This window comes from Magallana gigas, chromosome 6, assembly GCF_963853765.1.
Source record: "Magallana gigas chromosome 6, xbMagGiga1.1, whole genome shotgun sequence".
NCBI lineage: Eukaryota > Metazoa > Mollusca > Bivalvia > Ostreida > Ostreidae > Magallana > Magallana gigas.
Window position 1 is genome coordinate 50,560,320 of NC_088858.1, and position 62,214 is coordinate 50,622,533.

General features: G+C 33.8%; 4 protein-coding genes across 5 annotated transcripts; all 4 read right to left on the reverse strand.

Annotated features, from left to right (window-relative positions):
• Positions 1–2,782: 2,782 nt before the first annotated feature.
• LOC117686815 (uncharacterized) lies at positions 2,783–10,312 on the reverse strand. Of its 2 annotated transcripts, XR_010714787.1 has the most exons (3): positions 10,053–10,312; positions 3,207–9,711; positions 2,783–2,865 (listed from the first exon to the last, which is right to left on the reverse strand). XR_010714787.1 is itself a non-coding variant. In XM_066088006.1 (2 exons), exon 2 carries the CDS (start codon positions 9,604–9,606, stop codon positions 3,586–3,588), a length of 6,021 nt encoding a protein of 2,006 aa, XP_065944078.1. In that variant the 5' UTR covers positions 9,607–9,711; positions 10,053–10,312; the 3' UTR covers positions 2,909–3,585. The 2 variants fall into 2 exon arrangements, 1 of the variants encoding a protein (XP_065944078.1); XM_066088006.1 differs by lacking the exon at positions 2,783–2,865 and having other exon boundaries at positions 2,909–9,711.
• Positions 10,313–19,300: 8,988 nt separating this feature from the next.
• Positions 19,301–20,659, reverse strand: LOC105345356 (keratin, type I cytoskeletal 10-like). The gene is made up of 3 exons (XM_034467308.2): positions 20,505–20,659; positions 20,066–20,410; positions 19,301–19,419 (listed from the first exon to the last, which is right to left on the reverse strand). The coding sequence occupies exons 2-3, from the start codon at positions 20,408–20,410 to the stop codon at positions 19,408–19,410; spliced, it is 357 nt and encodes a 118-aa protein (XP_034323199.2). The 5' UTR covers positions 20,505–20,659; the 3' UTR covers positions 19,301–19,407.
• A 3,737-nt stretch (positions 20,660–24,396) lies between these two features.
• Positions 24,397–25,191, reverse strand: LOC105345102 (keratin-associated protein 19-3-like). Its single transcript, XM_011453175.4, has 2 exons — positions 24,801–25,191; positions 24,397–24,509 (listed from the first exon to the last, which is right to left on the reverse strand). Exons 1-2 carry the CDS (start codon positions 25,140–25,142, stop codon positions 24,498–24,500), a joined length of 354 nt encoding a protein of 117 aa, XP_011451477.3. The 5' UTR covers positions 25,143–25,191; the 3' UTR covers positions 24,397–24,497.
• A 6,913-nt stretch (positions 25,192–32,104) lies between these two features.
• Positions 32,105–32,942, reverse strand: LOC105345179 (keratin-associated protein 19-3). Its single transcript, XM_011453290.4, has 3 exons — positions 32,778–32,942; positions 32,312–32,653; positions 32,105–32,221 (listed from the first exon to the last, which is right to left on the reverse strand). Exons 2-3 carry the CDS (start codon positions 32,651–32,653, stop codon positions 32,210–32,212), a joined length of 354 nt encoding a protein of 117 aa, XP_011451592.3. The 5' UTR covers positions 32,778–32,942; the 3' UTR covers positions 32,105–32,209.
• Positions 32,943–62,214: the final 29,272 nt, after the last annotated feature.

Genomic DNA, 62,214 nt, shown 5'->3' on the forward strand with positions numbered 1-62,214 from the left:
TACGTCCCAGAGAAACCAAATTACAATTAAGGTCCAAAATATGTGCAAAATTATTTGATGAAATATTGCTCTTCCTGTGCGCTCATATTCCTGCCAAATCTACATCTTAAACGCCCACTTTCTGAACGTATCGTGCAATTACGGCAGTTGAATGATAAAAACATTACGACATTAGTTGCGTATGCTTTGGATGTAAACCTAAGACCAACAAAAAGAAAACAACTGGAAAAGAGCATAGTAAATGGACCAAATACTTGATGGATCTTTACGAGACAAGCTGCAACTAAAGCAGTACAACATAATTATGCTGATGCAGACACATCCACATCGTCTCTGTTTCTACTGGATTTAATACCATCTTCTGCGAAGATGAACACCAAGAAGTTTTGACATGATTTCCGACACAGACGACAGTGCTGATTATGGTGCCCTTGCAACGAAGTATACGGAAGGCGTTTAGAAACAGCTAAGGGTACTTGAAAAAGCGTAACTGCCTTGCATAAAATTGCTTCAAACCCTTCCATTTGTTAAATTCTTAACAATACATGTATTATGCAATGGTACACAGAGATTGAAGATACGTAATATATAATAATTAATCACTTATAAACATCGCATGTTCGTGGAAAAAAACGTGTTTAAAAGATCAATTCTTGTTTGATACACTTGTTGATACAAATATAAAGAATGGGGTGGGGGTCTAAACCGGGGGAAGCATTTCTTATGTATTTTTCAAATGATAGAGCATAATTTCCTTCAAAAACCACAACACAATGTTGTATTAGATATTACTGACTTAAAAATAATAGCATTTATTAGTCACCTGAGACACTCAGGTTATCTATTGCTGTCAGTCTTCGTCCGTCGTCTGTGCCTCGTGCGTTAACAATTTTACAGTTTTATCTTTTTCTTGAAAACTAAAAAGCCAACTGATTTGAAGCATCTGTATGATAATCTTAATTGTATAATTCATAACTTTACCACCCCGGGACCTCATGGCCAACTTTGAAAAAAAAAACAAGTTTCAAAAATCTTCTCTACTTTCACACTAAGGAAAAGAACTAAATTAAATGCACTGTTATGATGTCCATGAAGCCTTCTATAAAAATTGTAAAATTCATGCCCCCCTGAGCAAGGGGTTTAGGCCCTAAGATGTGGCAAATACAACCATATCGTAAAAATATATTAAATCTTAATAAAATCTCAACTCCCGTATATAATATTTGAAAAAAAAAATTAATCTCATGGTTATTATGGTGATATGGTACATCTCCATTTTGTGAAGTGTACATTTTGTGAAGTTATATAATAAAATTATGTGTAAATTTCTTCCCCGTGTGTTAGAGAGTTTACTACGAATCTAGTAAGTCATGAGTTCGAATTTCGCCAGGGATTTTACATTTTTTACCTCTCCGAAAATTCTAAACCAGTAAATGTATTATAATTATAACGTATTAATCCACATGAATATTAATAAATGTCCAATACAACCTTAATGATCTCTGATCATCAACAATGTTCGATAACTCTTAATTATCTGGAATTTTTAACCGTACCATAATATTGCCTTTTATATAGACAAATTTAATAAGCCATGTTTTTGTGTTGTAAGTGCGCGTTTTTTTTTTTGTTTTTTTGTTTGTTTATTTTTTTTTTTTGTGGCGGCTTTGAATTGTTTATGTTCAGTTTTGGAGTAAGTCCAGGAACCTGCACCAGATCTTGTGTCGATATGCGTAAGTCCGGCGCACCGATGTCTTCTTCTCTTCTCCAGATGATGTCTCGTACACACTTGTGTTGTACCTGTCGACGTTTCCGTTCCAGTGAAAATGGCTAGTGCAGTCATCATCTTGTACATATATGTAGGAGTCATCCCCAAAGCTGATCCGCTTGTCATGGAATATGTTGAGGACGTTGTTGAAGGACTCCATGGAGTACGTATCATTGCGAATATGTAGTTCTCTGGGCACTTGTACACGACTGTGTTCCAGACGGCGCTGTTGAGGAGATTTTCTGCCACAGGATCTCTAATGAAAATCTTGCATGGTTCGTAGTTTGGATCCGTGCGGCATCGGCTTTCTGCAGGACAGTTGTCATGGATGTTCTTATAGTGAAAGACTAAGTTGTCAAGTCGTAGAGTGCTCCTCTCTGATGAATGTATTTATACTGGCATTAGGGTCATGGGCATGGAGACGAACTGTAACTAGATCGCCAATGCTTGGAATGTTGCTGTCAAAAAACTCGTATAGTCTTCTTGTTCCTTGAATTTTGTGACGCTGAACACACTGGTCATCCGTCCGAGTGACATGTTCCTCACGAATCACCTTAAGCGCTGCATTCCCGATGGACACAACGTTCGTGTTCTTGAAGTTCTTCCGAAATCTATGAGCGGACTGAAGTAGTCGAGCAATAGCACTATCTGTACAAATGAAGTAGTTGGTATCTTCAATTTTTACAACCGGAAGAGAAAAATTGGGAGACTCGACTATGAAGTAAAGCGTCCAAGCCTTTTCGATAATCTCGGCGTTGTTTAGGCGCTGGTCTTTTTGCTTCCTTCAACTTCACCATATTCTGACGTAGCGTTGAGGCAAAGACATGTTCTCCGGGTAAAACACATGTTATCTAAACTTAGGACAAAAACAATACAAGTGTTTACCGGATCGGTGAGATGGGTGCAAACCTGCAGACTTTAATCTCTCTTATTTCTAAAAAGTTTTTTTTACTGTGATCTTTTCAGCTGGTTCAACAAGAAATTTTTCTAGTTACTGCATTTGTGTAATTTATCAGGAAGTATTCTGCCTTTGCCTACAGATAGTGAACCAACACAACAATCCAGTGCATCGAATTTATTGTGTATGCGGTAAAAAACTGAAACAAAAACAAAGTATGAATTACTCATACGTTCTCAAACAATGTACATGTAAAGACAAAATGCATATAATAATAGATTGTAATGAAAGAATAGAAATACAAATAACAGTATTAAGATAGGGTCCAAAACAATGAATTTTATCATAAATGGGTTTCCATAGAAAAATGTAACAAACGTACGTTTATTTACTTAGACTGACAATGACACTAATGGCGTTCCATACTTTTTAGAGATAATTAGAAATTTACTTATAAGCTGCATTTATATAAAATACAAAACAGTAAACACATAAATGAATAGCCGTGTATGTAATATAAATCAACAGAAAACTACTTACAGTGTGTGGCAGCATACGAATACAAAAAACATGTTGGATGGACTGAGTGTCCTTGTGTGGGTCACACAAACAACAAAACAGGAAGTCAACAATTAGGAAAAGTAACTCTAAATTATATAATGAAAGGATAACTCTAGGTTCAAAAAGGAAAGATAACTGCAGAAAATACATATCAAAATGATAATGGAAGATAACTCTAAATGTATTTAGATAATAATTAGACTTTAGCAAAATACACAATCACACAAAATCTTGTAAACAATACACTCCCCGTCTGATATCTTTAGATATCACTATCCAACATATTTACAAAATAACCAAAATATTCCAAACGAAATACCAAACAGTTCTGATTAACATGAAGCACTGTTACAAATATTTAAATTGCCATCAAGAGCACAGTCTCTGTAACCGGGCGCGTGTATAATGTGTTAACGCCATTCTTGTTCACACGAAGTTGTACTTTACGGACTCTCTTGTCTGATACGCTTGGGAACACTTGATCCACTACTGCCATCTTCCAGTCACAGCGATGGGCTGAACTGTCCTTCAATAAAACGACATCACCGACGGATAGGTTTCTTTGGTGCTGTGTCCACTTTTGTCGACTTTGAAGGGTGACTAAGTATTCCTTACGCCATCGTTTCCAGAAGAGGTCTGCGAGTAGTTGAACCCTTTTCCATTGCGCTTTGAAGGCATCTTTCTCGTCAAATGGTCCAGGCGGTTCTCCTCCTTTGTCCGTTTTCTGGGTCAGAAGGGTATATGGAGTGAGAATAAATGGGTACTCTGGATCAGTTGGAACTGGCACCAGTGGTCTTGAATTAATAATGGCACTAGCCTCAGCTAAGAACGTAACGAGGGTCTCGTGTGTCAACTTCTTTGCTGTACCAGTAATCAACAATGAATCTAGTATCCGTCTTGTAAGGCCTATCATCCTCTCCCATGCGCCACCCATGTGGGATGAGTGTGGTGAGTTGAATATCCATACTGTTCTGTTGTCAAGAAGAAACTTGTTGACAGGTCGATCTTCTACGTTTATAGCGTCAATTCCAAGACTTTCTGTTGAGCCAACGAAATTTGTGCCACGATCTGATCTAAACTCTTTAACACTTCCACGTATAGCGACAAATCTCCTAAGTGCATTAATGAAGGATGAGGAACTCATCTCTTCGATGACTTCAATGTGAACAGCTCGCGATGAAAGACATGAAAACATTACAGCCCAGCGTTTTGCATGAGCCAGTCCTCCTCTAGTTCGACGTGCAAGAACTTCCCAAGGTCCGAAGGTATCCACTCCTACACTTGAGAATGGAGGTCCTGGTGTTAATCGATCTTCAGGTAAGTCAGCCATGAATTGATGTTCTGGTTTTCTCCTCATCTTTCTGCAAGTCACACAGCTGTATATCATCGAGGATACGATACGCTTGGCTCCTGTTATCCAATATCCAGCAGATCTTATTGAGCCTTCTGTGAAGTGGCGTCCTTGATGTTTGGTAAGTTGATGATAATGGCGCACCAACAGTGTAGCTATGTGTTGTTTGCCAGGAATAATGACAGGATTTTTCTCAGTGACTTCCAACTCTAAATTCATCAATCGGCCTCCTACACGCAAAATACCATCATGGTCTAAAACTGGATTCAGCTTTACAAGTGAACTCTTCTTATTGAGAGCTCGGTTTTCTCTGATACTTCTGATCTCTTCTCGAAAAGATTCACCCTGGACCGCTCGAATGATGTGTTTTTCTGTTTCAAGATAAAGGTCAACATCTTTCGCTTTGTTGCAGAAATGCCATCCTCTGCATGGTTTTGTTCCACTCCAACATCTGGCAACATGTTTCAAGCGTGCAATACCTGAAACTAAACTACTCCAGGTTGAGTATTTGGTAAACCTTTCAGTTCCAATGGAGGGTTCTTTAACGTGCAATGTTTTAACAATTAGCGTAGGTCTAATCTCTCTGTCATTCTCTGAGTCTACGAGGTCATACTCTTGTGGCATCTGTTTGTCATGATCAGATATATCTGTTTTGCCTTGGTCTTTACTTTCAAGGAACCATCGTTTCGGACCACAAAGCCATGGGCTGTTTTTCATATTTTCAACTGCGATTGGTCTAGTTGATTGATCTGCAGGATTGTGTTCTGAAGGAACATAGCTCCATTGTTCTGGTGAGGAGACTTTGTGAATCTGCTGTACTCTGTTGCTTACGTAAGTATAGAAACGTTTGGTTCTGTTGTAGATGTAACCAAGGACAACTTTACTGTCTGTATGGTAATGAATGTCTTTAGGGTCAATATCCAATTGATGTTGAATGATTTGAGAGATCTCAACACCAAGCGCTGCAGCACATAACTCCAAACGAGGGATGGTTACTGCCTTCTTAGGTGCAACTTTTCCTTTCCCTACTATGAATCCTTGATGAAAGTTACCATCTTGATCCTCTGCTCTCAAAATAGCAACTGCAGCAATGGCCTCCTCGGACGCATCAGTGAATACATGGACGTGTTTCTGAAGGAGCTTCTCGGTAGGTACGGAAAGGTAAGTACGAGGAATTTCCAGGTTTTCTAAATACCATAGTTGTTCTTTCCACTTCTCCCATTCTTCTTGGTATTGGTCAGGTAAATGTTGATCCCAGTCTGTAGACTCTTCAGTAAATTTTCTAAGCAGTAACTTGCCTCTGATGAGAACTGGTGCAACAAATCCTAAGGGGTCATAAAAGCTATTCAGACAAGAAAGGACTCCACGGCGTGTATACGGTTTCTTGTCTAAGGAGAGTCTGAAGGTAAATGCATCAGATCGTAGATTCCAGCTTATTCCTAAGCTGCGTTGTATGGGAAGAATATCCTTCGATAGATCGAGAGACATCAAGTCCTTTGCTAGGTCATCAGTGGGAAAGTATTTCATGACATCACTGCTGTTGGATACAAACTTGTGAAGTCTAAGTCCTCCTTCTTGCAACAAAGCTTGTTGAGTTCTCTTCATCAGGCTAACGATCTCTTGTGTGGATGGCAACGAAATCAACCCATCATCAACGTAAAAGTTGCGTTCTACAAAACTTCGGACGTCACTTCCATAGGTTGATTCAGCATTCTCTGCAGTCCTCCTTAGCCCATATGTAGCGACTGCAGGTGATGGACTATTGCCGAAGACATGGACGCACATCCTGTATTCCACCAATTGCTTCTGAGGATCGTTATCTAAGTACCAGAAGAAACGTAAGTAGTTCCTATGATCTTCTCGCACTTTAAAGCAGTGAAACATTTGCTGAATGTCGGCCATAACTCCGATGTTATCAAGTCTGAATCGCATCAGAACACCAAGTAGACTGTTTGTCAGGTCAGGGCCAGATAGAAGCACGTTGTTCAATGACACCCCATTACACTGAGCTGATGAATCAAACACCATTCTGACTTGATCAGGTTTTTTTGGATGGTATACGCTGAAGATTGGTAAGAACCAGAACTCTTCATCTTTCTTTAATGGTGGTGCTAGTTCTGCGTGTTCTGCATCCAGAATGCGTTTCATGAAGGTCACTGCGTGTCCGCACTTGACTGGGTTCTTTCTAAGGTTAGTGTCTAAGATCATGGCTCTTCTCAGTGCTTGTTGTCTATTATCCGGAAGTTTACATCTAGGCTCTCGGAACGGTAATGGTGCAACCCACTGTCCACTATTGTCACGACAAAACTCCTTATCCATAATGGCTAGGAATTCTTTATCTTCTACAGACAGTCCTGGCTTGTCATCGTCAGGAGATGTCTGGAAAATGTTCTGTCCAATTGGTTCGTTTCGTTGTGGATGTTTAAGGATTTCATCACACTGAATTTGTTTAGGTAGGGTCTCCTTGACAGTGATATTGGTAGGACAAGGGGCAGATAAGGTAGTTCTTCCATCAGACATAACTGCCACTTTGTTTGCCACTACGACATCTGGTCTGTGAGTCCTTCCAAGACAAACTTCGCCTACAATAACCCATCCGAGTTGAAGTTTCTGGGCGTATGGAGTATTTGGAGGTCCAATGCGTTGCTCAAGTATGTGATGTGCATCACCAAGATCACGTCCAATCAAGAGAAGAATGTTGATTTCTGAATCTAGTGGCATCAGGTGATCGGCTATTTCTCGTAGATGGAAATATTTTTCTGCTACTTCTGGGGTTGGTATCTCACCTCTGTTATCAGGAATTTCATCACATTCAATGACTGTTGGTAGGTTGAAGTGACAACTTCCATCAAGAGCTTCTACTACTAGTCCATTGACTCTTCTTCCACTACAAGTTGATTGTCCGCTGCACGAAAACAGTGTGTAGGATTCAGATTCACTCTGAATATTAAAAAAGTCAAATAATTGGGATCTTGCGAGTGTGCGATTGCTCTGTTCATCGATGACTGCATACACCTTAATAGCTTGCTCGCTGTTGAACGACGGATATACACGAACAGGAAGGACCTTTGCGCATGATCGACCACTGAAGGTAGTTCCACAAAGTTCAGTGCACTTGTTGGAAACTTCAGTTTTCCTTCCAGTTTTCTCCCCGCCGTCAGCAAATCTGGGGTTATTGTTTGCCTGAAAGTGTTCTTTATCCCATCTGCCAGCTGCTTTAGGCTCAGAATTTCTTTGTTCAATATGCAACGCTGTAGCGTGACGAGAGCTTCCACAAAGTTCACATTTGATGGTTGCAGTACAATTTCTCGACAAATGTTTTGATTCACAGCATTTATAACAGAAATCCATTTCTCGTAAGAGATCTTTCCTTTCTTGTAAGGATTTAGCTCTGAAGGATCTACAGTGGTTCAGCGAATGGTTTGCTTTATGAATTGGACATCTTGGTTGCCGTTCTTGTTGAGTTGCATCGTCCGTTGCTAGTTCGGTTTTTCTACTGTGAACAGGAAAAGTTCGTTTTTGTTCATTCGTTCTTTTCTCTGTTGTTAATGTCAGAGATCCATCAGTTTGGAAAGCTGGATCATTTTTCACAATGCTGAGTTCTCGAATGAATTTTACAAGGAAGCTGAACGGTGGAAATGGAACACAATAGTATCTCTTGTACTTGGACGCTTGAGACACCCACTTCTCTTGTAGACCTTGAGGCAGCTTACTGATGATAGGATTGACACCGGATGATGAGTCATAGTATGACAGCAGTGTTGCGTATTGCTCGTTCTCCTTTGCTGATTCTATCTCTGTTAAAATGTCAAGCAGATCGTAGAGCATTTTAGGATCTTTTATTGATATTTTGGGAAATCTGTTGAGCTTATCTTTCAACGCCGATTCTATCATTTCTGGTCTGCCATAGCGATCCTCCAAACGTTCCCAAATACGATACAGTCCTTTAACAGGGTCATTGATGTTAGATCCCCTTATGCTACTTGCGAACCTTTTTGATTCTGGACCAAGCCACTTAATGAGCAGATCCATTTCTTCAAATGCTGAAATGTTTAATTCTTTCACAATGTTTGTGAAGCTAGCTTTCCAGGTTTGGTAAGAGTCTGGTTTGTCGTTGAATGAGCTGAACCGTGACATTAGAAGGTCTTTTTTCAGGAGAAATTGTGTTAAGTTCTCTACCACATGGTCACTTGCGGCTACGGGTTCTCTTAACTTTCTGATGCTCTGAGGTGGTAAAGGATTGTCAGGTTTGTTGCTCTGCTCTTTGTCCCGATCACTCATCTTGTCCAGTTTGTCAAATGAAACATAATCACTCATTGCTCCTCGGATCGTGGAATGCTCACGTACATAGTTTTCTGTGTATTCACGTTTTATTTGTCCCAATGAATCATAACTACCAGGAGGATGTTGTTTCGGCAATGACAGACGAGAACTATGAATGTCGAGCTCTTCTATTTCTGCTTCTAACGTATCAATCTTCTTCTGGTGTTCTAAGAGCTCCATTTTGGCTTCTAGTAAGGCTTTCTGCTTGTGAAATTCTCTTTCTTTTTCAACGTACTGATGTCTTACTTTTTCCGTTTTAGGATTTTCAACTTTTTTCAAAGATCGATATGATTTACCAATGCTGTTCGATATAGATGCTTCAGATCTCGTTTCATACTTTTCGGAAAGTATTTCGGCAGCATCAATTAACAGGTCCTGAATCTGACGGTCGAAATTGTTCATAATGCTTAAACACTTTTGGTGCCTAATCATTTGATTGTCTAGTTCTAAATCACTTTCTTCTGTGCAGGTGCGGGTTAGAAAGGAAATGAGGGACTCATAACTATCTCTATATTCAAATTTCACCATCTCCAGATGACTTTCAACTTTCCGTAGATATTTGATATCCATGATGGAATCGTCAAATTCTGTCAGGATTCTTTCAAATTCCTTCCAATCTTTCTTGAGGTTATTCAAGTAGTAATCCAAATTGGACTGGAACATCTCTTGGCCTCTGGGCGTAAGTGTACGTATCCGCCTATCCATATTGTCTGTAGCTGCACACTTTTTTTACTATTCTGCCTTTGCCTACAGATAGTGAACCAACACAACAATCCAGTGCATCGAATTTATTGTGTATGCGGTAAAAAACTGAAACAAAAACAAAGTATGAATTACTCATACGTTCTCAAACAATGTACATGTAAAGACAAAATGCATATAATAATAGATTGTAATGAAAGAATAGAAATACAAATAACAGTATTAAGATAGGTTCCAAAACAATGAATTTTATCATAAATGGGTTTCCATAGAAAAATGTAACAAACGTACGTTTATTTACTTAGACTGACAATGACACTAATGGCGTTCCATACTTTTTAGAGATAATTAGAAATTTACTTATAAGCTGCATTTATATAAAATACAAAACAGTAAACACATAAATGAATAGCCGTGTATGTAATATAAATCAACAGAAAACTACTTACAGTGTGTGGCAGCATACGAATACAAAAAACATGTTGGATGGACTGAGTGTCCTTGTGTGGGTCACACAAACAACAAAACAGGAAGTCAACAATTAGGAAAAGTAACTCTAAATTATATAATGAAAGGATAACTCTAGGTTCAAAAAGGAAAGATAACTGCAGAAAATACATATCAAAATGATAATGGAAGATAACTCTAAATGTATTTAGATAATAATTAGACTTTAGCAAAATACACAATCACACAAAATCTTGTAAACAATACAGGAAGATATGTTTATTGTACATGCAGCATACATTAAAAAGTCGTACATCGTTAAAACAATACCGGCAACGGTACTTGCTGAATAAAGACGATACAAGTACATATATTTGTTAGGTTCATTTTTTTTTTTGCTTTCTTAATCCACGCACTTTAAGCATAGCTTCCTATTTAAACACAAGGAATTAATATCCGTGTCAAATCGCGAGAAGTGCATCTCGCGAATTTTACAATCTCGCTTTTATTTCTGGACATATGTATTACAGTGCTGCTATCCTGAAAGTTGACAAGGATAGGATAGGATAGGATGCAGGATGCACGATACAGGATAGAAATATAAAAGTTAAGTTCTATCCTATCCTATCCTATCCTATCCTGCATCCTGTAGCCAATCAGATTCGAGTATAAATTTCAGAGTTATTTTGCGAAACGAAAATTGGCTTAACAATGTATTTTCAATGTCAATTTAATACGTTTAACAAGTTAAACCATTAAAGAAAAATTATTATATCAAGAACGCGGTGAATAACACTGATGCGCGCTAAAATGTAGGCGCTACATCTTTGTTAATTCGTACGCAAGTACGGTGTTACTGCGAGAATTCGATGCAACATTTGACAATGTCAGAAATAGATTTCTGTATTTCCTTCATTTAAAGTCTGCAAAGTATAAATGCTTGAATTTATAAACGACCAATTCGGCATTTTAAAAGATAAACATGTATACAAGAAACAGACATTGCTTCACGTTTCATATAATTTCTTCGATGCCCAATAACAGTGACGCATATTTCTGTCCGATATTAACCTGAACATATCGAATAAATAAATGTTAGCTAGCTATAAATGCTTAAGAATTTATACTTTAAAAATAACTCTGAGTGGTTTAACTATAAACGATATAAACTTCCTAAAGGAATTATTTATTTCCAGATCGTGTTTACATTTATCGCCGAACGAATCGCTCGAATAATGATAATTACGCTCAGTCATATGTGATAACAAAATAATTTGATAAAAATATGTGACTAAACAGTTCCTCAATAAGTGCATCGAAGTTATTTATCTGTTTTTTATGCATAATTAAAGTAAAATCAAAAATGGAATCGCTTACCTGTTTGTTTACGTTATTGTGTCCATCCCGCGTACGATTTAATTTTACCGTAGCACAGGTAAGTAAGTTATCCCGCTCGAAGAATTGATAAAATCATTTAATTCTTAAATTTCGTTTCATTTAACTTGCATTCCTATATTTTGAAGGTATGGGATAGGATAGGATAGGATAGAGCTTATTTGTAGGATAGGATGCAGGATACAGGATATAGGATAGGATAGGATAGTTTTGTCAACTTTCACGATAGCAGCACTGTAACCTACATTAAACGTGTACTATGATAAAAATTCGGCATTCGCGATTTTATGTTCTAGCGATTTGATGGAAAACTGCTGAATCGTGGAATTAATTAAGAACCTGCGTAAAAAAGGAATCAACAGTATGTGGTCTTAATAATAATTTCCTTTCTTTGAAATAAGATTTTTTTTTAATTCGATGTAATTGGTGTAAATATTTTAATATCAATGCGCTGTAAAAAAAAAAAAAAAAAAAAGGTGAAGCAGACACCTAAAATTGATAACAAAATATTTCTATAAATCTTCTCCAAATCATAGCCAAGTTGGAGCATTAAGCTCAGATCGGGAAAAACAGAAATGCATGTTGTTAATCAAATTTGTGTTCAAATGAGGTATGATAAGAGATGATATATAATGATGTGAAAATTAGATTTAAAAAAAGGTATAAAAACTAAACGCGATGAAAATGACGCGTTATAAAATTTACGCTTTTCAGACGACGTTATGACGTAACGTCATATGTTTGTGACGTTATTTCTCTGTTTTGTAAAAAATGCCATAAGCACCCTTTTCTCATGGACTCAATCATATGTGATTTATAATTTACATATATTTGTGTAAAAAATGTATTAATATATATATGTAATTTCAGACAATGTGTACACATGTAGGGATGTCAGCCATTATTCTTCACAGCGATCATTTATAGATATATAATACTATTTTATAAAAATCTGATCACTGTAAAGTAAAATGTGTCCAGCTCTAGCCACGTGGAGGCCTCCCTTATATATGGCCTTTTTCCCTGCATATATGTGTGGATCTCATGTTTTTCAACATCACTGCCACAAATGACCCATGTACGGCTGACTTGGCAGATTGGGAAATCAGCCTCTAACCCGGCGTACAACACAATCTGGCATAATTTCTCGCTTGTAAACGTGGGACCTCCATACAAAACGGCGGTGACGACTGTCGAGACGAACTGATACGGACTTTCTTTCTAGGTACCGTTTATCCTGCCATAGTCCTCTGTGGCACAACATTGTCCAAAACTTTTTATAAGGTCCTTTTCTGCGGTGCTTATTTTTCTTCGAACCTTCTCTGCTTCTTTCTGGCCACCAAAGCTGCTGATTCTGGTCGCTCATGACAAACGGCCTACAAAAACAGTCGGGGCACTCAAAATGTCCATCTGTAGGCAGTATGATACATGTATAACGATGTTCAGTCACGGGATGTTCTTGATCAGACTCATGCTCGGGGTCCTAGTTCCAATCACAGGTGCTTGTGGACTGGACCGTGCACTACCCCCACCCCCCCCCCTTTTTTTCTATATTTTTTTTCAAATTTTTTTTTTTATTTCTTTTATTAATTATCATTAACAACCCCTTATATATGTCTCCAGCCGAAAAATAAAAGAAATATCACGACTTGGTAGCATTTTATAATCACACTCGTTTCCCCTATATATATAAAGAGAGAAGGTAAGCAACTCCCGTTTGTTTACATTGAGGTACTACCTGGGAAATTCAAACGATTACTATATCAAAAATCGCTATACCTTTGGTGTCATCTATTTTTCTCACTTCCACACATATCCTTCTATCTGAAAACTTATATAAATTAGCACGCTGAACCGTAATCTATCCAACTAATAAACATTTGTCACTCGCGACCACGATATTTTGAAACGTTCCAAGTAGAAGCTACGGAAGTTAGCTGCACAGCGACATCTATGCTAAGAACGATAACTCTTCCCGTGTTCCGAATGTCATTGACTTAACGGTAACGCACGAGAGGCCCGAAAAAAAGTTCGGGAAAAGTTTTAGATTAAATGCAAAATTTCAGCATTTGAATATCTGCCGTCTTCTATGCCAGCCCACCTATGAAGTGTCTGGGCTTTCAAATCCTGGTAATGTGTTGCTGCAATGCCTGTAGAGCAAACTATTGATACTTCTTTTTTTTTGAGTATACCTAATGTGTTTTGCAATTTTTTAGTTATGTATGTTTTGCCTGTCCCAGCTTGGCCAGTGATGACCAAGTTATGGCCATTAATTGCTTCTTGAAAGGTAAACAATTGATCTACATCCATTTTCTTAAATATTGCACTAAAACTTTTCCCGAACTTTTTTTCGGGCCTCTCGTGCGTTACCGTTAAGTCAATGACATTCGGAACACGGGATGAGTTATCGTTCTTAGCATAGATGTCGCTGTGCAGCTAACTTCCGTAGCTTCTACTTGAAACGTTTCAAAATATCGTGGTCGCGAGTGACAAATGTTTATTAATTGGATAGATTACGGTTCAGCGTGCTAATCTATATAAGTTTTCAGATAGAAGGATATGTGTGGAAGTGAGAAAAATAGATGACACCAAAGGTATAGCGATTTTTGATATAGTAATCGTTTGAATTTCCCAGGTAGTACCTCAATGTAAACAAACGGGAGTTGCTTACCTTCTCTCTTTATATATATAGGGGAAACGAGTGTGATTATAAAATGCTACCAAGTCGTGATATTTCTTTTATTTTTCGACTGGAGACATATATAAGGGGTTGTAAATGATAATTAATAAAAGAAATAAAAAAAAATTGAAAAAAAAAATATTTAAAAAGGAGGGGCGGGGGGGGGGGGGGGGGTAGTGCACGGTCCAGTCCACAAGCACCTGTGGTTCCAATCATAAAAGGCAAATAAGGCATGAATCGCAGCTAACTTTTCCTCGGAAAGACGGACACTTACTTTCGTAGTCATGTTGTATGGATTTCTCTCAAACAAATGAACAAATGCACTCACACTCAAACATTCTGTAAAATTTAATTATGAAATAATTACGTACTCATCATTATCGCGTTACACAATCATTTTGTCGCGAGACGGACGATCGGAAATGATTTTTGGAAGTAAAAAACTACAACAATAAACTGGAGACATTATCATGTTCTATCATCCCTGTAAATTTCAGGAAAATCTATTTAGTCATCTTTGAGATATTCTACAGAAAAAGAAAAGGAGGGGGGATAAAAAGAAAGAAAGAAAACACTACAATCACTATAATGTCTTACGTTGGAAACAGAAGACATTTATGAAAAGAAAAAAGAAAGAAAGAAAGAAAAGGATCTTCTGTTGGAAACGGAAGACTTTAAGAAAGAAAAAAACACTACAGTCACTATAAATCACTTTTATACAATATTTCTTCTATTGGACCTTTTCCAAGCAGTAAATTTATTTGATAGTTTACAACCACAATCTAATTAAAATTAGACTTTCTGAATCCACTGGTTTTAATGTCACCTCTTTAGTACAGAGAGTGTTTACCATATAATATATCCCCCCCCCTTTTATCTGATGAAAACCATTCTGGAATATCCCAGTCATTGTCTACTTCTTTATCTTGTTCAACCGATTCCTTGTCAATCATGACAAAGTCGAAATCATTATTATCACTTAAACTTGAGCCTTAATATTCATTATTATTGACATCAAGATCAACACTCTCTTGTACTAACTGATATACTCATTCCTTTTGAAGATTATAAATGCATCCAATAATGTCATTTATTCCCATCATTTCTTTGAATTATATCTTTATTATCCATATTCAAAATTGCGTCATTACCAAAAATATCCTTTTTATTTTTAATCGCTTTTGTTGCATTATTTTGAAATAAATTTTTACGTTTGCCACCTGCTTTACATGCCGAAGACGGCTTCGCCAATCGAAGTTTTTGCCCTTGTTTATCATCATTCTCTACTGCAGAACCTGCAGTTGACCTTATTTCATTCATTTCGAGGCGAGTCTTTTTTGAACCATTTGTTGAGAAAAGTTTGAATTCTACTCATTGAAGTTGTAACTTTGCCTCAAAATAGGGTACCCTATTTTTATCATCAGTCGGCATGTGATCTATTTTTAGAACAAGAAAAATCCAGTCTATACTTAGAACTCCTGTGTCTATGGATATACACAAACATAAAAAAAATTGTCAATTCCAAACAATCTGTTTTGAATTTGAAATACATCTATATACCTGTACCACGTTTGTTTTATAGAAATTTTAAAAATTCTATAAGTATAAATTAAAGTAAATTTTTTTAAAAAGTGGGATAGGGGTCCAAAAAGTGATTGTCTTACATTAAAAAAGTATACATAATATTTCAATAAAAATGTTTCTGCAATGTACTTCCATTGACACTGACAAATATATCTTGTGGTTTTTGAGGCCCATTTTAAGAATAGGGTACCTTACTTTGAGACAAAGGTACAACTTAAATGAGCAAACTTTTTCTCATCAAATGGTTATAGAGAGGACATCAATAAACCTCCTTCATATTTGTTCAGATTTTTTTAATTTTCAAAATAAGTCTGTAGCTGCACGGTTTGACAGCTGTTTTGAGTTGTTAAATAGGCACTAGACTTTGACATTTACAGAACCAAGCTTTAAGCCTACAACACTCTGCTTAGTTAGAATAAACTAACTGTGTCTCGGGACAGGCCTTCACCACAGTTAAAATGCCTCCCATATACCCGTAATGTAGCAAAAAATTGCAGAATCGCTCCGAAACGATTTTGGAGAAAATGAAGCTGCATATAAAATAACAGTCATATTATGTATAACAAACCATTTTGAGGCTGTGAATACCTTTCATCTAAAAAATTAAATCATATTATTGAAGAATTCAACACTTTTTAATAATAAACGCAAAATTAATACTACATGCATATGTATGCTCCAGAGTATTCCCATTATATGATGTGTCTCTTAAAAGTTCCTACTTCGGACTCGTCCACTATAACGGTGCGTAAAAGTCAATGACTGAGACATCCCGGCGCGACGACGTTTAGAGAGAGGGCTTAATAAGTTATGGAACTTGTGCCCAATCATATTGTGTAAATATACAATAAAACATTTCAAACCAAACCAACGAAGTCCTATTTTACCTTTTGTATTAATGAAATTTTTATTGGTAATAGTATATTCTTCCATGGGGGTGGAGTTGGAGTATCAAATCAATTAAATTGTTCTCGCTAGTCAAGATGTTCTCAAGTTGTATTTATGCTGCAGTGTGTATATTATATAAATAGTGCCTGTTTGGGATGGTAACAGTTGAAATTGACACCCAAAGAACACCATTGTCAACCGACGCGAAGCGGAGAAAATTCAGAGAAAATTTTACTCCTTTATATAAAAATGACGTGAATTCTACGGCGAACCGTACGCACAATGTACGCGCATGTAACAATTCGTTGGTTACCCGTTGCCAAGTGTGTTGATAACGCTGAGGATAATATTATCAACTACGTCTAAACCAATCAGATTTCAGTATCTAACATGAAAGTATAATAATACTAGGTGTTACATTCGATAAACATGTAAATATACAAGGGACGGAAGCAAGACACAGGGCTCACAATTTTTTGTAATGTAAACAAGGCTCGTGCGGTTTTTTTTGTTTACATGAGTTCAATATATAAGTAAAAAAATCTTTTTAAGCTGATTTATCTATTTTCTTATTCATTTTAAGAAAATAATAAATAAACAGTTCCTAACGTTTAACACATTCATTTTAAGTATATAACTAGAATTTATACTTTAACATTCAAAATGCAAACAAAAGCTTTATTTAATACATAGTAAAGAATTGTGAGCTCTGTAACTCGTTTATATTTCAACAAATGACACTCAAATTTTGGTTGCGTATTAAAAATGCTTTACTAAAGCATTGTAAACATTAAATCGGAAAAATAATTTTTTACCAAAATCGTTACAATGCCCCTTTAAGTCTCCCAAACGAAGTTTGGAGACTAATTGTTTATTCAAATTTATTTTGATTGTTGGGAATATTGAAAATATTCAAAACTGACGTACGATTTTAAAGAATATTCTCCTTGGAAAGAGAGCTGTGAGTATAGGTCGGATTGCCACTTGCGGAATCGAATCCAAGTCTTCTAAAATACAATAATTATTTATATAATGAACTTTACAACCAAAGACAACGTTGTTTCTTGCTTTATCAGCAGGGACCAGTACAAACAGATCGTGTAGTCTATATACTAATTATATAGTTACTTTCTAATTATATAGTTTCTTTTCTCATTACTAAAGTATCAAATATAAAAGAGTAGATGATTTTCATTCTGGGCTTTATTCGCTTAATGCAGGATTTTGAATTGCATGGAACTTTTTTGGTCCATTTTGACAACGTACCAATGTCTTCTTTTTCATGATTAAGCATGAGTAATAACTTTTTTGGCCTACACTTTGGATTTCAACTGACTTTGAAATTTGTGTTTCAATGTCTTTTATAGCTTTGTGTGGAGATTATCCCGATGACTGCAAATAATTTGATGCTCTGGAAGATCACAATATGGTCTCTTCCTACACCTGACACCTGACTCTAAATGGACACCAACAATTTTCTCCAAATGATATGTATGTTATCCTAGTTTGCAGCACTCCACCAAATGTAATTAAAATATTCATATTGAGAGCCGTTGCCGGTGCATATATGCATTCCTATTCTTCACTAGTATTTCGTTGACCCAAACTGTTAACTGACACAGAGTATTCTAAGAACTCTTAAAAGCTAGTCCTGAAAGTTTCAACTGCAAATTGTCTTAAATATGCATGATTGTTCAGGTGACTATAAAGAGAGAAGCTGACAGCTGACACCTATAATATCGCAGCGCAGTGGGTAAGAGGTTTCAGTACGAATTTTTAAGTCATTAGTTCGGATCCGCTAGGGATTTTAAATTTTATCATTTTCAAAAATGTTTAAAACGTATTTTTTGTTAAAATATTGTAAAATTTATAAACTCCTAAACCAGTGAAAGTATTTCAATTTTAATGTACTTTAATACAATATAATGATATCTATTTTGTCTTAGTGTTCTTCACTTATCAAATTATACTATTCTAGAATATATCCATTTATTCAAACTAGCATTAATAAACTAAAATAATCACAAATGTAAATTTGAATAAAACTATCTGTTAAAAATACTGAATTTTATTAAAATAAGTACTAGGTTTGTTTTACTAAATAAGTAAATATATAATCCCAGATATTGTTAGTTCATCGTTCATCAAATGTGTCCCTGTGAAACCTTAAGAGTGTAATACCTATCTTTTTATGTTTTATTGACTAAATCAAAGTCGTATTTTATGCATGAATTTTCAATAAAATTTTAATTGATTTATACACCTACAATAACTTTACATATGATTCATTTATATTATATATATATATATATTGTAACAAATGGCCAAAGATGAAAGTATTAATTGATAAAAAAGGCAAAACCAACTTATTTAAATTATCTCCGTAGAAATGATTGGAAGGTAATATTACATTCTGTTAATTTAGTAATGCAATGTCTGCTCATGCGCTGGTATAGTAAATGACCCCCCCCCCCAAAAAAAAAACCCCCAAAAACCACCAGAAAACACCACGATCACAATTATTTAGAGGTCTCTTGCCTTTTGTTCAATACATCATTTTCGCAGGGTTTTTTTTTGGACGAAAAGAAACCTTGAAAAACTATATCACAGTTTTTGTATTAGATTGTTCTGATAAAATCGACAGACAGCACGTGTGATGAATCTCGATACTATATATATAAATAGACAAATAAAAGAAAGTCGTTTATGAAGTTTTTTCCCTTGCATGCTTTTATTTTGTGTGTTAATAATGAAAACAGCGTTTTGAGGTACAATATAGTTTTCTTGAATGTCAAAAATGACTGGAGCCATTAATAGTAGTTCTGCAAAAAAAAAATTGTTGAAAAATACATTCATTAGGTATATAAACATATGATGCAAGATGTCATTTTTTAATTTTTTTGCTTGGAAATGATACTATGTCGACATTAATAAAAGAGTAACACAAGCAATGAAATAATTTTAAAGACATTAACGGGTAAAAATACATGAATATATCTATACAGAGTAAACATTTGACCAAAAAGATCCCTAAAAATTATCCATTGTAGAACTGATTTGTAAAACAATCGAATCAATAAAAAAAACTTCGTTATCTCAACAAAGAAATATATTCTTATCACATGGAAAAAAAATTGATTACAAAAACAGTATTTATGCACAATATTGTTTTGATCTGAAACTACATACAGTTAACCCATTTTAGTAGAAGAAGCTTAAATATCTTTTTGTAATAAAATTTAAAAAAGAGTTCTTATGTTTGTGATATTTAAAAAACCCATATTTTTCAGAACTATTTTCATTTTAAGCTTTGAATTAGACACACACATAAAAAAAACCCACGTATTCATAAAGCGGCGTAGGCCTCAACACATTGATTTTGAATATATTAAACAAAAAGAAATGTTAATGAAATATCCTTTAGTATCCGTTATTTTTAGAATTATTTTTTAAGTATAATCAATTTACCTTGCCTAGCCTGCTATAGCCAAGGCCTCTTCCGTATAGTCCATTTCCGTACAGTCCGTTTCCATACAGGCCGTTTCCGTACATTCCTCCGTATAGACCATTTCCGTACAATCCCCCATACAGACCGTTTCCATAAAGACCACCATACAGACCGTTTCCATAGAGTCCACCATAGAGACTGTTGCCATAGAGACCGTTTCCATACAATCCATTTCCATATAAACCGTTTCCATAGAGACTGTTACCGTAGTAGGGGTTGTAAAGTCCCTGACCGTAGCCGATGCCTCCGTAGTAGAAGCCAAAGGCCACAGAAAAAAGGGCCAGACAGCAGAGCAATCGGAACATCTAAAGCAGGAGAATTGATGTTATTATTTCTGGGTATTGAGAAAATTATAGAATAAGCCAATGATAAAGTTTAGGATGAATCAATGTGGCCTACCTTGTTGATAATTAAAAAGGTCTTCGTTAAGATCCTGTGTGCTCAAAGGTTGTATGTGCAGGGGTATATATACTAAGAATCACATAAAAGTCAACCAAACATCATCAATAAAAACAATCGTAATTAACCACAATGTGACACAACTCCACCGAGGACATTTGTTTTCAACAAACATTCAACATTGATAAAGATGATTCATCATAGGAGGTCACATTTAAAAGACAATTTCATAATCATAAAAATGAAAAATATGGCAGGGTCATCAAGATAACGACGCAAATTTAAAGTTCATCCAGGTAAATGTTTATTCTACATATTGTGGTCCTCGTTTGTCACTAATTGCAAAATATGATTAAATGTACTATTTGTTCGTATCATTTTCATTTAAATTTCCTGTTTTAGTACGATTTATTTAGAAGGAAATGATTGCTTACAAAACCATTTTTTAAAAATGTATAATTTGAAAAAAAAAATGTTTAAACCTTGCAGATAAAGCAAAAAGTTAAAACACCCCCTACCACCCCCCCCCCCCCCCCAAAGAAAATCCACCAATGTTAGGCTATTTTTTGATAAACAATTCGTGGCATAAACATATAAAGATTTTTTTTCCTGGTGCATTACTCAGATTTGGTGATAGCACCTTTACGTAAACACTTTATCATTATTTTAAATTGGGGAATATTACACAAGCATAAACTTTAAAATCTAAAGTGTAAATAATAAAATTCGAGTATATATGTAATAAAAGTAATGTCAAAGCAAGAGGTGATAATAATGGTTTGTTATGTACGCTTTCTCAAAAAAGCCACACTTCGATTAATTGTGCTTTAGCGACAAACGATTGATTCTATAATATATTCGCAACAATCGTTTTCCCCTATCATTTTTAACGCCTCTTCAAATTTCATTTAATCCCTTGTAAAAATTTCAATAGATATATAAGAGGCGCTTTTATTTAGATGTTTAATAAAATCTTAAACGAAAATAAGTGAAATATATTATTCTTAAGATAAAATAAAAAAGTGAGACACAATGAACACAAGGAACAAAAAAAAATGAAGCAACCCCCCCCCCCCCCCCCCCCAAAAAAAAAACCCAGGCTGGAGCCTCTCCACCATTCCTGAAAATTTGAAAGCCTTTCTTTAAAACATTTTGAGAAAAACTGTGAACAAGCAAAAACATAAATCTTTATAATCTCGGGACTGGAAGTGACGACCAAAAAATTAAGTGTAAATTTTTTTTTTTACAAATTTTGTCCAGGATTAGATCTGAAAGCTTCATCGAAATTGGCGAAACCATTATTGAGAAAACGTTTAAAAAATGATCAAAGCTAGACGCGATCTCATTGTTATCAGCAAAAGTTCTTCCGCTTGAGTGCATTTGCTATTGGGAAAGTTGTTCTTCTCTATTATAATTTCTTAATTTTTCTTCAAATTCTATTTAACCCTTTCTAAGGATTTCAAATGACAATATTTACATTGAGAAAAGGCACTATTATATAGATTTTTGATAAAATTATAAACGGACATCAGTAAAATCCATAAGTTAAAAGACCAAGAAGCGAAACAATTAAAGAACAAAAAAAATTCGGCTCTTGGAGAATGAACCCGGGTCGACTGAGCACAAGTCCACCACTCTCATGAATACGCCATGGAATCTGTCACTTCAGGGTTTTGGATTCAAATTCTTCAGAATACATGGGTCGATTTTAGAACAAATTACATATTTTGAATTCATAAAAGGGTCGCTATTGAACAACTATTTAATTTTCAAAAGTTGATTTTTAATAATTGATAATTGATAGAAATGAAACAGAAATGAAAATATCTTACATTGTAAACTTAGAAATAATGCTAGACATCTTATTTCCCACGTAAAAAGTCAATTTATTCAGATGTACAGCTATGTCAAAATGTGGTCATTATGTAGAAGACACTAAACATTATTTTTGAAGTGTCCATATTATAATTAATTTTAAATCAACACCAATATTATTTAATTAATATACAAGTATACATGTATACTTGTATATAAATTAAATAATAATGGTGTTGATTTCGATCTTGAAACTCTCTTATTTAAGGGGAAAAGTCAATATTCATATAAATTAAACTCTGATTTGTTTTTCTATTGTCCATGGATTTATTAAATATGCGAAGAGATTTTAGTACTGTATATATATTTGACTTAAGTAATGCATGTAGATTCATTAATGTTTGGGTTTTATTCTTAATTCTATCAAGGCTAGGGCAATCAAATTATCTTTAGTATATTTTTTAAAATTCTTTTTTGCTTTTATTTACTTCTTAAGATGTTCATAACGTCTCATTGTATTTAAGCATAAGCCACATATATATGTATTGTGAAATCATTAAATTTACTGTGACTCAATTTTCGTGGATTGCATATATTTTTCAGGTTCGTTGGGACGAAATTTCGTGAAAAAATGACAATAACAAACCGTGAACCATCTCAAAATCCATAAAACGAAATACAAATTTAAATCAGAGCAACACGGACCTCCAAATAGATAGAGGTAGGATCAGGTGCCAAGGAGGAGTGAACATCCTCTGCTGACCGGTCACATCCGTGTGCTCTTTGTCGTAATCGAAAAAAAATCGGAAAAGTCCGTAGACAATTAGGTGATTAATTGTGTTCTAACAATTAGTATGAAAAACGTCAGTCAGCATGCGGCCCAGTGGAAGATTGTATTTGCTGACATGGTCGTTGTATCGACCATAGAACTTACGAAAAGATGACTTCAAGGGAGACTGTTGATTGTCCTGTTTTATCAACTTGTTTGTCAGTAGCTTGCTTCGTCTTAGAAACTGTTCATGTACGAAGAGCATGCCATTGCGTATCGAATCACCTGAGAGACTAAAACACCATATGCAGGTGATGGAGGTATATTGCTACATAAGTAAGGAAAGTTGACTATAGAAAAATTGAAGTCATTGCGTTTATCATAAAGTTTTGTATTTAGGTTACCATTTTTACCAGGTTTTTTATGACCACGTTTATGTCCATGTCCAGTAAAATATCCAAATATAAAACAGATGACGCAGACTTTTTTATTTCAAGTTCACTGAGATATATCGAGTCGACGTAAGTATGGAAATAACAATTGTTAATTGATAATACGTCGTCGACTCGATATACCTGAATGTTAAGTTGAAGGCCACAGCGAGTGATTTATTTGTTCACGTAAAGTTTGCTTCATAAGAATACAAAAATAGATCTGCTAACGATGGGGGCACAATTGGTACCCATGGGAATTCCAACAGATTGTTGGAAGACTTGATTTCCCAAAACTACATAGATATTGTCTATCAGAAACTCAAGCATCTTTTTATTGTCAACTTCAGAGTACTTGTGTGTGCAATCAGAATGTTTTTTAACAAAATAATTCTTGAGATTTCCAATGACAAGGTAATTAAATCTTACATTTTAGATCCCGACAACGATTTAAATAAATCTAAGAAAACAACAAAGCAGCAAGGTAACAACATGAAAAGTTTTTGATTCAGCTCATACTAACAAAGCTGTACATGTCAAACTTGTACGATCATGGTGTTTTCTTTCATTCCAGCAACCGTCTATTAGGCCAATTCAAAACAATATGTTCCATTTATACCGCAATAAAAACCTTACGTTATGCATTATCATCGTCTTCTAAATAGTTAAGCTCTCAATGAAGTCTATAATACCAATAAGATTTTGGTAGTTAAACATTTTCTATCACGCTAAGCTTTCTGTTCTCTAAGAATTGCTGAAAACACGAAAAGATAAACATTTCTTATATTTAATAAATAACAAGCTATATTGAACGCATTTTTAAATATAAACACAAAAAAATTAATAAAAAAGAAATAAAAAATAACAATCATACGGTGTAAAGTCATTTATTTTGTGTCATTAAATACATTTTTATGAGTTATGTACACGGTCATGTTTGGCAAAAACAAATCCAAGACGTCCTTGTCGAACATTCCTCTAGTAATAGCTCTGAAAAGAAAATCAAAACATATAACATAAAGAAAAACTATAAAAACAATTCTTCATGATTAACCTATTGTAAACGTACTACATTTGGCTGTATATTCTATTTAGCGCTTTTGGCGGAATGCAACTTCCGCTAAATCAAGTACATCGCTAAATGCCATGCATGTATGTATAAGAACAAGAAAACGCTAATTCAAATACACGCCAACTTGTTCAAAAACTAATTACCGCAAAATAACGTACACGCAAAATATAATACGTTTACAGTATTCGAACTTGCAATATTCAATTTACCTTTCCAAGACGGCCAAGACCACTTCGATATCCATTTAGGCCTCCATACACATTGTTTCCATACAAGCCATTGTACAGACCGTTTCCGTAGAGTCCGCCATAGAGGCCGTTTCTGTAGATACCGTTTCCATATAGACCACCATACAGACCGTTTCCATAAAGCCCACCATAGAGACCGTTTCCATACAACCCATTACCATACAACCCGTTTCCATACAGTCCATTTCCATAGAGACTGTTACCGTAGTAGGGGTTGTAAAGTCCCTGACCGTAGCCGATGCCTCCGTAGTAAAAGCCAAAGGCCACAGAGAAAAGGGCAAGGCAACAGAGCAATCGGAACATCTAAATCGAAAAACAATAAAAGAATAAAAAGTAGCTAATAACTAACAACCATTTAAGTACATTGTTTTGAAAACAAACTACTTTCAAACGTATTTTTTTTTATTGGAGTACAATAACTTGTAAAACTTTACCTTTTGTCGGTCCTTGGTGGTTATCCAATATTGTTTGAAGCTCAGCCCGTTGAGACTTATATACTCACTAGCAGGTTAAACGTCATCGTAATCTGCGTTACGAAAGTGATTGATATTAACCACAAGTTGCCATCACTCCGCCACAAGAACTTGTTAAACAATCGTCCAAACTACACTATTTATCAAAAAAGATTTTTAAATCAAACATTTATTGCACTCACTCAAATGACAAGAAGGGTACCAACGTCCTACGCAGAAAAGGTAGAAATAGGTCAGTTGTGAAAGCGATTAAAAGCCCTCGGTTAAAGTCGCCTCATTTAAAAAAGATGATAAGTATCATTTTTATGCATTTTTTCATAATTCATTTCTATTCGACTTCTTGGTACATCCACTGTTTTGTTTATCCTAAATGTTGCTCTTTGATCATTTAAATTCAATATAAATGTGTCTATAAATGTTTATGATGGTTGCACAATGCTTGATTTATCTTGTTATATTTAGATATGTTAAAAACTAACATCAAAATGAATCTCAAGTGATTGGTTTCCGATAGTGGCTGAGTGATGATAAAGAAAGAAAAATATAAAGATTTGAAAGAAAAACAATCCATAAAGTTATACTTGGTCCAAAATCTTTTTCAGGCAATATCAGGTTAAAAATTATAATGTTCAGATAAACGGTGTTATCTAACATTAAAGCAATCTCATTCATAAAATATATGTAATAAATTTTTCTTAAGTGGAGTAAAAATCCCCAGCGACAATATCTCCTTTGTGTACTCCAGCATATTTTAAAGGTATGTTTTCCTGGTTTAGAAAAGTCACAAATGTCTTTCCGATTCACCACTGACGTGAATGATAAATTAGTTTTGGGGGCACATTGACCAACACGTTGTTAATAATCTTACATTAAAGAGTAATTTTTTTGTAACACATTTATTATTTAGACCAACATATGGAATATCTTTAGCCGAGGTTATTGCACGAGAGTTCAGTTACTTTGGATTACAACTTTTCATTAATTACACAAAATAAACTGTATTTATGTTTCGTCAAAAAAGTATTTTGTTGAATTAATAAATGCGTTTTTAACCAGAATTGTATTTTTAATTTTTTTCGAAAATCATTTCCAAAATGGATTTATGTATGAAATAAATGAATTATACAAATATCGTTTTGAAACTATAGAAAATAAAATATAACCTAGAAATATCTTCTATACTTTTAGTGCACCTTTTCCGATATATTTTGCTATATTTGAACAACATCATATTTCTGAGAGGAAAATAAACACGCGAGAAGTGATCGATAGATAAAATTGGGAAAATGGGGAAATTGTGCTGTAATCACATTGACTTTCAGGAAAAAGCTGACAGTTTTATCGAAAAAGAAAAGTAAATATACAGAAGTTTGCCTAATTTGGTATGTATTTCGATTTGAAGATAAGCGCTTTATTTTCTGTTTTAATTTTGTATTTAAAAGTCTTGTAGGCTTGGTATCTTCAGACGCTTACATTTAGACTCAAGTATCATTTAGTTTAAGGATCTTGCTCTCAATATTAACCTGTAATGGTTATGTATTGTAAATTCATAAGTAATTCTGATAACATTCCACATGATGAAAACACAAATAAGATCCTTTTATTTTGTTTTTTCTTATAAGTTTTAATAAAGACTATTGACCACCATTAATATATGGCATCACAAATTTCATTACACTATACGATAAGGAAATTGTCCATATAGAAAAGCAGCTGCACAAAATCCTTATTTAGTAGTTATCCTGTAAAACATAAAAAGTAAAATTTCTTGATGTTGTTGTTGAAACTAGATCATGTATACATCTTGATTAATGAAGTATTTTCACAATATTTCTACTTTGCCGTTGATAAATCCTCCAAGTCCTTTTCCACCTGAGATAAAAGTAACTGTTCCACCGTACCCTTTACCAAAACTGTTACCATATCCACCATTCAATCCACCGTATCCTCTATACAGATCAATCTATCCGGCCCAAAGCCACATTGTCTACCATATTCCAATCCGTATCCACCATTACTACCTCGGTATCCTCCATATCCCAATTGGTATCCACTATCACTACCACCGTATCCACAATTACTACCTCCGAATCCACCATATCCACCAAATAACCCACTGTATCAACCTTTATATCTTCCGAGATAACAAAAGTATCCACTTTTGCTACCAGAAAGATCGCCTCCATTTATACCTTTTCCTCCCAGAAGCCCGACAATTCTGACAATTCCCTTTCCACCAAATCCCCCTCCATACCCCCAAAAAGGATGCCGTATCCACCTTTGCCTCCAAAGACATTTTTACCATAGAGACCGTCTTCATAGATATTGTTTCCTCCAAAAAATCCAACACCAACAACTCTTTTTCTTAATAATGCATGAATCAAGAAGTATTTAAGAAAAATTACAAATTTTGAATTCATTAAAGCGTCACTATTGATCAATTATTAAATTTTCAATACTTGATTTTAACACGAAGTAGTGCATATTTATTCGACATAATAACCATAATAATCTTGGTGAAAATGTAAAAAAAAAAACTCTCCTTCATTTTTAATCCTTAGAACAAAGCTTAAATGCATGGACGTTACAACTTCATGTAAATATTTAAATATTGGTTACAGAAAAGACAATATCTTACCTTGTAAACTTAGAATACATTCATTTAAATTAAACTGTGATTTTTCCCCATTGTTTATGAATTTATTTAATCAACAGAGAAATTTTAGTACTGTGCATATATTTGACTGTTTAAGCTTTGCATATAGTTTCATTTATTTTTGGGTTTTATTCTTCATTCTATCAAGGCTGGGACAATGAAATAATCTATTGTATATATTTCGTTTCTTTTTTTTTCTTTTTTTTTTACTATAATTTACTTCATAAGATGTCAAAATGTATTTAAGTCATATATTTAAATATTTTCAATTTACTGATAATACTCAAAATACTATCAATTTAATGTGTATAACTAGATCAAAATATTATAATGTAGATACTCATATATTATAATTATAGCTATACAATAAACAAATAATATACTTATCAAATTATTAAAATACATGATTATAGTTACACATGTATACTATTGAATATACTTATAAAATAAATCATAAATGTACCTTTTTTTTTTATTACCAATCAATACAATAGTTCTATATAGAAAGACAAACACACCAAGATGACTGAACAAAAACTTTCACTCTCACATTCATTCTAAATGTACAGTTACCACGGTTACTAAAGGGTTATATGATGCATGTCATAGTTACGTGTTGATATAGATATATGTGTAATGCCCATTATAGCAAGTAAGTATATGGAGATGATTAAAAATAGTCAAACATGAATGTTTGCAATAAGATTCTCAATAGTTTTCCACCTAGTAATAAATTCATCACATCTCATTTTTATTGCAAACAACTTTCTCTCTACCAAATACATGTAATATGCAAATAAATGTAACTTGACTCATTATACCAGAATAGGATATACCAAGATTATGTGCATCAGTTATAGAATAAAATCCACCTTAGACCTACTTATTTCAAATACACAAACAGGTTTCATACAGGGCAGATATATTGGAGAAAACACTAGATTTATATATGATCTAATGTCTTACACAGAAATTAATAATTTGCCTGGTTTACTTATGCTTATTGATTTTGAAAAGGCTTTTGACTCGGTATCATGGTCTTTTCTTTATAAGGTGCTGCACTTTTTTGGATTTGGAAACAATATTATAAAATGGGTAAAAATTTTAAATACAAATTTTAAAGCTTCAATCCTTCAAAGCGGCTTTCTATCGCAGCAGTTTGAAATACAGAGAGGTTGTCGTCAGGGTGATCCCGTAGCCCCATATCTTTTTATTCTCTGTGCAGAAATCTTAGCTATACTTATAAAACAAAATAAGGATATAAGAGGTATTTTTGTCTATGATAGGGAACACAAAATTTCCCAATATACTGATGATACGTCACTTATCCTTGATGGTTCAGCTTCATCCTTGTTTAATGCTCTTGAAACTTTAGAATTATTCTCAAAAATTTCTGGTCTGCAAGTTAATAGCTCAAAAACTAAAATTGTATGGTTTGGATCAAAAAAATTCTCTTCTGAAGTTTTCCATCATTCTAGATGGAAACTAGATTGGGGGGCCACTGAATTTGTACTATTAGGTATTCATTTTTCAGTGGACTTAGAAAAAATTCCAGATTTAAATTATGACATTCAAATTCCCAAAATTATTGCTTTGATTCAACAATGGGAAAGAAGAATTCTAACTCCCATTGGAAGAATTACAGTACTTAAGAGTCTTATTGTACCTAAATTAAACCATTTACTCATTTCCCTACCGAATCCTAAGAAAGATACAATTACATTTTTGAATAATGAGTTTTTTAGATTTGTTTGGAAATCCAAGTGTGACAAAGTCAAACGTTCAATTGTGACCCAAAACTTTTGCATTGGAGGTTTGAAAATGTTAAATTTTAAAAATTTTATAATTTCGCTTAAATGTTCTTGGATCAAAAGAGTGGTGCAAGGGGGACAATCATGGATGAGCATTTTTAAAGCTATCTTTGGTGACATAGGGGTTGGTTTTTTAGAGTTTGGTGATAATTTTATTAAAAAACTTATAGAACAATGCAATAATATATTTTGGAGAGATGTCTTTGATGCTTGGCTTAATGTTATGAACGTACACTCTAACCAAATTTGTGATTCTAACAATAATATAATATTTTCTCCAATATGGCATAACTCAAACATCAAAGTAGAGAAGAAGTCTATGTTTTATAAAGAATGGTACAAAAAAGGTGTAAAAATTGTTAAAGACTTTTTACATGATGATGGGTCATTTTTATCAAAATCTGAAATTGAAAAAAGATTTCATTTGAACAAAGTATGTTTTATGCAATATAACAGCATAATTAGTGCTGTTCGAAAGTTTGTTAAAGACTCAAATTTTTCAAAGGAGAACTATGTCAATTTTGTTGGTCCTTTTCTACCCTTTTACTGTGTTGAATTACTTTTGTACAAGAAATGCACTAAACCTATTTATAATTTAATCAATACAAATGTCCAATGTATTATTCCAAACTCAATCATTCGATGGAATTCAAAAATTGTCATGAGAGGCTACTCCGAACTAATTTTACAGGATATTTTCAAAGTATGTTTCAAAGTTACAACAGATACTACTGTACAGTGGCTACAATATAGAACTCTACATAGAATTCTTCCTGTAAAATCGTATCTAAAAAAGATAAAAATAGTTGATAATGATATATGTTCTTTTTGTAATAATGAAGTTGAAACTATTGAACATGTATTCACATCCTGTTCCTTTGCTTTAGATTTATGGAGTAGTTTAAGTATGCATATATATCATGCTGTTTCAAAAAGAGTTGGCTTTAATGAGTATAACATATTATTTGGAGAGACTCCTCCTTCTAATTCTAACTTAGTCATCAACTTTTTGATCCTGTATACTAAACAATATATTTTTCAATGTCTGTACAACAAAAAAGTTCCAATATTTGCAGGTCTACTATGTCACTTAAACTTTAGATATGAAATAGAAAAATGTGTTGCTATAAGAAACTCTTCTTATGATAAACATAATGATAGATGGTTTGAATGGAAAAATCTTTTTCTTAATATTTAACTTCAAGAGCTTTATTCATTTCAGTTTATGCAAAATTGTATCAACTTGAATAGTTTTCAAAAATTATGAGATCATGACTTGTATGTATGTGTGTATGAATGTGTTATATGTACAGTGTATTATAAAATGAAAAACTGCAAATAAAAAAAAAAAAAAAAAAAAAAAAGATTATGTCTATTGTCCTATCATAACGTATAACATAATAACAAAATAACCTTTTTTTTAATGTGGGAAATAAATCATATCAGTTGTGATCTGTATGCATTCAGCGATGGGAATCTCCTTGGCTGGCGAGGCCGAAGTTGATGTTTATTCTTCAAACAAGTTTACCTGTTATATTTTCAAAGCAATATTGTTGCTTTCATGCTATGTGAGTAAGTACAAGCAATAAATAAAACTTGTACTTCAGTTTATCTCTATCTTCAATTTCTAATAACGATTGAAATAATACTAAGAAAACAACAAGGCAGCAACGTAACAAAATGAAAAGTTTCTGATTCAGCTCATACCCACAAAGCTGTACATGTCAAACTTGTGCGAACATGGGGTTTTCTTTCATTCAAGCAACCATCCATTAGGATGGTTTCAATTCGAATTCAATACAATATGTTCCATCTAAACCGAAATAGACACCTTCCGTAATGCATTATCGTCGTCTTCTAAATAGTATTAGCTCTCAATGAAGTATAAAATACCGTTTAGTTTATGAACATTTAACATATTCTATCATGCGGAGCATTCTGTTGTGTATAAATTGGTGAAACATTTCTGTTATTTACTAAATAATAAGCTACAATTAAAGCCTTTATACATATAAACAGAAAGAACTGAATAAATCTTCCAAAGGGTCGCATGCTGACTGGCGATTTTCATACTAATTGTTAGATCATAATTAATCACCTAATTGTCTACGGACTTTCCGTTTTTTTTCTCGATTACGACAAAGTGCACACGGCGGGTGTGACCGGTCAGCAGAGGATGCTTACTCCTCCTAGGCACCTGATCCCGTCTCTATCCTTTTAGAGGTTCGTATTGCTCTGATTTGAATTTGTATTTCGTTTTATGGATTTTTCAGATTTTTGACAGTTTGTTATTGTCATTTTTCATAAATAGAAATAACAATCATACGGTGTAAAGTCATTTATTTTGTGTCATTAAATACATTTTTATGAGTTATGTACACGGTCATGTTTGGTAAAAACAAATTCAAGACGTCCTTGTCGAACATTCCTCTAATAATAGCTCTGAAAAGAAAATCAAAACATATAACATAAAAAAACTATAAAAACAATTTGTCATGATTAACCTATTCGAACTTGCAATATTCAATTTACCTTTCCAAGACGGCCAAGACCACTTCGATATCCATTTAGGCCTCCATACACATTGTTTCCATACAAGCCATTGTACAGATCGTTCCCGTAGAGCCCGCCATAGAGACCGTTTCCGTAGATACCGTTTCCATATAGACCACCATAGAGACCGTTTCCATAAAGCCCACCATAGAGACCGTTTCCATACAACCCATTACCATACAACCCGTTTCCATACAGTCCATTTCCATAGAGACTGTTACCGTAGTAGGGGTTGTTAAGTCCCAGACCGTAGCCGATGCCTCCGTAGTAAAAGCCAAAGGCCACAGAGAAAAGGGCAAGGCAACAGAGCAATCGGAACATCTAAATCGAAAAACAATAAAAGAATAAAAAGTAATAAAAAGTCTGGGACCAACCATAATTACATTATTTTGAAAGTAAACTACTTTCAAACTTATTTTAAGTACAATAACTTTTAAAACTTTACCTTTTGTCGGTCTTGGGTGGTTATCCAATATTGTTTGAAGCTCAGCCTGTTGAGACTTATATACTCACTAGCAGGTTAAACGTCATCGTAATCTGCGTTACGAAAGTGATTAATATTAACCACAAGGTGCCATCACTCCGCCACAAGTACTTGTTAAACAATCGTCCAAACTACACTATTTATCAAAAAAGATTTTTAAATCAAACATTTATTGCACTCACTCAAATGACAAGAGAGGGTACCAACGTCCTACGCAGAAAAGGTAGAAATAGGTCAGTTGTGAAAGCGATTAAAAGCCGTCGGTTAAAGTCGCCTCATTTAAAAAAGATGATAAGTATTATTTTTGTCCATTTCTTCAAAATTCATTTCTATTCAACTTTTTGGTACATCTCATGTTTTGTTTATCCTAAATGTTGCTCTTTGATCATTTAAATTCAATATATGTTTATGATGGTTGCACAATGCTTAATTTATCTTATTATATTTAGATATGTTAAAACTAACATCAAAATGGATCTAGTGATTGGTTTCCGATAGTGGCCGAATGATGATAAAGAAAGAAAAATATATAAAGATTTGAAAGAAAAACAATCCATAAAGTTATACTTGGTCCAAAATCTTTTTGAGGCAATTTCAGGTTAAAAGTTATAATGTTCAGATAAGCGGTGTTATCTAACATTAAAGCCATCCCATTCATGAAATACATGTAATAAGTTTTTCTTAAGTCGATTAAAAAACCTAGCGACAATATATCCTTTGTGTACTCCAGCATATTTTAAAGGTATGTTTTCCTGGTTTAGAAAAGTCACAAATGTCTTTCCCATTCACCACTGATAAATTAGTTTATGGGGACACATTGAACAACACGTTGTTAATAATCTTATATTAATAAGTAAATTTTTTGTAACACATTTATTATTTAGACCAACATATGGAATATCTTTAGCCGAGATTATTGCACGAGAGTTCAGATACTTTGGATTACAACTTTTCATTAATTCCACAAAATAAACTGTATTCATGTTTTGTAAAAAAAAAAGTATATTGTTATAAATAAATATTAATAAATTTGTTTGTTAGCGAGAATTGTATTAAGGGACAACAATTTTTTTTTTTCGAAAATCATTTCCGGCAAGGGTTTATTTACTAAATAAATATATGTTACAAATATATGAAAAATCGTTTGAAAACATGTTACATAGAAAAGACAAGTGAAAAGCTGTCAATGTAACAGCAAACCGGGTTTTCTTTTAGGTGAACTATATCCATAATCCATGTCAACTCTGAATTCATAAACACTACCTATCATAGCCAGTAAAATGGAGTACCCATATGTAATATTTTGCCAAAAATGATTAAGTTAAAAAACTGTTATTTTTTTCATAAATTATCAAAGATCAAAATCCTAGCAATATTCACACCTCTGATATATGTACCATTGATCTGCAGAAGAACAACTTCCTATCTTGAATACTGTTGGTAAAGTTATCCGAAAAATGAGGGTTCCCTTTTGGCCCGCCATTTTCACTATTTCAATCACCGGATTTTTCCGTAGAAAAACCCGATAAAAAATATAAACTAGAAACATCTTCTAAACTTTTAGTGCACCTTTTCCCATATGTTTTGCTACATTTGGTTAACATCATATTTCTGAGAGAAAAAAAAACCCACAAGAAAAGTCATCGATAGAATTTATTTTAGTTAAATGGAATATTGATCTGTAATCACATTGACTTTCAGGGCAAAGCTGACAAGTTTATCGAAAAAGAGAAGTAAATGTACATAAGTTTACCTAATTTGCTATGCATTTCGATTTAAAGATAAGCGCATTCAGCTCGTATTTTGTAAACAAATCAAATTGTATCGAATCACGGTAGATCCTTGTATGGTGCCAGCTATTATTCATTGGTCGCCGTGTATTTTATAAAATTTACAGATTTGATTCCAGACTAACTATATGTACATTTGGAATGACAGTAGTTGTTTTCTTCCTTGTGGGTTTTTATATCAAAGAATTATTTGAAATTTATTTACATAAATTTCAGAAGTATCTGTCAATTGGTTGGTATTTTTTAGGCTGAACAAGAACAATATAGCATTCATTAAGTTTTAAATTGAACTAATTTTAAACAGAATACGTGTTAATATGCTTTATTTCTCGTAACTCTGTTTTGAACGGACTGGTCGTGTATATCAGTATAAATGTAGGCTGATTAAATGAATGAAGAAAAAAAGTTGAAGGAAACTGGTGTCAGTTTTACTTGTTTGTCATTTTGTTTTTAATTTCACCACACTTAAACACCGATACTTTTGCCTATTTAAAAATATCTAAAGACTAGAAAAATAATGTATGATTGTGAAACATGTTGACGTTTTCGATTAGGCTTCATAAGGTATTCGTGTAGTATTGAATCTCAATTTTTTTTTATATCATCAGGTAAAAATACCAACCTAAAAATTAAGTTTTTAAGTACTGCAGACGTTATAAAATCAAATACCTTAAAGTTTTTGCAACAGGTTTTGCAACTCTATCAGAAATCTTGTGAATTGTTTTAAAAACCCGAATTTTTTTTACATTTTTAATTATTGTGCTTTGATAAGACATTACAAGTATCCGTGAATTTCATAATGATTTGGATATTTTAAAATAATCTCTTTGTTTTTTCATAAACGTTTTGGTTTCCCGTTTTTCTTTTGAAATTTTGATTCATATTTAGGTTTGTTTTGATTGTTAGGTTTTTTGCTGGTATCTATCGCTTACATTTCCCTCTTTTACCGACATGATCCTGATAATGCTATCTGTTATTTATTCTTTAAATTAATGTATTAAGGTAATGATTATTAAGAGCTTTTAATTGCTCTTATAATTACATTATATGCAATGTAACCACCTTTTACCAAATAAAGAAAGTTTATATAGGCAGGTAAACGCACATACAAATACTAGTATATGCAGTTCATAATCAATATCTTTTAGATCAATATGTCCGGTTTTTTTTTTACCTTTTATATGTCTTACTACTAAGAAAATGATAACGGCGGTCTTCTCTCTGTTGTGTTCAAAACGTCATCCAACTTCAGATTGTCACTTAAAGTGCATGCTATGTTCATCATGTTTCTCACCTTGAACAATTCATTGCTAAATGTGGAGAAGAAATACCGAACTGTTAACGTACAAAACCTGAGTAAATAGGACAGCTCATTCATAAATCTCATCAAAATCACATGACATGGATACTAACTGTCGTTACGTTGTAAAGAACACACAAAGACCATATCAACAAGTTAGCTAGATTAACCGTATAATTAGCTTGAAGGTAGTTTTTTATTTCGTAATAAATATATAATTATTATGTGATAAATCTTCAAGTAATTGAAATCTAAATAAGAAACACAGTTGTATGTTTTGTACATAATATAAAAGTCTGCTTCTTTACAGCTCTTATTCAACACGGTAAGGTTTTTAAAAAGTAATATAAAGAGAATTTTTTATTGATTGTAATAGCACATTAAGGCTTGATTTTAAAATGCACTGTGTGTAACGACTAGTTCATACATAGATTAGTTTTTCTGTATTTTATATATATATTTTGTTAGAAAACTTATTCAGAGAGGTTAACTCTGTAAATAAAATGTAGAACAATCAAAAAATTAAATATAAAATGAAAAATTAAGAATCTTGATTTTTTTTTTATACTTTAGCTTAAAAATTGATTCTTATATTGTATGATGTAAGTATTTTAAACTTCTTTTTGACCACTGAATAATTAAGTAAACTAGAGCAGAGCTCGTGGCAAAACCACGAGTAGGTCTTCCGTTGTTGCTGCGGGTTGAAAATATATGCGATATGGTGTCAAACGACAATAATGACTAAACTTTCAGTTCTGCTTTTGTTATAAAAACGTGTTGTGATTGAAAGCCTGTATATAAAACATGTTTTGAAAAGAAAGGAAGAAAATGCTGTATGAAAACTGTCGAACACAGTTTGTGTAATCATTTCAAAAATTCTTTAAAAAATGAGACATCATGTTAAATGGCGAGTTAAATCAAAGGGTAGCAAGCATTGTTATAAACAGTATGTACTCATGACTCATGTCAGGAATTGTATTTTTCTTTTAAAACCGAACACGCCTACAAAACACGTAACCTTTTCTCTAAGATAACTCCTTTATTCAAATCTTTCTAAATTTTTGAAGACTATATGCAAGTTTAGAATTGTTACGTGCGGACAAACTTTAGTAATTAGTCAAAATTTATGGCATCTCTGAACTTTTCTATAGGGAAATGTGGGTCGTCTGATATCATTTAATGATACGAGTAGACTTGGACATTCAAAATAATATATAATCAGCTAAAAAAAAAAAGATCAGCGGGAGTATTTATGCAAAAGCGAGCATCTAAATTTTACACCAGATGGTTCTGTTTCATAAAGACACCGCTGTGTAACGTAATGTAATTAAATAACCTTATTTACAGAATGAATAGCACCTCTCTCGACGATGTAATAATATGCAAAATCCTTATTTTTATGTCAGTGGGTTGATTTATAAAATAGAAAAAAAAACTTCAATAGCGCTTGCGTAAATTGGAATTCTGGGAAGGAATTAGACAGTCCGTGTTAGAGAAATTCGAAGAAGTTATGAAACTGGTCAGTTTCTAGATCAAACTGCGCATTGATGTATTAAAAAACTATTATGTGTATCGTCTTGTAGCCACGGTCCGGAATCCGTATGTGCAGTCATACATTGTATGTATATCGATACACCTTTACCTCCTCACCTACATCCATACAAATGAGGGTGCAACTTTCATATACACATGCATAGTATTATAGTTCTGGAAACTATTTATCTTGTATTTTAATATATTGGGTATTCATTGTTCACCTAAAATTATTATTCCACTGGCTGTAGCTAACCTTCTAAGTAAATTAAGTTGCATTACAACCTCATAATAAACAACTTCAATTCATTTTTTTTTTTATAAATTTTCATACAATTAGCAATAAATAAAATCCCCAATAACGCACTTAAGTGTAACTTTGAGAAGCGCATATATTTTTTGGATATGTCGCTATATTATAGTCTGCAAGTCAAGTGAACAATTATGGTCTTTCAAAGAAATAAGAAATCTGTCGACACTTGCAGTACTTTGATGATTTCTATGGCGATCGACTGCATTGCATAATGTAGTCGTATTTCTAAAGAACAAAATTCCCTTTGACTTCCAACTTTCAATTATAATATATTATGAATTATTCTGTTCATAACTATAGAAGTTTAGTGTGTTTAACGGGTTAATTTATTAGCCACACTCTCAGGTAACGATTCCACATCTTTAATGTAAAGATGACTGACTTCGAATAATAGTCTTATTGTTAATAAAAGCACCTTCCAACTGTTACTCAATTACATATGTTCTGAGTTGTGTGTGCTAAAGCGACACAAGATTTTTGGTCGCACGTGGCGATTGAATTAACACAGACTGACCGAATAAACAATCGGGTGGGAAAGTGAAACACGTTGAATAGAAAATGTTACACATAAGAAGAAGTCACCAAAAATGATTTTCGACAGATCTGGATATCTTTTTGCCAATCTAAAAAAAATCCAGCGCAAGCACTTGTCAGCGGGGCGGGAGGAGGGGGTGGGGACGCAGCAATGAATTCGCTTCCACACTCAAACGAACAACCATGTATTAGAAAAACTACAGAGTGATTGATATGGGACCGATAGAATCTAATCTTCAGTTGTTTAAAACTCATGTGAATATTCTTTCAAATAATCATCAAATGCCTCCATTCAGGACAATTCAGGACATTCTTTTATCGTGCTAGCACCTACCGCAAACATGTAACATGGAACTTTGATTATAATTTGAGTTGATTTTTAAACTACCTTGTACGCTATAGTATAATTAAATCAATGCTCAATCAGCTGTACAAGCAAAATAAATTTATCTTTTCATCTTAATTTTATATATAAATAGTTGAAAACATAATAAGTATAGTTCTGTCCGTGCAAAATATGAAACATGAGCGCGTAATAAGGTACATGTAGAAGAACACGAGCCGACTGCGGATCACTTGTCCACTCGCGCTTTATCTCCTCGGCCATGTGCGAGGGATGATCATCATTTAATATTGGGGGAGGGGTGGGGGGTTAAATTTTTTTAGATATACAAACCAGCCATTAATTTATGTCTGACAATGTTTCCGATTTGGAGTAATATCGTTCATTAGTTTTCATTTTCACTCAAATGTTTAATTAAATAAATACAAGATGGACAGACTTTTATAACATAACATTAAAACAGTTCTTGTATTTACGGCTATATAAACTCAAACACATTCTTCTTCATCTAAGTATGCGTCGCGGTGTGCGAATCTTGTGTATTAGATAACCGCTTACCGCTAGGTAGTGCAGCCGTGGCTCATCTCCTCGGCCATGGACGAAGGATAGATTACGTAAAGGTTCAACGCACAGACACGCACAGCTCAGAACCCAGGACGATTTGAAAAGTTTGCAGTATAATGACCATATTCTATCAAATAAAAGTTCTTTATTTTAAACTTAAAACCCACAATTAATCTATGTCTAATATTGCTTTAGATTGAGAATGACATTGCTCTTATTTATTAACTGAACAATTTCTTAATTGACACCGAATCGTTTAGTCGATAAACTTTTATGTGTAATCAAAACTAAAACAATTCTTGAGTTGGCGGCTAAATAAACTCGTATATGAGAGACGCAACTCTCGTGTATTAGATATCCGCTGACCGCTAGGTAGCCCAGCCGCGACCATGGTGACCGATTTTCTCGGCCGCGGGCGAGGGAGAGTTTCGTTAACTTGGCCAAATTGCCGCGAGTACTGGTCAACACGTATTACTTTTTCCCTCATATTATGCAATACCCGAACACAAAAACAGTTTTATGAGATCAATAAAGTCACAAACAACATTTTTTGCAGCGACGCCCATATCGAAAAACTTACCGTTTTAGAGTTATGAAGCAAAGACTTTTAAGGGATCTACACCCCTCATTTTAGGGGTTAGCTCCTTTTTTATGGTATCAAATGAAAGCTCTTAATATTCTGCACAACTTTTGTTCTATATGTGTCTAGAAAAAATTTACAACTAAAAAGTTATTGAGCAAAGATATAAGCAAAATTTAACATTTTTTGAAACATTAATTTCGATGTTATTTTTTAAGAAGTATACGTGGGTTAATCAAACATGTAAAACTAGGAGGACAACGTTCAAGATGTCTACATTAAGGATTTGTAAATTAAAACTACTTGCTACGGATCAACTCGGAGCCTTTGCAGGTACACGAGACCCACTAAAAAAATATTCAAAGGGGAATAACTCAAAACCGGAAGTAGCGATTTCAAATTGTTTTGTGCTATAGTAAGCTTTTGTCATTGCCAATAAACCCTGAAAATTTGAATAAAATCTAATGACAAACAAGCGAGATATTACAGTTTAAAGAAACGTCTAGAAGAAAAAGAAGAAGAAAAATAATAATGAAGAATTTCCAACAGAATCAGTACAAGGTCTTCCGTTGGAAACGGAAGACCTTAACTATGTTTAGTATATATCATCGTTGTATAAATTACATTTCACACAATTACCATCATATTTAAGTTAAAATGGTTTAGCAAGTTTTAGGCACAAATCACATACGCCCATAAACATATTATAACAGTTAGTGATTCTAATGTTAAATTGCAATAAATTCACATACTCAGGCAACCGTCTGCATTTAGTATATATCCGGACAATATTGCTATTAATGAGAATTTCACAGTGTCATATTTACATGCTGCTCCGTAATAAACAAAATTTAAAGAAAACTCGTTTCAAAGATATGTTTTCATGTTTTAATGACTGAAAGTGCACCGCATGTAGAGAATAGTTTCTACTCGAGGGCATAGTGAGTATTTTGCACTAGTAACATTTAAAAAAATGCGAATCAGGTCCATGTTAAGTGGACGTTAAGGTAAAATATTTACTTATGCCATACTCATTATTAGCAATACATGTTTTTTTCTTGACGTATTTAATTTCGCAGGAGTTACCTCCCCCTGCCGGTCTTGTTATTTGTGTAGGTCAAAACTGTGAATTTTCCTCCTTAAGCAACCAATTCCAAATGAAATATGCAGAAATAAATGCGGAAAATCCAAACAATTATATCACAAAACGAACCAATCAATGTATATGGTTACGAAGAACAGTTAACAAGTGGTTGTTGTTTTCTCAATTTATACCGCTAACAAAACAAAATCTGAAACGTACATGTGAAACAATTAAAATAAAAAATCGGTCAAATGGTTTGCACAAATACATGCTCATAAAATTAGTTTTATGATTGTGTAAATTGTACTTGTGTAAATCGAACTAATGTTCCGTGAATGTAGCAATCGAAGTTTTATCAAATAAACCGGCAATTATCGTGACCAAGAGATCATATTTTATTATCGTGCGCGGCATTACTCTATAGATCTTTTAAATTAATTTGCATTCAATAAATGACAGTTTTTCTGTTTAAAATTTAATGTGAACTTTTGCACGCTTGATATCTTCAGACGCTTAAATTTAGACTCAAATATCTTTTAGTTTGAAGATGTTGCTCTCAATATTAACCTGTAACGGTTATGTATTGTACATACATAAATAATTTTGATAACATTCCACATAATGAAAACACAAATAAGATCCAATTATTTCCTTTTTCTTGAAAGTTTTAATGAAGATTATTGACCACCATAAATATATGACATTACAAAATATCTTTACACTATACGTTAAGGAAAGCATCCACATAAAAAAGCAGCTGCAGAAAATCCTTATTTAGTAGTTATCCTGTAAAACATAAAAGGTAAATCACTTTGCTGATGTTGTTGTAAAACCTAGATAATGTATACATCTTGATTATGAAATATTATCAGAATTTTTTACAATGTCTGATTGAATATGTTCTTACCTTGCCGTTGCGAAATCCTCCAAGTCCTTTTCCACCTGAGATAACAGTGACTGTTCCACCGTACCCGCTACCAAAACTGTTATCGTATGCACCATTCAATCCACCGTATTTGCTATACAGATCACTGTATCCGGCCCCAGAGCCTCTGTAAAATCCACCATACCCTAATCTGTTTCCACCATTACTACCTCCGTATCCTCCATATCCTAATCCATAGTCACTATTACTACCTCCGTATCCTCCATATCCAAATCCGTACACCCCATTACTACCTCCGTATCCACCATATCCAACAAATAAACCACCGTATCCACCACTATTTCTTCCGAGATAATTACCGTATCCACTTTTGCCACCAGAAAGACCGCCTCGATAGATACCTTTTCCTCCCAGAAGCCCGACAATTCTGACAATTTCCTTTCCACCAAATCCCCCACTATATCCCCCTAGAAAGTTGCCGTATCCACTTTTGCCTCCAAAGAAATTTTTACCATAGAGACTGTCTTTATTGATACTTTTTCCTCCAAATATTCGAACACCCACAACTCTTTTTCCACCGAATCCACCGCCGAACCCACTGCCATAGTAACCATCAGCTGCGGCAACAACCAGTACCACGGAGAGGCAGATGAGCTTGTTCATTCTCTTTAAAGATAAACGTGACTTAAATTGCAAAAGAGCAACACGATACTGAAATAAAAAAAGAAAAACACTATAATCATATACCTTAACGATATGGATGTTCGTTCAGAAATGTGTGCTTCAAGGGTATCAGAGTTTGGGTTTTATACTCTATCTCCTGTTGGTCAAAGGCATTGCTCGACCTTGACTTTCACAAAAATGATTGCTTATTACAATTTACGACACACTTTCTACGGAAAGTGTTGGTTTTTTTTTACATGGACAACTTAATTCAAGTCCAAACAAAACAAAATTCTCTTGTCTTTCCTTTTGGTCAATGTTTTGTCCTTTTAATGCTTTAATTTTTTTTCCTAAAATCACAAGAGAAAGCGTACGAACTTTTAAATCGAACAAGACTCATTTCATTTGTATCTGTTTTGAAACTTTTTTTTGGAGATTTATTGAATTTTTAAATTCTTATCTATCAAAAAATTGCACATACCAACGATAATGAACAAAAAGAGGATCAAATTGTGATTTTGATTTTTTTTTTTTAAAACAGATCGTTATGTTTCAAAAAGTCTTTTGATCAGCATAGGATTTTGATATATTATATAAAAAATATAGAAAGCCTTAAATTGTAATGTAAGATTATTTCTTACAGTTATCAATTTTGTCAACACTGCCTATGTTTATAAAATATTCTTAAAGCTGCTTGGTCCAATTTTTTAATAATTACAGTATCAAATTTTTTTTTCATACAAATCAATTATCTTAGAAAGTTATGGACTTTCTTCTATTTACACCAGCAGAATCAGTCTCCTTTCAAAGTTAGAAATATTCAAGGTAAATAAAAATAATTTCTCTTTGGGCAAACGAAAAAACAAACCAAAATGTATCACGGTAATGTTTAGAAAAGGAAACCGCTTGGTTTCGTCCCCCGAATGATTGGGGTTATTCAACCCGCTTGCTATATGTATGCATCGATTGTAAAGAAAGCAGACTTTAGAAATATTAGGGAACAAAACGTACACATGTTGATTTGTAATTTGTCTGATCATTTCGACTTTATTTAAAGCGATGTCAAATTCGTAATACAACCATACCCATCTCGTCGCCAGGGGCGAAATTTATCAGTTGCGAAATAACGCGGTACCTTTTAATGTCGTTTGTTTTTGTTAGCAAATTTTGTACGTATTTTTCTTCATTGAAATTTGGCATAATTGACGGGTAAAACTACTGCAATGTCTATTATTATACATATACTAAGCATAGCCATCGTTTTAAAGCATGCATAAAATTTGATATAAAATCGGACCAAGCAGCTTTAATAAAATATTTTTTAAATTTTACGCAATTTTAAACCCTATTTGATTAATTTGTTTTTCAGGATATCAGATACTTTCAGGTGTTTATTTAGATTATTGTGAAAGCAATTTCAAAGGATCAACTTCATCATGAATAAAGGTTAATATTATTTGTATGGCTTAAATATGTTAAATGTCGTCAGAATAGCCTTTAAATTCATTGGTTGATTCATGCACTTTCTTGGAAATCAAGTCAAGCACATTTCATTTCATTTTTAAGCAAGAGTTAGCAAGTGTTATGACAGTGTATTTACAATTAAGAGGATATTAAACTTTAACTTTTCTGTGATGCTTTTTTATGATTGATTATTTCATTTTTAAATAATTGCCAGGTAAATAAGATATCTAAATGAGAGACTTACTTCTGTTTTCTATTACTTATGCTTTGTTGTTCATAAAACAGGAAGTGCTATACTCTCTCTCTCTCTCTCTCTCTGGTAAATAAATGCATATTTGTAAACTTGTTCTCGTTGAATGAATTATTTTTTGCCAAAAACCCCCTAACTAGGTTATTAAATGAAACCAAGGCCAGTAAAGATAAATATATACTATGTAAGGCAAAGAAAAATTGACACAAACAGTCGTTTATAAAAATTGTCGGCACATCCCTCCCTTCCTTTTTTTAGGACAAATAAATTTTTGAAAAAATCAAATCTATTTAAGCCTTCAAAGTTAAATATAAAACTAAACAATGAATTAAAAAACATCTGCATCTTAGTGGAATAACTTTTTGTTAAGAAGAGTTTGTACACTTTACACTCTAGACCATAAAACCCAACCTAATACTGAAGGCAGACAGTGCGCTAAACGAACGGCCATCTAAAAAGACTAAAAACGTTATTCTGTATGATGGGAGGAAACTCGACCTGCTGTCGCACACATGACTCGGTCTTTAAAATGGAGGTGAAATACGAGTAACGTCAAGCGATAAAATTACATTAAACAGCATAATGATAGATATTAAACAGTAAGAAAAAGGTGATACTAAATTTACTCAAAACCTTCATGATTAAAAATGAAATAACCTATTTCTTATTTTTATATTTTAGCTCAGACATTGAATTTTAATTGAATTTAACTTTATATCTAATTAAACCCAAGGTCCTAACTAAGAACGAAAACTTGAAGCCAGCAGTACTATCAGTACTATAAAAAAACTCGGTTGCAATGGGCTTTTGTTGAAACAAAAGTTGAAACCTCTTTTGTGTTCTCATATAAAGAAAAAAGTTTGAATCAATTATAAAATGTATCAACTAAATGACAAAAAATTGCAAAATAAGCAATATTTATATAAAACTTCCGGAAAAAAGTCCTTAAAAATATCCATAACAGTTAAAATTATATCAATTCTCATATAATCATCTAGTTATTACAAAGACAATTTTGAAAAGGGGCCATAAAAACTGTCAATGTATTATTTATGAGTATTACTGGTACCCATGTCCTTCTCAAACTGATCAGGTCATTCAACAGTCTGTGCTTGCAACCAGTGTCACATATTTTTCATCAACTAATATCGAAAACCTTCACTTACGTTTCCTTTTGAAAGGGTGATAAATCATCTATTCTTAATAAAAAATACCACTTATGCAAAAAACTGCTTTCATAACAAAAATATGTGCACTTTAATTAAACGAACTATTTAAATAATCAATTTGTTCTAAAAAAAAAAACAAATGCAAACGGTTTAAACATTTTTTTATTTAGTATCTTTGTTAATGCTTCTCTTCGTATTTTAAAGCGAGGTGCATATCAACACAGCGTTGTTGTTTTCTGTTTTGTTTTATGCTACCTGCTCTATTAGCGCCGGTTCACTAAATTCCCTCCATTAACAGAGACCTTGTTTATTAAGTGGGTCATCCCACTCATAATTTATATCATTACTATTAGGATTCACCTGGTACGTATATATACGGACAGTAAGGATGGATAAAGCATGCCTGAAAAAAAATATTTCTAAACGTAAGCTTGTCAGAACTTTCGGTAAAGACCCAATTTACACATTATTAAATCAGACAAAGTTACAACTTAAATGGGCAAGCTTCAACAGCTGTTATTTATTTGCTAAAAGTAATCAATAAATCTAAATCCATGTAAAACGCACTTCTCTCTGATTTATGTGCTATTGATCTGCAATACCAGATACTTCCTATTATAAAAAACTTTAGGATTTTTTCCGTACAAAGGGCGAATCCATTTGGCAGCCGTCCACCCGACCGCCATTTTTCCTAAGAAAAACTCCTTTGAAATTAGCAAAAGACCTTTGTCCTTTTGTGTGAACAAAAGTTTAAGCTCTCTTTGTATTCTCATACAAAAACAAAGGAGAACAGTTTAAGATGACTCACTTCACCTTGAAATATTTTCTCAAATCAGCAGAAAATTACTTGATTGTGATAGATATCTGAACTGATAAGAAGTATTTAAATCTAATAGGCAAAAATGTGCAATTTTGGATGAAACATTACATTTTCGAAATTTTAATTTAGTTAACATAAACAAAAGCTCCAGGCGGATTCGAACTCATGATCTGCGGTTCAGAAGCCCAATACTTTAAACACTGAGCTTCGACGATATACAATCAAATCGGACGATATAAACAGTTTAAAAAACTTCTATGACGTCATCCATTGTATATAGTCAACGTCTATTTTCACTATTCAATCAATAGTTGTTGGATATATAAATATCCAACTAATGGGCAGTTGGATATTTTTAATATCCAACCGCCCATCAGTTGGATATTCAAATATCCAACAGTGCATAAAACAAATAAAAATGAGACAAAAATGTTGAAACGTGTATTTCCAACATAAATCCAAATTTATAACACAGAATCTTGTCATTCATCAATGTATATCCGATAAGCCACAAATGAAATTTCAGCAGAAATATCTCCTTTTCTTAATTTCGATATATAGAATATAGTATAACTCACTTAGCATCAATTAAAATCTATAGCTAACTATGTATTCCATTTGTTTCACTTACCTTTAACTATCTTATATTATTGTCTTATTTAATGAAACAATTGACCATTTCAAACAGAAGAGAATTGAATTTGTTTTAATCTATTAACCTAAATACATAAAAACCAATATCAAAGAATGTGGTTATTTGTATTTATTGTTTGCTAGTTTCTTCAAGAAATCTTTGGACGCTTTTTGCTCCCGATTTTCTACTTCCATCCTTTGGAGTCTCACCGCCCGGTCGAGGTAGAATTGTGCCTTCTGTAATTCTAGTTCTTCTTTTCTAACTTCTAGGACAGAGAGTCAGAGAATGGGTATGGATAATGCATTTAATTAATTTTGTATATTTTCTCGCATATTTTGATCCATGAGGAGATTTGTGCGTTTTCTAACTCTCCTACAAAATATGTAGCATTTAAAAAAAAAAAATTGTTGGATTTCTTGCGAATCCTTAGAAGCATGATGTCGTTATTCTTAAATTTTTAGCTCACCTGAGCTGAAAGTTCAAGTGAGCTTTTCTGATCACTTTTAGTCCGGCGTCCGTCCGTCTGTAAACTTTTTACATTTTCGACTTTTTCTCCAAACCACTGGGACAATTTCAACTAAACTTGGCACAAAGCATCATTGGGTAAAGGGGATTCAAGTTTGTTAAAAATTTCCTTTCCCCTCTCTCTTACTCTCTCCTTAAATAAAATTTGCACTTCTGAATTATTACATTTAAAACATCATAATTATGCATTGTATGTCTGCAAAATGTGTCAAATATAAAAAAAAATTGTTAAAATAAAGGGCCACGCTCCCGTTCAAAGAGAGATAACTATGATTTATTGAACATCTGTTGATATTTTTCAAAAATATTCTTCTCAAAAGCCATAAGGCCAGAAAAGCTGAAACTTGTGTGGAAGCATCCTTAGGTAGTGTAGATTAAAGTTTGTCCAAATCAATGTCCCCGGGCGTAAGGTGAAGCCACAATGGGGGTCCAAAATTTTACATAGAATAGAAAGAGTAAATCTTTAAAAATATTCTTCTCAGAAAACAACCAGCAAGGAAAGCTGAAAGTTGTGTGGAAGCTTCCTCGTGTAGTGTATATTTTAAGTTGTGAAAATCATGACCCCCAGGGGTAGGGTTGGGCACAATGGGGGTCGTACATTTACATAGGGATATATAGTGTAAATCTTTTCAAAATTTTCTCAAAAACCGTTTGGCCAGAAAAGCTGAAACTTGTGTGAAAGCATCCGCAGGAGGTGTATATTCAAATATGTACAAATTATTGTCCCCTGGGTTAAGGTGTGGCCACAAAGGGGGTCAAAGTTTTACATTGGAATGAAATGTTATGATATATGTTTTACTTATAAGCAAGCATTTTGACATATTGCTGATTCTTTCAAATTGTTCAAAGACTTTGGCCCCTGGACGATTCTTGGGCCTCACAAGGAGTTCAGAGTTTGATGAAGGTTCCAATCCATTATATTAACAATTGTTTATAATCTTTTTTGAGAACTGCAATGCTCAACAGGTGATACGACTATAAAATCATTTTTCTAGAAAAGGGACTTGATTATAAACATAAGAATATCCAGGGTAAAAAAAATTGACTCATACTTATACAGGATCTACATGTATTGTATAACATTGCCAAGAAAGTTTAAATTATGACTTTTTAGCTGATTTTGTTCAGGTGCGCGATGTTTTTGTTTTCCGGTCGATGCTCACATTCAAATCTCACCTATAATTAAACATTTGATTTTACACTGAAATCATAATTATAGTCCCTGAAACATTAAATAATTCTAAGTGCGAGAAGCTTGAAGTTCTTACCTCCGTTTACTTTATAATCTACACGATTTTGACAACTTGTAGAATGCGGTTTGCAAATTTGATGACGTAACACGCAGTAAAAAGGAATTCCCCTAGTCACACGTGCACCTAAACGGTCAAATGCCTAGCCTCTTTAATATCATTTTGAATTCAGGAAAGATCATAGAACCACCGATAATATTTTCATACCTTAAACCTTAGTGAATAAATACTTGGGTAAAAAGAAAGACAACTTGTATGTATGTTATGTTGACTTTTCAAAGGGATTTGATACTGTATAGAGATCTGAATAAATGTATAAGAGAGGTATTGGTGAAAACTTTCATAAACCTCTATGTACTCTTAACATAATGTATTCATGTAAAAATAACAACATGTTGAGTGAACCATTCAAATCCAATAGAGGAGTATAACAAGTAGACAATTTAAGTCCTACCCCGTTTAATTTCTATGTTAATGACTTTTTAGAATATTAAAATAATTCAGATACTAGTACTTTAACAGATATTTAGATTCAAACCGTGTTAATCACATGTTTTTTTGCTAATGACTTAGCTTTATTTTCTGAATCTCCATCTGGGCTCCAACATTGTCTGAATGCTCTGGGAAAATAGTGTACTGTTTGGCAGTTACAAGTTCATATGGATAAAACCAATGCAATGATTTTCTCCAGAAAAACAACTCTGAAAGAAGTGTATGCTTTTAACCATCAGCATAATACTGCAGGGTAAACGGGGATAATTTCGACCACTTTTACTGTTACGTAGAATTGAGTTTCAAAATCATTACGATATTTCCATGTGAATGTTTGAAATCATTTAGGATAGTTTGGATTACTTTTCTGTCATGTATTTTTCTACTGTTTATACCTTTGAGCAAAAGTTGTCACTGTATACAAGAATATGAAGAAAAGTTAACAAAAATGTTACGACGGTTAATCTCGACTGGTCTCGGGGTAATTTCGACCACATGAAGGATCAAATTCGACCATGCATTTTTTTGGTCAATTACGTTACCAGTAAAAACGATTTTTATAAAGAATTCGACTACGCTGCAATAACGGTAATATTTTAAACCAAAAAAATGGAACAATCCACCCCAACGGTTCACTAATCCAGGTCGAACCTTTGCATTAGCGCACTGAGAAGAAATGCCGTAAAGCGTGCAAAAAGAATAGATGATGTATCAGTACCTTCAAAATCGAGTTGTCTAAGACAGATCTACTAATCAAATTGAGAAGCATAATTTTAAAGAATCAAGTTGTTTTATTTGGATTACCTTCTAGTAAATGCATATTTAATTGTTTTACTTATTTAAGGGATTAGGAATCATTTTTTGAGCATTACAAAAATGTATAATTTTGGTCGAAGCGTGCTCAAATCCGATCAAGCCAGAAGTAATTTATGATATATTTGAGTACACTCCGATTAAAATTATCACCTCAAATATTCAAACAATGACTCATTATTACTTATTCTTACAAAATTATCAGCATGATATGATTAAATGTTTGAGTATTGACATAATCATTTTCAATTATGCAAATCCTGCTTACACCCAAACGACGTAGTATTATTTAAAACAAAGACAATTAAATATGTAATTATTTTTACATCCAGGTTGTTGCTGGCACAAGATGCTACCCATATCAATTCCCAAGAACTGGTGCAACAGAATAGCAAATTAAAGTTTACTCTTATTGTCTGTCCCGTCCATTTTCGCTAAATAAAGATAACTTAACTCCTCTGCAGCTTGCTTTCAATTATTTTGATGTTGTAATACTATTCAATAACCAGCACATGAACACGCGCACCTTTAGATAATTAAGGTAGTACAAAACCGTATCCAAAAAACAATCACCTCGGAAATCCTTGCGTAAGTCAGACGTTTCCTAGCGCTTAATCGACGCGTTTTGTAAACAAGTGCAGACGATTAGTAAACATTTGCTAGAAGCAGGCGTGTAATAATGTTACATCTATGGGACTACCATGGGAGGTATCAGAGGGCAAAGTCAAGGAAAAATTCCCGCCGAGTCTCACATTTTCATAAGCAAGTAACTTCGAAAGACCATAATTATTTTAAAACATTGCCATCTGTAAAGCCTTGTGGTCTTTATTTCTTGTTATGAATACTCATAATATATGTATATAGGAGTAGACTAGTAAGAAACTGAACAAGAAAAATAACATATATTCAGAAAGTTTACAATGTGTTCCTAATCCTTTTGTAAATTATATATACAATAAAATATGCTTACTGAAATCCAATGTATAATATTTGACAGTAAGAATTATTAATATTTGACAGTAAGAATTATTTATGAGTTAAATCTATTGTATATTGTACGGGTAAGTGTTGATTTTTTTGTGATATATGGATGCATTAATGTTTAAAATGTAGAAATAATAGGTCTGTTAGGAAAATTCAGTGAAACTGGAGTCGAAACATGGCTCGAAGTGTAAACCGTCTTTGGTTCCGACAAAATCCGGAACAGAAACAAAGTATTCATTTAAAAAATGATTGGCATGTGATATGAATTATCAGTATTATGAAATAAGTTAATGTTATGCCAGAACTACAACATTTCTTAAACAGGAATACTTTGTTTCTGTACTGTTTACTGACAACTTTACAATTACAGCGCCTTTGAACTTATGTGTGCATATGGCACGGAATCCCGATCCCGTTTCAGATAAACGTGTGCTAACCTGGTTCCCTGAGCTACCCATTACGCACAGGAACCAAGCTAGCTCATGTGCAGGGTGAATTTTCCCCATAGCATCCGGTTTAACCTCGCTTATATATTTTCTGCGTGGACCTCAGGGTCCACGCAATAATTAAACACATTTTAGAAAAAGGATACATCGTTATGACACTCGGAATATGATACAGATCAAAGAAAAACAGTAATAATGCAAGACTTACTCTATGCTGGACTATAACAGCATAAAATATATGAAAAATGGAGTCGGCGTAATTGCGTGTAAGAACACTACATAAAGAAATGCTACTAAAATGCAAAATGGTAACGGATTCAAATCCAATCCGGAATTGAAATTTCTGAAAAATAATGTAACAATACCCCGTCTGAACCTGCAATTGAACTGTCACTACCAGCTGATGTGGAAGATGCATGCTGGAAACCGAGACGGAGTGGAGAGAAAGACAGCGCATTGTGGAACTGGGGTATCTTGCAAAACAGCTGTTTTGCCTCATGTAAAATGTCCCTTCATATAAAAGACACTGTGCGTGAAAGAAAATATCGCCTAGGCTCCGTACTGCACATACAGTGCTCCAACTCCAGTGCCTATGCCCCTCGAGACAGGGAATAGAGGGAATACTGGAGCCTTCGACTTACACTATAAAGCTGCTCTCGGTAATTTCTAAATCAATTTGAAAGTATTTTTTAATTTAAAAAAGATGTGGTGACAGGTCATCGAGACCCTCCCCAAAAACATAGGCTAAGATATAATTGATATGTTATATTTATAAAATCATGAATTATGTCCGCTAAAGCAAGTCAGATAGAGCCTTACTGCATTTATATACGTTCATACACAGGTGCTTGAGGACAGGATCGACCACCCCGATCCATCTCCCAGCCCCATGACTTTATTCATTTTTTCTTTAAATTATCTTTTTATGACATATTTATAATCTAATGTATCATTTCATTGCAGAAAATTACTTAAAACAAACATTTAAAAAAAATCATATCCCCTCTATATATAATAGAACAAGGTAGCTAACTTCGTCTGCCAGCCAAGAGGTACTGTCGGTGAACATTTGTCGAAATTTGCTATCTTAAAACTACATCTACCGGTAAAATTTGTGATTTCATTTCGTATCCCGACAATTCCCTTCACTGAATATTTGCATGTAATGCCAATGTAAATACTTTTATTGGGTACATTTGGTCAACTTTCGCCAACAAGTTGCAATTTAAGTTTTCAAACCGACCCATCTTCAGCCAACGGAAGTGTAGTTTTATCGCAAGAGAGATTACTCCGCCAATAAACAGAGAAGTTCCGAAAGTGCACGGAAAAATCGAGAACATAAAATTCATTACAATTATAGATTCTAAACACTCTGCAGAGAATTAAAAGGGTTTTTTCGTCTCGAGTACTGAGAAAGGCTCTTAAAACTGAGTAAATTACAAAATAAGACAAAAGATAGATGTGAAATTAATGTTACGAGTTATCTTTCACATACTGAATATCATTCTATCATATGTCATGCATGTTAGGCATCATATGCACATTTCAATGGACCAAAAAAGATCTGCAAATCAGTGTCCGAGAAGCTTTCAAGAAGAGAGTTTTCTGGATACAGCATTTTAAAACCAAAGTTCCTGTAGGTGCTGGCACGAAAAAATAACCCCACCAATACTGCATCACTGTGCTTTCTATTTTTCTATGTTTTAAACATATTCGGTTTATTTTCTTTTAATAATAAAGCAAAAAATACTGTTACTTTAATTAGAAGTTTTCTTTCATATTTGGAGCAATATTTACGCATAGAAAAACAAGAGATGATTGTGAAACACGTATGCCCCCTCCCTTAAAAATATCTACCTATTTGGCCAAGAGTGGTCGAAATCGAATAAAAACCACAAGGTGCAATTCCGACCAAACTTCTGCGGGTAAATATTGTGTTTTCTAAGGGTAACGAATAAAACGTGAAGTGCCAATAGAAAAAGACAGTTTCAATTCAATAAGTGCTTTTGAAATTTGATACAAATTAAAATGTCAACATTGTGGAAAGAGCTGTCTCTCTTGTATTAACAGACGTGAAAGCAAGCGTTCTAAAAACGGGGATTTCAAACAAGAAAACATTATTCTGATTATATAGTTCAATAATGTAGCCAGTGGTCGAAATAAGCCAAGCTTGGGTCGTTGTTGTATATTTATTAACACATAAAAAACCTGAAATTTCGTAATTAAACAATAACACAGAATAGACACAAATGGCAAGACAATTAGACACAGACAAACATACACATTAGAAAACGAAATGAAACAGTAATATTATAATTTAGAATGACTTTAATTTATTACATTAAGTCTTACCGGGACAAACAATCCTTATGCTTAAGTATATTGCTATACAGCTATAGTTCTGACCCGTTCAAGGGCTAGGCGGAGAGTGCCAGTCCGGTATAAGATTTTGGCGGGGAAGGGTGCAGGCAGAGTTAGTCATGTGACCCTATTGTCCAGTCTTGTCATTGTCCACGTTACAGATATTAAACTCTCATACAATCATTCACTCTAAACACGTATACCAATCAAACACGCTAGTGCTGTAATTTAATATACAAATTATATACCTGGTTACATATTCCCCCTCTTCATTGAAATGGCTCCTGACATTTCACGAAATTAAACTCAATTGCATTGTGCATGAAGAGGAAATATGATTTAACACTAAAATAAAACAACATAATTTCAACATAATAGAATATAGCAAAACAACAATGAAAACTCAAATTCCGCAAAATTAAGCCAATGCACGTCACCAAATGATTCAGCTGCCTCAGTCAGTCTGATCACAAAGGTGAAACATCAAAAACACTGAACACAAGATCAAAATAACAATTTACAACCCTGAACACACTAGAATCTCCCAAGGAAGATAACTTTCTCTTCAGACATTGTAAATCCCACAACAACACTAATATTACAGTTTTACATCTAATATCGGAGCAGGACCAACAACACAATAAATGGGTGATAATCATCATATCATGACACACAAATGCAAATTGGGGACCCTTAAAATTAAGTATAAATGGCGCCCACGTAATTTTCCAACGGACCGGGACAACATCCATTCCATTTTCCTTCAATCCTCGGGGGACGGCTTATGAAGTCCTGCACGAGCGGCAGCTGCATAACAAGGACCGTGGCAGAAGCGGTATCCATAAATGCGACACCCTGCATAGACCCAAAGAAGAGGTGATTCTGTGTATGTGTGTGTGTAAATTATTATATTATAGATAGTGGAGGAAAAGTGAGAGTTCTCTTTGCGTCAAGTATTTCTGGTGTTGGCGGGAAGACGCACGGATCTCGAGGCGCGGTAAACCACGTGGCTGATTCCTTCGATACGCGAGGAAACTCGAAAGCGACGAGGCCTCAGGACCGACAGGAGTCAGGTACTTTCATTCTGAAAATCAGTGTTTGTGTCTGTGATTTGTCTATTATATGTCAACTGTCTTGTCTTGATTGTCATTTGTTTGTGTTGTCAAAGTCTATCTGTGTACGAACTTCCGGAAACTATAAACAGCTGATCATTTTGGTTGAAGTTTGTTTATTTGTCAAATCCTGTTAGTATTAACACAATTTTATTTAGAAATTGCTTAGTTTTTTTTGTTAAAAAAAAGGATCCTATTTATCTATCAATCTATTTATTTATTTAAAAGGTTTAAAACTTTTGTTTACATATAATACATAGGCCTAATATTATCTGCAGATCAAAATTTTTTTCTAATTTTTTTATTCATTGTGTTTACCGGGACTTGTTAAACTTTTAATGTGTCTCATTTGAAGTAAACTTTAGTATAGATAAACATTCATTTGCCCTTTAAACTATTCCCCTTGCATGAACTTCTAACAATCACACAGATTTGAGAATTTTGACAGACATTGAGCAGTTGAGGTTGTACACAAGTGTTATTTTGTTTGAATGTCTGTCTGTGCGTGAATTATTTCATTGAATATCTCTATTATTGACGTGAAACATGCGCTGCGTTTTAATTAAGTGAATTTACAGTGCTTTAAGATATTTTGAATAAGAGATACATTTCTGTGACTGGGACATTGTTGTGTAATTTTGTTGGTTTCACGGTGTATTTGTTGGACAGGTGTTTAGTGTTGTCAGTTGTAAGATGTCAAAAGTGGCTGATCAAATTAAAATGTCATTCGAAAATGCTAAAGATCAGGAAGGTTATCATGAAGGTTCTTTTCATGATGAAGACTACAAATTAAACTTTGCAGGTTATGTAAATCCAAATGCTAAACTTGAATCTGAAATGCAGAAAACAAGTACCCCTGCATCTGGTAAAGAACAAAACGCCTTGACCTTTCCCAATGTTAAGACAACTCTGCCTAAAATTCAATTTCCACCTCCTCCAGTTGTCCCTTCTGACATGAGAAAAGGTGAATCAATGGGAGGGGCTAAGTTTAAGACTTTTAATGATTCCCCCCACCCCTCAGAAAGATTACAGTGCTTACAAAGCAGGTCCAGAAGGTAATGTTACTCAGTATTATGAAGTTACTCATGCCCAGATACCTAGAATTCCCCAATTTTCTGGTGATGGGCCCCCACAGAAAGGTGATGTTACTTATAGAGAGTGGAAGTATGAAGTTCAATGTCTTATCAATGACCCTGAGAAAAAGAAACCACAATCATTCAGAGCATTAGAAGATCTCTTAGGGGTACAATTAAAACTATGCTCATTCCTCTTGATGAAAAAGCTACTGTCATTGAAATTCTTGACAAACTGAATATTTTATTTGGTGAAGTGTCAAATAATGGCATGATAATGCAAGAATTTTTCAATACCGGAGAGTGTGCTACATCATTTGGTTGTAGGTTGGAAAGCATGCTCCAAAACGCTATTGATAATGGGTACCTTAGCAAATCGTCAAAGAATGATTTGTTACGCCATAAATTTTGGACGTCGTTGAGTTCCGAACGCTTAAAGTCACAAACGCTTCACAAGTATGATACACTAAAGAACTATGACCATCTTTTACTTGAAATAAGAAAGGTTGAAAAAGAAATGGCCATAAACAAAGCCCCTACAGAAAAAGTAAGTACCGATTTCAAGAATTTCAGACTCCATCAACATGGTATAGCAGTGGAGGATGAAGTTGAGGAGAAAATCAACAAAAGAATTGAGAATTTGCAAACTGAATTAGAAGGTAAAATTGATGACAAATTTAATCAGATTTTGCAAAAGTTAGATGCTTCGAAAACTGATACTAGGCAAAGTTATTCAAGAGGAAGCAGCAACAGAGGCAATGGCAGCTCAGGGAGAGGTGAGTATGGTAGGAGAAATTTTCAGAATAACAATTCATATAGAGGGAATCAATACAGAAGGCCATTCAATCATAGAGGGCGAGGTATGAATAGGTCTAGTGTACAAAACCAGGACCCAAACTACTAGTGGTCTCTACTGATGGCCAAGCAGAGACCAGTAAAGTCAATAGTAACGGCCAACATATAAAGTGTGACATGATTGGTGAGTCAAATGAGGTTCAAGTAATCTTAAATGGTGAAAGAATGAATGCATTATTAGACAGTGGTTCTATGATAACAACTTTGTCTGAGAAAAAGTACAAAAATCTTCTAGACAAACCAGAGTTAAGAGAGTTGTCTGCCCTTGGACTGCAGATATCAGTGGCAGATGGGTTGATTCTGCAGTAATCAAAACGTGGGAGCATGTAACAGTCTTTCCGTGTTTTGGAATTCAGGACGCGCATGTCGATGCAAAACCGAAGAGTACCATCTGTTTTCCTAACTAACACTACATTAGATGAGTAATTGCTATTGGACTCTCTTATGACACCGGCTTGTAGCATTTCTTTGATATGCTCTCTAACCTCATCATACATACCAGGAGGTATTCTCCTTTAAGGTAACTTAAATGGATTTTCATCCTCGAGTTTTATACTTATATACATTTTTTATCAACATGATTTATTCAAAGTCATACTCAATCTCGTATTCAGCAATTTTTTAAAATCATTTTCAGTGTAATCTTGCTCACAGTCAAATTCATCACTTTCATATAACTCTTCTTTTTCTTCCTCTTCTCTCTCTAACTCAGTGTCTTACCTTTCCTGGTCTTGCCTCTGACCTGTCTCAATACCATCTCTCTCCTATCTATCTCTCACACTTTGTCCAATTCTCATAACCAGACATAATCTTCAAAAGATATGTCATGTTAAGCGACAGTATGGACATTTCTAATAGCATCAATTCCCATGTTTGGTGTGCCGTTAAGCCATGACAGTGATCCAGGATACAATATCCCTTGGGGTTTTTTTTGTAGAATTCTCGACAAACCTCGCCCCACATTTTCTTTTCAATCTCATCGTATTTGAGCCATGATCTGTCCACCTGCCAAAAGTTGTGGAAAACACGATGTCTTACTTCGTCTTCATACCTTTTTCTTTTCTCCTTTTCCGTATCTGTTCTGCCCTTTCCATCAGTTTTGCGCTTTTTAACAATACTCTCTGCAGTTAGATACCATACTCTGTCCCGAGTTTTTGCTTCCACCACTTTTTGCTTGATATTTCAATAATAGTAAATACCTTTGTTCTCAAACTACGTTTATCAACTAATATGAAAAATGTCCAGATTATTTGTTTTGAAACGCCCCCTCTACCGCTTCAGGTTTCAATACACATCCAAAAATTGAAAGTCGACGGATATTTTGCATTGCATCAGCCATTAATATGCCCGGATGATAATGTTAAAAAATTGCGCGATGTATTCCGAGTGTATTCCGAATGGAGAAAAGATGTCAACATTTTCCATTACAAATCTCCGTAAGAAAATTGTTTACTTTCATGTGAAATTTTTTGAGTAAAAAGGGATAATTGTTCAATGAGGATATCTTGGATATATTCCCTTTCATCGATTTCAGTTGTATTTCTTTCACAGGTATGTGTATTTTTATTAAAAATCATCAAAAATTGAATGAAGCAATAACAGACAATAGTACTCAGCATGGCGGAAGTACACAATGACAAAAAGTAAGATTTAGGTAAATTTAGTTACACAATACAGAGTATGTTCAAAATTCACCTAAATGTTTAAATTAATAACTATGTTGAACAAAGTTAGTTTTAAAATATATAATTTTGAAATTATTTATTCTAATTTTATTTTTTTTTCCGATTCAATAATAAAAAAAGTTATTTTGTTAAATCTCGTTTTACACACGGCCGCCAAAAATTGGGATAGACAACTCGGTCGCTTTTGATTCGGATTGGCGTAGCCCGATGCAGTATGATATCTCGTACTGCATCGGGCTAAACCAATCCGAATCAAAAGCGATTCGGACTATCGAACAGGCGTTAATTTCGTACACTGATAAACTGTTTTGAATTAAAAGCAATATGAGCTGCAATTTTCATGCTGAAATTCTGTTTAAGGAAAATGTTATTTACTACTAAATGACTAAAAATACCGTGGTTTTTAAATGCCTGTTGGCCCTATTTTTGTGAAAAAAAGCCAATAAGAAGCTTGAATTGAAGTAAAATTAAAAAATTGTCGTTCTGTACGAAAATTGAACTGCTATATATTCCTTAGAAGAGAAATCTTTGACAAAAATATATGATATTTTCAAAACTTTTTTATCCTAAAACTTTAAGTTACATGCAAACTTCTATAAAAGAAAGTTTTTGCAGCCAAAAAAATTCTAAAAAATACAGCTCATATTGCTTTAACTAAGGTCGAAATTGACCGGTGGTCGAAATTAGCCCGGTGTACCTTACCTATAACAGATCAATATAAATGTGAAGGTTTAATGTTTACATCAATTGTAAAGCTTCAGTTTGCCTCTTTAACAACTTAAAGAACAAGTTAATAAGGCATATTATGCACTAAAATCAAGTATGCATGTACCTGGAAATAATAACATTTCAGTTCAAGTGTAACTTAAACTCTACCATTCAATGATTGTAACAGTTATAACACATGGATCTGAAATGTGGATCACAGACTAAGATATAAAATCTTCAGTATGTTATACATTTGAAAAAATTCAAAATCATATAATCAAAACTATTCTAGGTATACACAGAAAAGCATCAGTTTTAGAAGTCAATGTTGAAATAATTTCTTCTTCTCTTTACTATTTATGAAATGAAAAAAGTTTAAATACTATATTAGACTAAGAAATATTGTCATTGAATCAATTACCACATATAATAATACACTTTTAGTCTGCTTTCAAAGAAGACAAAGAGTTGGCTTTGAAAAAGAGTTATACTTCATGGTAAAGCAAGATTTTTTATCCTCAACAAAACTTGACATCGTAAGATATTTCCCATAAGGATTTGAGGTTTAAGTTGAATATTAAAGTCTACAGTGTATAAATTGCAAGTTTACAAAAAAGTTTCCCTTGAAAAAGCATGAAAGATGCCAGCTAACAAAATTAAAACTTTCGTTGTAGTGTACTTGGCCATCAACACTAACTCGATCGTTTCTCGATATCTCCTGCGATATGATGAAAACTGTTTTCACGCCGTAGCAAGAATCCCCAACTGTGTGGGTGCTGTGGAAGGAACTCTTATTCCCATCAAAGGCATGAGCGGGCTAGAGGAGCCTGTATAAATATGCAGGAAAAGCTTTCGCACCTTAAATATATGGGCGGTGTTGGACGCTAGGATCAAGTTATTTTACCAATAACTGAACACGTCTTGGCAAATCGATTCGAATTCCTATATATTAATTCATAAAATCACATTTGTTCGGACATGTACATTTATGAATTTTATCAAAAGATTCCTACATCTCAACGCATGCATGCTTCCCGGGATCCTCCCATGATGCTTTGTTTTATCCAACTCAGGACTTTAAACACGAAAGACAACATTACCCAAGGGAGGATGGTTACTCGAGGACTCCAGGTACCCCTTGAAGGACTGGCTAATCACACCCTTTGCAACTCCAAGGAACGATAGGGAACGCAAGTTCAATGACGCATACGTGCGAATTAGGGTGGTTGCTGAAAGGGCATTTGGTGTCCAAAAATCTAGATTCAGGTACAACATGTTCTATCTTAATGTTGTCCGCTTCTCAGCTATGTTCGATACATGTAGCTTTAAAATATGCGAAAACTTATTATTCGTACCATCGGTTTTGTTTTTATATCAAATATTTGGCACACATGATAAAATAACCCATGGCCTAGTGGTATCACGAAGGTATTTAAAAGTACAAAAGATATAAAGTATGCGGCTATTTCATTTAAATACTTGTACCGTATATCTAATGATTTTCGTGTTTTTGCTTTTTTCGAAATACCTTCTAGAATGAAAATTAATGATTACGAGAATGATCATCATTAGGGCCCCGCAAGGATTTGCGGGTGCCCTATAGTAATCACTCTGTGCGTCTTTCTGTCTGTCCGTCTGTCACTCTTCCGTCCACAAATTTTCTGTTTTTTTCTAATAACTTTTTTTATGGTTGCCCAATCAAATTCAGATTTGGTATGGTAGTTCAGTAGGCGGAAATACATATTTTGATGCTAAGCTTGGTTCTCTGTGTCTTCTGGTTTGGAGCTGGGGTGGTGGGGTAGATACCTTAACTATGCATAAGAATGAATGGGCAAAGAGAGAAAACTGCTGAGAATGTTACCATTGTATACTAGGAATGCTGTGCAATATTTGTCCTTTGGGATTAATTAACCTTCCACAGGAAGAAAATCTTAAGCTTTATCTGTCACATTGAGATTAATTACTGCACTGCCTGTGTCTGCAAATGAACTTTGTTTTGAAGTTAAGGTCAATTTTGAATGATGTGTAGTATTGTGTACATTCTTTGAAATATGGATTTAAAATATAATATTCATACTTTATTTTGGTTAAAATACCGTACACAATGATTTATGATTATTTTATTGAATTCTAAAATCAAGATATATATAAAGATATCCTTTTCCATTATTTTATTTTTTAAATTATTTATTTTATTTTTTTCTGCCTTAATGCTGTTAATTTTAACAGGTAATCAGATAATAACCCCATTCTGTCATTCTGAAAAAACTTGTAAATTTAGATGAAAAGGATGAGAGAGTAGAACAATTAATCCCCTGGGATTAATTATCTTGCCTGCTGCAGAAAATTTTTAGAGGCTTATCTCTATCTGTCATATGAAGATTAATGAACACCTTAGTCTGCAACTGATGTTTGTTTTGAAGTTGAGGTCAACCCTGGGTGATACAATGTATTTGCATTACTGAAGGCTTGCATTTTATAAAACACCTGTTTAAATCTTTTTTAAATACACATTTAATTTAGTTTTTTTTATAAGACATGAGGTTATCCCTGTTTTATGCAGATACAAGGTTACTATATAGAGTTTTTGGACATTCGGAAATTTTCTTGAAATTTTAAAAATACAGTTGTTACTTATTATTTTCATATTTTTTTTTAACCATCTTATATACACTGCAGTTCTTTACATCTTATGCCGGGCATTTATTTTTCATCATTGTTAATATAAAGAGGATGGAATTCAAAGTTTTTTTCTTCTCTATATTAATTGTCATAGCGGGGCCCTTCCTGACTGGTTAGTTTTCTAGTTTTTACCCTTTTCGAACAAGGTGGCTTCAGTTCTCAGGAGGATCTTGCAATTCTCCCCTCTAAAATGCTCCAGGGTTATTGAGACCTGCTTCAGGCTCCACAGCATGGCCATCGACTAAAGGGTTCCACCGAAGGAAGGGAGTTGTAAACGTTAACCACAACGCTATCTGCAATGACATTGCACCAGCTACAGCTCAACAAATAAGACAGTGTATTGCAGAACTTTTATGAAAATCAGTATACATTATATTTCCAGTTAAGCTTACAATGCTGTAGCAATGCTTTCAAGTGCAGCTGCTTTCCTTGTTTCGACTGCATTCCCCTGTCTCTTAACTTCTACCAGCCTCATCAGAGCTTGA

Excerpts from the sequence above, each read along its gene's own strand:
- LOC105345179 (XM_011453290.4), bottom strand. The coding sequence starts at position 32,653 with ATGTTCCGATTGCTCTGTTGCCTTGCCCTTTTCTCTGTGGCCTTTGGC.
- LOC105345102 (XM_011453175.4), bottom strand. The coding sequence starts at position 25,142 with ATGTTCCGATTGCTCTGTTGCCTTGCCCTTTTCTCTGTGGCCTTTGGC.
- LOC105345356 (XM_034467308.2), bottom strand. The coding sequence starts at position 20,410 with ATGTTCCGATTGCTCTGCTGTCTGGCCCTTTTTTCTGTGGCCTTTGGC.
- LOC117686815 (XM_066088006.1), bottom strand. The coding sequence starts at position 9,606 with ATGGATAGGCGGATACGTACACTTACGCCCAGAGGCCAAGAGATGTTC.